Genomic DNA, 58842 nt, shown 5'->3' with positions numbered 1-58842 from the left:
GAGTCTGCTACTTCAGATGGAACCCGATAGCAATCTGAGGTTTTCATGCGGTAAGATGTGCTTCAAAGCTGAGAACCGACAAACGTTCTGATGTTGCAGAAAGAACCGGTTACTTCTATGACTAAATAGCGATGGTGTGCTCTAGTCTTGTTGCGATCGGAGTACACGTAGACTAATTCACCAATGGTGATGTGCTCAGCTGGGAGGTTCTTGGCGATGGGGGCCTTAGCCTTCTCGCTGTGATGGTGGTTGGCAATACGTTGTTTGTGTTGCTGAACAATGAGGTGCTGGTCGTGCAGTGGTATCTGCTGGTTTGAGAATCAATCTTGCTCTGTCCACATCTCCCTAGCAGAAAGGCCACGTGAGCGGATGCGTGCGTTAAGGGTAGCTGTCGCTACTGACAGGGTCACAGGAGACACAGGACCACCTAGTGGGTCATGTCGGAGTAACTCGTTTTCAACTTCTTGAACCGCCCTCTCAGCTATGGGGTTCTTGTTACAATTCTTGGCATTTCCAATCTCTATGGTGATTCTGTGGTGTTTCTGTAGTAGGTCTTCTGTTAGTGCCTTGAATCCTGAGGCGGGGTCAGTGCATATGAAGGCTGACAGCCCATCTAGTGGATGCATTTGGACACAAAGGCGGATTAGGGCATCACGTAGCGTGTTGTGTCGCTCATCCTTCAGCAGAGTTGTGGTTGTGAAGGAGGTCACACACTCACATAACACTAGTATGAGCTGTCTTGAGCGCTTGATAACATCTGCAGTGAATGATACGCCAACGGCATCAGGTGGAGGGGAAGATGACTGCTCTTCTTGCATTTGCGGGGTTTGGCACAAGGCAGCACATTGGTGGCAAGCTTGAGTCACGGTCAATGGCCTTGTCTATGTCCGGGGCATACAGATAGCGCTTGGTTACAGCTTTGAGTTGATGACTGGATGGGTGACCAAGTTGAATGTGTAAAGCGGTTAAGAGTCCCTCCAGTACTTGTTGGGGGACGATAATGCATTCATGGGTTGGTGCAAGAGGCTCGTTGCGCTTAACGACAAGCAAGCCATCCTTCGCGATGGTTGCTACGTTGAGGTACCTCTTAACATCCCTCAAGTTCGTTAGCTTTTTCGAAGGATGTGTTCCTTGTTGTAGGTGTGCATGAATGTGTCGTAAATTGGGGCATTCGGCCTGTGTGGTCAACCAGGAAGTGCCACTGGTAAATGGGAGGTGTTTGGTGCCACTAAGTATGTCGTGAGTAGATGTGTGTCTGACAACTGATTCTCGTGTGAGCTTCGTAAACGTGCAGACCTGGCAGGCTTCATCTTCACATGGGGCAGCATTACCGCTGGAGAAATCTGAAGGCAGTATTGCGGAGCCGGATACGCGTCTTACAGAGGCCTGATATTGGCTTACAGTAGATAGGAAGGTAGACACACAGGGCTTACAGAGAACTCTCCTCGGGAAAGTTTTTCATATGCCTGTATGCATGGTTTGCTGTCAGTCAGTATGCAGGCCTTATGATGAGACTGTATTAGATAAGGGCTGAAGTGCTTGGTGGCAATGGCAATAGCTAAACCTTCTACCTCACATGGTAGCCACACTGTCTGTGAGCTGCGCAGTTTGGCACTGAAAAATCCTACCAAGCGTAGCTTGCCATCACGGGTGACATATAGGGTGGTACCTATTCCAGGTTTTTGGACAGCTCCGTCTGTCACAATCCACAGTTGATCGCCAGGTCTGGGAAGCAAGATGGTGCGGGTAGTGGATAGGGCTGCCTGGGCGTTGTGGAATGATGTTTGAGGTCATCTGTCCACTGGATCGTTTCGTTAGATTTGTGGCCAGCGGTGGTGTTGTCAAGTGTTGTGAGGAGTGTAGAGCATCCAGGAATGACACGGGAGAGCACCTTGAAAGCTCCAAGAAGGACCGCATTCAGGCTATGGTGCAGGGCATGAAGCAAGGGCGGCGATGCGGTGTGGGCTGGCACTTAAGGTGCCACAGTTCCAAATCCAGACTAGTATTGTTGTGGATTGTGGGTTGATGATGGTCTTTGATGTGGAAAGGCGGAGATCACATTTGTTGAGGGCTCATAAAACTTTCGTCCAGTTGTGCAGGAGTTCTTCTGGGAGTCACCTCCACAATACAGATCATCGGCGATTTTAGCAACGATGCGTCCCTCCAACAGGTCACCAAGCACTCGGCTCATGAGCTCTTCCAGGGCCGTCTCTGAGCCTGGCATGCCCATGGCAGACCGCACATACACGCACACATCCCAGAATGGTGTAACAACGCCACAATATTTCAGAGTTGCGTGAGAGTGGAATCTGGTAGAAGGCGCTGGTCTGCTCTGTCACGACGATGTGTTTCCACTGGGCAATGAGACGTAGGGTGGAGTTGACATCGAGCATAACAGAGGGCTAAGGCTTGCTGTAGCAGCCGACGTCAGCAAATGCGGGACTAGGCGGTAACCACCATTGGCTTTCTTGATGAGGAAAGACAGGTTTAGGTAATCAACTGCAATGTTGATGTCTTCGGGACGTCTAAAGACAGCCAATGCTTCTAGTTCGTCAAACTTCTGTTGCAGCTCCAGTAGCTGGTGACAGGCATACTGTGGCAGCAGGCCTTTGCGTTGGGTCCTCAAAGAAAAACGTGGTAGCAAAGGCGAGCCAGGGGGCATTCGATCACCACTGGGCTGGACGATAATAGGACCAACAGAGAAGATTGGTCAAGAAGACAGCTTCAATGTAAATTTCTTACGTTTGGAAACGCAAGATGATGATAAAACCCTTTCACAGCAACTAGAGAAGTTTTGGAAAACTGACTTTGTTGATTTGATATGCTTGGTCATTACCAAATAGCACTTCCCTGGAGACAGCAGCCTCCTTATCTGTCAAACAATCGAATTCTTGCAGACCACAGACTGCAACTGCTCAAGAAGAAGCTTCTATGTGATCACAAATTGTTTGAAAGCTACAGGGCGACTATCCATGACTACATCTCAAAGGGTTATGCCCAACGAGTACCTAAAGATGAGCTCGATGTCGATGGCAAACCTCTGTGGTATCTTCCATACCATGCTGTCTTCAATCCTAATAAGCCCAGGAAATTAAGATTGGTTTTTGACTGCGCAGCTTGATACAAAGGAACATCGCTTAATGACCAGCTATTAAGTGGCCCAGACCTGACCAATAGCCTGTTTGGTGTCCTTGTAAGATTTCGTCAAGAACCAGTAGCTCTATCCTCAGACATCGAAGCTATGTTCCATCAAGTAATGGTTGATCCAAAGGATGTTGATGCTCTGAGGTTCCTATGGTGGCTTGATGACAACTTATCTAAACAGCCAGTCGAATGCAGAATGAAGGTTCATCTATTTGGTAGCACGTCCTCTCCAAGCTGTGCCAGTTTTGGTCTTCGAAAGACTGCTCAAGACAATGCAGGAGACTTTCACCATGAAGTTGTCGACACAGTGTTGAAGAACTTTTATGTGGAAGATTGTTTGAAATCGGTGAAATCGACCAAAGTTGCTGTTGAGTTGAGAGAAGATCTGTGTGCCTTGCTGTTAAGAGATGGATTTCAATGGACTAAATGGTTGTGTAACTGGAAGGAAGTCCTTAAAACCATTCCAACTCCATACAGAGCTCCTTCAGTTTGGATCTGGATTTGGATTGTAACGTCCTTCCTACTGAAAGAACCCTTGGTGTTCAGTGGAACATGAATAGCGACATGTTTACCTTTAAGAAGACACCAAAGGATAAGCCCTTTACGCGAAGAGGGATCCTATCAGTGACAAGTTCAATTTATGATCCGCTTGGCATGGTATCACCGATCATCTTACCTGCAAAGAGGCTTCTCCAAGATCTTTGCAAGCAAGGACTCGGCTGGGATGAAGAAATCAGAAGACAAGAATCTCATTGCTGGAGACTATGGTTATCGGATTTACCTTTGCTATCAAGTGTTGCCTTGCCAAGATGTTTGAGGCCGGTAGACTTTGGCCAGATATAGAATGCTGAGTTTCATCACTTCACAGACGCTTCCCAGATTGCTTATGGGATGGTATCATATGCGAGACTCGTCAACGAGAATGGCTGCATTCATTGCAGTTTCCTTGTTGGGAAATCCCGCTTAGCTCACATGAAGCAGATGACTATACCCAGATTAGAGTTATCAGCCACTGTTTTGGCTGTCAGAATGAACCAGACCTTACAAGAGGAATTCCAGTTAAAGTTTGACAGGACGGCATTTTGGACTGATTCAACAGCCATTCGCCAATACATCAAGAATGAAGACAAACGATTCTACACGTTTGTGGCCAATCGGCTTACAGTGATTCATGATGGTTCAGAACTTTCCCAGTGGAATTATGTGCCAACTAACATCAACCCAGCGGATGATGTTAGCCGAGGTCTGACGGTGAAGGAGTTATTGAGCAACGAGAGATGGTTCAGAGGCCCTGCATTTCTGTTGGAAAATAAGTCATCATGGCCCATCAATCCAGTCTCCTTAGCCATCATCTCTGATGAAGACCCAGAAGTCAGAGCTCGAGGCCAAACGAATCACGTTACCCAGATGGAGGAGAAACGACCACTGGACGTTCAAGTTCAAGAGAGCTGTTGCTTGGCTTCTGAGACTTGTACAACTGTTAAAGGGAACGAGTTCCTTGCGAGTTTCATCACCTGTTAATGTATCACCTCGTGGCAGGCTGTCTATTGACGAATTATGATATGCGGAGGATTAAATCATCAAGTATGTGCAGAAATCAGCCTTTCTACCCGTGATTAAGGCCCTCCAAGATGTAAGGCATGGAGAACCTGAGAAGCGTGCATTGAAGGATATCGGCTCATTTGGCTCAGTGCACAAATTGAAACCATTTCTAGATGGAGTGGGAATGTTGAGAGTTGGCAGTAGGCTTCAGAATTCTACATTGGAGTACCAGTCAAAACACCAAGCACCACGTTACCAAGCTGCTTGTTATGGATGTCCATGAATCTGTGGGACACCTAGGCCAAGAACATGTCCTGACCAATTTGAGACTGAAGTACTGGATTATCCAGGGACGGGCCGCTGTCCGAAGAGTACTTGGTAACTGCTTGACCTGCCGAAAACAAAATGCTTTAAAGGGCCAACAAGTAATGGCAGATTTACCCAGCGACAGGCCAACACCTGATGAGCCCCCGTTCTCTTACGTTAGCATAGATTTCTTTGGTCCGTTGTACGTAAAGGAAGGCAGAAGTACTGTAAAACATTATGGATGTCTTTTCTCTTGCTTAACTATGCGAGCAACCCACATTGAAGTGACCGAATCTCTTGAAAGGGATTCGTTTATCAATGTTCCTCGCAGATTCATTAGCAGAAGAGGAATGCCGAAGATGATAAGAATTGACAGTGGTACCAATTTAACTGGCGGAGAGAGGGAGATCCGTGAGGCCATAGATGGCTAGAATCGGCAGAAGGGTTTCTACACCAGAAGAATATCGAGTGGAAGTTTAACCCCCCTGGAGCATCACACATGGGAGGAGTCTGGGAATGAGTAATTCGTTCAGTGAGAAAGATTCTGAGAGTCCTTCTTAGAGAGCAGTTGGATTCTGGAGAGGTACTGCGAACATTGATGGTGGAAGTTTAGGGAATTTGAGGGAATTTGCTGCCAGGAGTCTTCGTGAAGAATGATTTATATTGCCAACGTCATTGGAAGCAAGTGCAATACCTTGCGGATGTATTTTGGAAGAGATGGTTGTCGGAATACTTACCAAGCTTGCAAGAACAGCAGAAATGGATCAAGCCACATTGTGATTTTGCTGTAGGCGACCTAGTCCTCATCGCTGATGAAAGAGTTCATTGTGGCCAGTGGCCTTTAGGTCGCGTTCTCGAAGTACACGCAGGAAGGGATGGATTTATCCGATCAGTCAAGGTTGCCACAAAGTCGTCTATATTGACAAGGCCAATTTCAAAATTGTACTTCCTCGAACAAGAGAATCCACTTCCAAGGAAGAACTCTATTTGATCTTTATAGCTATTGTGTAGTTAATTTGCAATGAGAAAGACTTGTTAATTTATGCACTAGTTGTTGTGCTTGAACTTTGAACACTTGAAGGCTTACTTAGATACTCGTTATACGTTAATTTTGTAAACTCTAGTCGTTACGCACTTAGTGAACTCAATTTAGTTCAGGGGCCGGTAATGTAACAACTAGAACTTTCTTTGCTTTTGGGTGTCACATTTTTCCGTGACCCCTGGGAATTATGCTACCCACTCTGTAATACTTAAGCGTTTTTTATTTTTGGTCAGTGCTTGTTAGCGCTGAAAGTACGATCTGCTGGTTTCTACCGCGTTTTTTCCTTAGCTGCTTCACTGTTATGTGAGCCCAGAAGTACAAATTCTAGAATTTGAGTCGCCATAGTTTTGCAAGTTTACTCCGCAGTTGGTTTTTGTGTCGTTATATTTTGTACTTAAATATTTTGTCTTTTTTTTCAGTTGAATCACGCATCACACACACATACATCACACACCCACGATCACTTTTGTTTCTCTCGTGTTTACGCCCAGGATGATCAAACTTGAGCATTCAAACTGTGACGTCTGTGGCGCTTACTAGACCTACAGGACTGTTTTGTTGCGAGTTTCTATCTGTTGATGGAACACATTGTTCCCAAATTGGTCATTTAGGACTGTTTTCTTCCAAGTTTCTATCTGTTGATGAAACACATTGTTCCCAAATTGGTCATTTAGGACTGTTTTGTTCCGAGTTTCTATCTGTTGATGGAACACATTGTTCCCAAATTGGTCATTTCGGACTGTTTTGTTCTGAGTTTCTATCTGTTGATGGAACACATTGTTCCCAAATTGGTATATTAGGACTGTTTTGTTCTGAATTCTCATCTGCCAATGGAACATATCGTTCCCCAAATGATATTTATTGGACCGCTTTGTTCCGAATTCCCATCTGTGAATGGAACAGTTTGTTCCCAAATTGGCCACTTATTACTAAATTTAGGACCGTTTTGTTTTGAGTTCCTATCTGTGAATGGAACATATTGTTCCCAAATTGATAATTTAGGAATTTTGTCTGAGTTCCTCTCTGTGAATGGAACATAATGTTCCAAAATTGGTCATTTGGGAACAGATTTCGGACCATTTTTCTGCGCATTCCTATTTTGTTCCCGAATAGAGGTGCCCTTTGTAAGCAAACAATAGGGTGCGCTCAGACCTGCTTGGGGAAGTTTGGTTGCAAGTCACTGTCATGAATTTTGCACAGTAGTACTGAGGGCAGGCAAGTAAGGGCATGACTTGACAAATACGAACATATATGCAGTTCCTTTGCTTGTCATTGGCTCCTTGGTTATGGTTCAGATTTAAAGGAGATCATGTTGGCCAAATGCTCTTTAAAAGGCAAAATGAGCAAGAAGTGCAAGGTCAATTGATTGGATATCGATGGAGCGTCACCCAAACCAAAACGGCTTCACTTGGAAAAAGATGAAACCGACAGCTTGTATCACTGCCTAAGACAAGAGTTTGACCATTGTAGGAACCCAATGTTTGCTACTGAACTGCACTAACAAGAATAATATTTGAGATACGCTGAACTTGACTTTTACTTACACGAACGAGCGATTCACTAAATCTACATTCACAGCTCTCTAGAGAACGTTACTTTAGTAGTCCAATGACTAATGTCACAAGTTCAGGTTTTGTTCTTCTCCATGGACTCCTCAATAGACTTCAGTACTCTTCTTCCAGAAGGCAGAGTTTATGAACATCTCTCCTGAAGACACCAGTTGCACTTCTCACCAGAACTTGTCATACCACACCATCAGAGTCAGGGAAGGTTTCCTGAACTAATGCTTTAGGCCACTGGCCTCAAGGAACATTCACATCCTTCAAAATGACGAAGTCTCTGGCTTGGAAATTTTGCCTTTGCTTAAGCCACTTCTGGTGTTCCTGCAACATGGGGAGATGCTCTTTAACCCAGCGTGCCCAAAACTTGTTGGCCAAAACGTGCACATGTTTCCATTGTGCTTGAAACTTGTCAGCATCTTCTAATTCACTAGGCGCTCAACACGGATTCTGACGTAATAGCAGAATGTAGTTAGGGGTCAAGGCTTCCAAATCGTTGGGATCACTTGACACTTGGGTGATTGGTCTGCTGTTAAGGATCTTTTCTACTTCTACCAGGAAGGTCGTCAAAGTCTCCTCGTTAACAAGGTGTTCACCTATCAGGGCATGGAGGATTCTTCAGGCAGAGTGAATCAGGCGCTCCCAAACACCTCCCTGGTGGCTAGCTAGAGTTAGATTAAAATACCACTGCATATTCTTTCGAAGTAGCTCGCTTCCAACTCTTCCTTGGTCCCAAGTCTTCATTGCTTTCACAACATCAGTCTCTGCTCCTCTAAAGTTGGAGCCATTGTCACTGTAGATCACTCTGGGAGGACCTCCTCTCACAATAAATCTTGTGACTGCATTAATAAAACTGTCTGTTGACAGGTCACTTGCAATTTCAATGTGGACAGCTCTGTACCTGAGGCAGGTGAAAATACAACCATAGTGCTTGTAGAGCTTAGGGTTCTTTGTTGATCTTGTAAGGGGTCCAGTGTGAACGTAGATCTGCGGCAGCAAATGGGTAGATCAATTGGTGGCTGTCTGACGAAACTCTTACTGCCAGAAGGGGTGCCGTAATCTGTTCTCCAACTCTGGCATTCTGGCGTTTACATTCAAGACATCGCTGTAAGACACCTCTGATGGATGAAATGCCGTTTACTATCCAGAACCACTGCCTCGTCTCTGCTAGTAGTTGGTGAGGACCCACATGACTGTTCGCAAGGTGGTAATGGAGGATGATCACTTCTGTGACACGATGCTTCTCAGGCAATATAATCAGGTGCTTAGCATCATAGTCCAGGTCTGCACAATTGAGTCTTCTTCTATCTCGCAAGACTGCATTTGTCACAGATGGCTTCAACTTGGCAAGAGGGCCTTTACTTCCATCTGGCCTGGACAACTCTTCAGGAAAGGCCTGATTTTGAACATTCTTCACGATTCTTCTCTCTGCTTCTTCTAATTCTGACAATGAAAGGTAGGATGTCTTCTCCAGTCTCACCAATGAGGCAGGCAATGCTGGTGGCCGTGTTAGTAGTCGCACCAGCATGTGTGCTGCTCAGATTAGCCAGGCCACTGCTCTTCTTAACTTCTCCCACAAGGCGTATCTTTCAAATAAAACATCCCAGAAATCTTTCTCAACACATGCAGTAACAGTGACCCTTTCCTTCTTGACTTCCTCATCGTAAGCTGAGAGTTCTTCATGAAGGTCAGTGGGTTGCTGTGGCCACTCATGCAAGACTTTCCACAGGAAACCTGGGCCATGTTTCCACATCTCCAACTTCTCAGTTTTGGAGGCCTTTATTCCTTTCGATGCATAATCAGTGGGGTTAGACTCTGATCTGACATGACGCCATTGTGAGGGCCTTGATCCTTCCCTGATCACAGCAACATGATCAGCAACAAAGATGATAAATCTTGTTTCATTGAATATATACCTCAAGACGATCATAGAGTCACTCCAGAAGGTGACGCTGTCAATCTCAAAGTGACCTTCGAGCTCCTTCATGACGAGCTTGTTCATCTTAATCAACAAGGTTGCAGCAGTCAACTCCATCTTTGGAACACTGATACCACTCCTTAGAGGCCTCACCCGTGATTTGCCCATCACAAAACTATTTTGTATGTTTCCTTCTCTGTTAATGAAGCGCAGGTAAGATACTGTTCCATATCCATGTTCTTCAGAAGCGTCTGCAAAGTGATGGAGTTCTGCTCTCTCTACTTCTCCAAAGCCTCCAGGAGTGAGGGACCGAGGGATGCTGTATCCTGTAAGGCTTGCGAGTCCACTCTTCCAATTCCTCCACGTCACCACCATTCATCTGGGAGCTTGCCATCCCATCCATATTTCATTCTACATAGCTCTTGGTTTATCTCCCTACCGGGCAGAAGTAGGGGACCAGCCAAACCAAGGGGATCACATATCGTGGCAATAGAGGACAGAATGCCTTTCTGGGTCTCTGGCTGAGGTTTGTCGCAAACAACCAAGTTAAAAGTGTCCACCTCCACATCCCAATCAATCCCTAGGGTTCAATCCATTGGCAGGCTGTTTAGCTTGAGATCCAAATTCTTGACGGCTGGTGCATGATGCTCAGGTGGTAAAGCGTTTAGGACTTCTCGTTCGTTGGACTTCACCTTGGTGAACTGAAATGCTCTTTTCACAAGTAGCTCTTGAAGCTCCTTTGTAATCTGTACTACATCAACACTGGTTTTGAAGGACTTGAGCAGATCATCAACATAAAAGTCTCTCAGGACTGTATCAATGGTCTCCAAGGAGAAAGTTTCGCTGTTGTCTAAAGCTGTTCTCTTTAATGTGCAACTGCAAACACTGGGCACCGAAGTGGCTCCAAAGATATAAACCAACATCTGGAAGGTTTTTGGGTCCTTTGTAAAATCTCCACCTGGCCACCAGAGATAGCACAGAGCACCTCGGTCCTCCAGGGACACGAACACCTGATGGAACATGCGTTTGATATCAGCTGCTACAGCTGCTCCATTAACTCTGAATCTGAGAATCACTCCTATCAACAAACTTGTGTTCTCTGGCCCCTGCAGTAGCTAATTGTTCAGGGAGATGCCTTCAGACTTGCAGGTGCAATCAAACACCACCCTTGGCTCATTAGGTTTCCTTGGATGCCAAACAGCATGATCTGGTATGTACCAAATTGGTTTGAGGGAAGAAACTTCTTCATCTAGAACTTGTCTTGAGGATCCTTCTTCCTGATATTTATTGATAAAACTTGCATATTGCCGGTGAAATTCAGGATTCCTTTTCATCTTCTTTCTCAACCAGTGCAGTCTCTTCTTCGGTACTGGGAGACTGTCGGGAAGACACGGGGGATTGTGTCGGAATGGCAGCTTGAGTTGATAGTGGCCATTGACGAGGACCACTGATTCATCCATAATCTGCTTCGCTCTTCGGTCTTCAAGTGACAAACTCTCTTCAACATCCATGAGGGTATCCTTGAACTCGGTATTGTAAAAATGCTCCAGCTGCATACTTAGTGTCTCTTCATGATCACTCCTATTGAAATTGATGTGGACACCATCACCGTTAGGTTCACCCATTGGACCATACACTGTCGATCCTAAGGGAGTGTTCACAGCAGAGGGCTGGCCTCTATCTCCTCTCCCGATCTCTGAACTGTCATCAATAATATCTGGTCGGTCACTGCCCATAAGAATTGGGACACTATGCTTCTCTATTTCAGGAAGACTGATGCCATCAAGATATGGCCATTTTCTCAGTTCTCTATTGCTGGCAAAGTGCCTCTCACCAATGGGTAGGCTCTGCGTCGTCAGAACCTGATTGTTTGTCTGTCAAGTGCTTCTATATCTATACGGGTTCGATGGCCATGTTCCTTTCCTTCGTAATTGACCGTTGAAAGGGTGAAATCAGTGGGTTCGCTTTTAAGGCTCAATTCTTCTAGCAGACTTCTTAAGCAAAGTGTAGAGTCCCACCCTCTGTCTAGGAAGGTATACATGGCAAGCTGTTTATTGCTACCTGGCCCACTGACTCTCACTGGGACGACCTTGAAGCAGACCCCTGGTCTATTACTCGCTGTGGGTTCCACTGGAATGGAATCTCTGGATACTGCAAATGTGCTTGATTCAGTAACTGAGGGGGGGTTGGACTCAGTTATGGTTGAGGCTGTTCCACCAACCAAACTCTGGTCTTGAATAATGGGTTGCTGATTGGCACTGTCTTGTTTTACTTCAGGTCCAATGGTTCCTCTGCTCTCACGAGGGTGAAGAAGTGAACGGTGCTTCCTTCCACATCCTGGCTTCCGACAAGAATATCCCTTTGGGCAAGATCTCGAGAAGTGACCATGTCCAAGGCAACTACCACAGAGTTTCTTCTGTTGTACGGTTCGCAATCAATCTTCATGAGATGAATTTCTAAAAACCTCGCAATGCCAAATCGCATGAGGTCCAGAGCACTGATAGCACGAGGTTTGTGGCATCGACTCTTCTCAGGTTGTACTCCCTCAACTTTCTCATATGAGCATCAGCCACCATGTGAGGCTGTCCAAAGTTCTTCAACAGGGTTTTCCAGGCTGCATTGTATCTCTGACGAACAGGAAGATTAACACAACTTTTAATAGCATCTCTCGCCTTTCCAACACACTGAGCAAGTAAGTGAGTAAGTCTTTGTGAATCATCAGACACCTGGCTTTCAATATTGTCACGGAAATTGGCAACAAACTCACCATACTCAGACAGATCTCCTCCAAACTTCATCAACTCTATTTTCGGAAGTGTGGGACCTTGTTTAAGTGCATCTGCGATGGCTTGCCGGGGAGCCTCGTCTGGTTGTGATTCGGCCAACTGAGGTTGCGGCACTTGGCAAACTGACTTCTGGGTGAGATGCTGAAGTGTTTGCAACAATACTTGCTGAAGCTGGGTATGACTTGGTTCAGGGGGTGACTGAGGTGTTGACGATACATCTTGCTGGGGGGTAAGCTGTTCACTTTTGCACCTTTCTGTACGAAATGTCTGCTCTTTGGTGGCGGTTGGGGAACTTGTTGCCCTTGGCATATTTACACTCTGTGTGATATCATTTGCATCTGCCTTTGAAGAAGTCCCTTTCCACTGAGAAGCAGGAGTGGGTAGTGGCATGTACTGCGGTGATAAGCGATGCTGACGACACCCCATGATCAACTTTCAAAGCCTCGGACATTACATTCTGAGCATCAAATAGAGGATCCACAGGTAAGAATACGTTTGATGGTAAGCTAACATGAGTGGGTGATGCATGAGAGCCCAACTCTAAGGGTAATGCTGGAATTATATCACTTACCAAAGTTTCATTGTCGGAGTGGTCGTTTTGCAATTCTTCTTGCTCAATCTCAAGATCAACAGCAGCCTTCTTGAATTCCATTTCTGCCTGCATCCTTTCAATCTTTCTTGCCAACTCAGCCTTGCTTCGTTCTCTGTCTTCAGCAATTTCAAGTTCTCTCCTCTTAAAGTCAACTTTTTCTTCTAAACGACGCTCAAGGCTCTGTTTTCGCTCCAGCACTTCCACTTTTAGTTGTGCTTCTTCAAGTGTTCTCCACTTGTCTCTCACACTGCTCCTACTGGAATTTGAACTTCTCCCAGTATTTCTTGATCGACGTGATTTGTGAACTGATCTTAACATTCCCTTCGTATTGTGTTTCATCTTTAATTTCCACATGTTGAGCTCAACGTCGAGGAGAAATGTGTTCTCCTTTTCCTTCTCGTAACTTTCGTTGGCTGTATTTACCATTTCTTCGTTGTCTTCAAACTTCAAGTAAGTCTCGTGAGCATCAACAAATCTGTGTAAAGCACTCTCGTAATCGTCTACACCTTGAATCACTTCTTCGCTCGCATGTTCAGAGATAAGTCTTTGAACAAATTTCAACCTCTTTCTTAGGTCTCCTAAGTGTCCTGCCCTTTTCGCCTTTAGATCGATCGCCCTTCCACTTTGCACTTCTTCTGAATCCATAAACTTCGACAGCACTTTCTGTCTTGTAGTGCGAACAAATTCCAGGGGACCCACAGTTTCGGATCGTGCAACATGATGCAAGCTTGTAGTTTCGATGCAAAGATCTTCGCTCGGCGATAATTCCTGTTGAGGCAACGTACTTCTCGCCTCATCTGACATCTCATGAACAATCTATGCCAAGAAAATCTTTGAATGATGTAGGAACCCAATGTTCGCTACTGAACTGCGGTAACAAGGCTAATATTTGAGATACACTGAACTTGACTTTTATTTACACGAACGAGCAATTCACTGAAATGGAAAGACATGAATCCGCTGAATAAGCAACATAGAAAACCAAAATACCAACGATGAGAAACGTAAGTAAAAACCGATGTATACTTACAAGTTTTTCGTGCCTTGTTCCGCAATAAACCAAGAAAAACATCATTGAACAATAAATAATTAACTTGCTAACAAATCAAAGGAGACCAAGGGCCAAACTTGTGGATTAAGTAATCTAGAGATGAAACATATTGGTGAAATTGCAATTACTGGTCTATTATTAAATGCTGTTAAACGTTAAAACAGACCGGGTTTGTACCATGCAAGGTCGCACTTAACTCACAAAGTGTAGGCTTTTTTCGTTGCTTTTTTTTGCACACATATCACAGACATACTTCCAGAATAGCAAGGGTGGCAAAATTGCAGTAGAACATGGAGTGGTAAAGGCTAAGGGTTCTTGGGTCACAAAGGACACTCCTGCCCAACAAATCATGGAGTGCTCTCCCCTCCCCCGCTTCCCTCACACCCAGATCTTCGTGTTGATCTGCCTGCTGGAAAAACTTGCATGTATTCAAGTCGGATGAGCTCACAAACATTTTTCATTGCATGTCATTCAAGGCTATAGGTAAGGTTTCTTATGAGACAGCACTTCTTTTCCACCGCTTGTCTCTACATATATGGCACATAAAATACATCGAAATAAACAGCCTCTTTTGCAAGCATTTTCAGTGTTGATCCGAAAAATCTGTCCACCCATAAATATGTGTTCCAACAATAATAATAACAGCTCTATTGAAGTGTCAATGTATTTAGTGTTAACTACTAATTGGGGACAAGCTCACAGGGTTTCTTTCCCTTTCTTATCTTTTCAATCAGGAAGCAAAAGTGTAAACACAAGGCAAGGTAAAAATCATTTAAGCTTATCAAAATCAAGTATTTGGGGATTTCTTTCCAAGTTTATGTGCATTTCACATCCCATTCAGAGTTCAGATCAATATACTAAAATAAACAAGACAAGTATAGAGAACACAACTTTAATCTAAACTTAACTCGATGTTGGTTGAACGTGGACTGCTCAGTTGATTGAACGTTGGATCTCACAGGAGATCTAATCAGCCAAACTTGAAAAGTAAAATGATAATAAGTCAAAGACTACTGCAAGGCTGACACAAGGTATATTCAAAACAATATTTCGGCTAGCCTCAGGTTTAGATGTTACCAATTATAAACATAGGCACGCAAGGCGTGCAAGAGTTATTTTTTTTGTGTGAAGTGTCAGAGATAGGAGCATTCATGGAGCTGTTTACAGTAACGATTTTGTTAATTTGACAAGGTTTTTTGGTTGTGATGTACAGCAAGAAACAAACTGGGAGTTTATGATGTACATGTGATGTTACATCGGTAATGGTAAGATAGCTAAATAGTAAGCCATAAAATGTTTGACTGAGTAAACTATAGTAATCTGACACGTCTCTAGATTAATGTAGATACCACCTTATCTTCTAACAGGCAATGTGATTCGTTCTTTGATACAACCCACACTGTGATTGGTGTGACATGCACACATGCATAACTCCCTCACTCACCGATCACATAGCCCTTCCAACCCCCAAGAGGAATTTTTGCACAAAAGTACTCAGTTAATTTAGAGACTTCTTCGCATTTCATACGAGTCGTAAGTTTACCCTTTTTACACAACACAACACAACACAACTTCACCGAGAATAGAAAGAGAGGGAAAAAAACCTCTGACATGTTGAAAGTCTAATTTAATTAAATTGCACTTTAACTTGCTGCCGCGCAGTCTTCAAAGAAGATTTGAACAGTTTTCATACTTTTTACCTTTAAAAATATCGGACTGAAATGAATGTCATCAAATAAAACTATTAAACTGCTACTGCAGAGACGTAAAAACCGTCCAGAGATGAAAGCTCTTTTTGTTTAATGTAAAACAAAAATAAACTGGTATTAGCTCGAAATATGAAAAGATGTTATTGGGGAAAGGGGAGTCAGTAGGGGAAGGGTAGGGAACGTTGGGTATTCATTCAACTGACTACAATGAGTGCAGGCTCCTCTTCTTTCCCGCCAATTGCGTCACGTTGCATTATAGCATTCTGTTTTTCAACACAAACATGGACGATTCGGACGATGAATGCCAGGTAATTCACTGGGTTTCCTTTGTTGATCCCCGATTTCTTCAACATCTGAGGTGTTTGTAGGAGCATCATACAGTTGCTTTTTAAGTCAGTAGCCATAGTTTGGTCACTACAGTTCCGTCTTCGTGTTGCAATTATCATTCCCAGTTTCGCACTCTCCGCTAGGAACGCCTGGCACTATGACCCACCAAGTGCAGACTCAGCCTTTCTGGTCAAAGATTAGAGTAGTGCGTTCACGTGCATACTTCGCATGTTTGGTCTACTTTGGTGGCGTTCGAATGGCTCAATAGAAAACTAAGTTTGATCGAATGTCAGATAACAATCTGCGCGTGAAGTTGAACTAGCGATGAATAGATTATAGCCTGCGGTAAAAGTGTTTTTTTTTAATTAATTAAGAATTAACTTGTATTGGAGAAAACATTTTCCAGGAAAGGCATTTGAACTGTTGGAATTCAATTTCAGATCGCCAACACTTGTAACAAATATTTCTCAAGACAATAAAGTGTTGACCAGAGACCCTCTAAGACAGCGCGTCGCCTAATAGTTTTAAATTTTGTGTTTGTATTTGTTTACACTGTCATCACAGCTTGAGCAGTCCGAACTAGTGTGCACAAGAAACTCAATGCCGAAGAGTTTCTATTTCTATCTCATGGAGAAACTATTTCTTCATGAGAAATCGTGTATACGCATATCTTTGAATTGACGTAATGAATTGAATAAAGAAATCACACTCGTGTACCGATATTTTTCAGTCTGATTTAAGAGTTCGAAGGTCACCACCTTGGTTTTCTATGAACAACGAAATCGGGAAATAAAGAACAGTCACGTGATTAAACTGACGGTGAAAGACTGGAAGGAATGGATCAGTCTTCTAAGTTGCGAGCTGTCACTCATTGCAGTCATTTTCATTTTTCTTTCTTTTTTCTTTTTTTGTTTAACGTTTTTGTTTTGCTTTTTATTTTCCGAGCTCATACCAGTTTATTTTTGTTTCATTTAATTTTTGAAAAATTAATTTTGCATAGTTTTCTCATAATTAGTATAATTATTCAATGTTCCGGGATGTTCCGGAGTGTTCCATGTTCCTGGTTTTATCGACGGCCAGTGTCAAATTACACTTTGTAACTAAAAAACAAAAATATCTTGTTATATTTGCATGCAACAAGAACAAAACAATCGTTACCCGCACTTACTATTGTAAACGTTAGAACTGTTTCAAATCTGAAGTCTCGTCCCCTCTAAAGCAAGTCCTAAGAACTAGAAGCGACAATTCGTGACCTCTAATTGAATTGACTCCTTGTGAAAAACAAAAGTATCAAGTTACCTTTGTAACTAAAAATGAAAATATCCCGTGCCATTTGCATACTACTAACTCACGAACTGTTTCAAACCTCAAGGCTCATCTCGTTCATTTAACCAAAATCCTCAGCCTGACCCATAGAAAATGTCGAAGTAAACCCAATATATGAATACTTCCTCTTTTATAGAAGAATAAATATGGCCGTTCTGAACTCTATCGGGATCAAATCTTCTCACATACAATTCACCTTTACAACAAGAAATTTGATTGGCTGTTTATAGTAGATCCAATCTGATTTGTGTGACATACATACATCTCTCACTCACTCACTCATCCATTGTACCGTCCGTGACATACCTGACGTGCCGACTAAGAGTTTTTTTACAAAAAAAATAAGGCCCGTTCCAAACGCCACTCCATTCATGTGCCGAGCCTAACTGATGAGTTAAGTACGGCAGAACAGCGGCGTTTGAATCAGTTTGGTTCGGCAGGTTAGGTTTGGTGTGGCAAAAAAACATTAAATTCGGCAGGGTCTGTCGCACTATGCGACGTTGGAGTGGCATCTTTTGCTTTTTCTTCGTGATAATAGCCCAGCTTATTAGATTTCCCTTTAACAAGTAGATTTAACCGGGAGAAAACCTGTCTAAATACAAACACGGAACCTTGAGTTTGAATTTGCTTCCCTAAATATTGCTATAACAGCATGATAACAGCGAAATGTTAGTCACAGCTTTTCTATTTGGACAGAGTTCGTGAATTCAGAACACATATTTTCTCATCAAACATTGTTACCACTGGCTTCCCGAATTCAGTTCGACGCAAGTATGCCGTCTGAACCAGCCGTCGCTCCAAAGTCGCTCTAAAGTCGAACTTAATCAAGTTTGGTTCGGCACATGAGTGGAGCAGTGTTTGGACCGGGTCTAACTCAAAAATAGATAGAAGGAAAAAAACCTCTCTGACACGTTGAAAGTCTGATTTAATTGAATGCACTTTAACTTGACGCCACACAGTCTTCAAAGAACATTTGAACAGTTTTCATACTTTTTACCTTTAAAAATATCGGACTAAAATGAATGTCGTCAAATGAAACTATTAAACTACTACTGCAGAGACATAAAAACACCAGAAATGAAAGCTTTTTTGTTTAATATCCTGGGAATAGCCGATAACTTGTAAGCTTTAATTGAATTTACTCCCATATGAGAAACAAAAGTGTCCAGTTACCATTTGTAACTAAAGATAGCAAACATCTTGTGGGAACAAGTGGTGACGATTCATCGCCTCTAATTGAATTTACTACCTTGTGAAAAACAAGAGTGTCAAATTACCCATTGTAACTAAAACATAAATATATCTTGTTACATTTGCATGCAACAAGAACAAAACAATCATTACTTGCACTTACTATGGTAAACGTTAGAACTGCTTCAAATCTAAATAGTCTTGTCTCCTCTAAAACATGTCCTAAGAACTAGAACCGACGATTCGTGACCTCTAATTGAATTAACTCCTTGTGAAAAACAAAAGAATCAAGTTACCCTTTTAAAATAATTAAAAATATAAACATCTCGTGCCATTTGCCTACTACTAACTCATGAACTGCTTCAAAACTCAAGACTCATCTCGTTCATAACTGGCCACCATTACACTGAAAAATATGCACTCTAAAACAACCCAATGTACGTACGTAACTGTCACACTCCCCTCCAAACCGGACTAAAAATCACAAACCGGCAACAAACACGTCACTCTTTATTTTTCAATTACCAAAGTCCTTGTGTTTATACATACTTTGTGTTTCTCACATACCATTTACCTTTACAACAGTAAATTTGATTGACTGTTCATAGTAGATCCAATCTGATTGGTGTGACATACATACATCTCTCACTCACTCACTCACTCACCCATTGACCCATCCATAAGAGGTATTTTTTTTACAAAAAAAATAACTCAAAAATGATATTACAATATTATATAATGGTGCCGAAATTTTGTCCTGGTTTCATTCATTGAGAAGTGTTTGTTTCGCTCATATAAGTTCATTAAGGTCCTCGAATAAGACACATTCTCATCAAAGCTTACCACATTAGTAGGCCACTTTCCAGTAAACAAATGCTCATCTCCTGGTCATTTTGAACGCTTGGACGAGTCAAATGCTCATGAAATTCAGCTCTCAAGTTGGCCATATTACTAATTCGAACATTTGAAGTCAACTCCACTTCAATTTAGCAAAACACCTAACATTAATGGTCCTGTAAAAGCTACAAAATCGTCAATTCGGGCTGGCACGTTGCATCCTTTGAGTAGTAACCACACAAAAACGATAGCGAGGCTCGCGCTGACTGCACGGTTACTATTCCAATATGGCGTCGGGCTCGGTTACTATTCCAACATGGTGTTGGCCTCGGGCGCTCTCGGTTGGGCTGACTAATTGCGAACAGTGTCTACACCTGAGTGAGTGAGTGACACATTTGCATATTGGAGTCCCTGCAAGAAACACATTTCTACGCTTCGCGTATCCACGAGTTTCAAAATGAAATTACAATATTATACAATGGTGCCGATGTTTGCCCTGTTTTCAATAGCTGTTTCGTTCATTAAAAGTTGTTCGTTTCACTCATATAAGTTCATTAAGGTCGAGGAATAAGACACATTCTCATCAAAGCTTACCACATTAGCATGAGATTTAATCATTTTCAGGTCACTTGCCCATACCTACCAACCCCCAGGGTACGAAAATCTGGAGACGTCTAGAAATCTTTGCATTGTAAGAATGTCATTTTCAACGATGTCCGAATACTCTCCGAAAATCACCCGAAGGCCTTCCGAATGTTCCGAACGTCTCTCAGTTAGAACAGCATTTATTTTTCATAATCTTAAATGTTAAGTTGCTCAGTGATTCTAAAGTTTTACATCTTTCAACATCTTAGTGCTATTGTTATGATCTATGTTGAAAAGTCCACATATTGCATTACAATATCTGCTGTAAAGCAGGGTTTTTACTAACAGGGTCCTTCGTATCATTATAACATGATCATAATATACTTTGCCTCTTGGGTGTAATGAATGTGCATTGAAATAGTTATACTGTACACAAAATCGATCAGTGTTCAACGGTACTTTCTGGAATGCATTTATCAGACACACCTTACGACAATGAATATTCTTTGCTAACAACAACGCGATCATAATAGACCTTTTTCACTTGGGCGTAATGGTTTCCCATTTCAAATCAGGTGGGATGCTTCTGTAAATTCTTCTTTTTATTTTTTTCTTTTCGCCACTCACCGACAGATATATGGAAACAAAGAAATATTGTGTACATGTGATAAATGACACACGATTCGAAAAGGGAAAACATCATCCCCGCACAAAAAAAGTGTATTAAACTAAGCAGTTAGAGTTGATAATCACGAATGGGCCTTGTTGTACAGCCTCATAGCGCTCTTTGCTGCTTTTAGTACATTGGGTGGAAGCTCAATTTTTACGGGGCTGCCAGTTAAGGGACTCCATCTTAATCATCATGATGCTGCCCAGGGTTTCCTCTTGATCTAAGCAGGACCTTAAAGACGTCAAATTTCTCTTTATCATAGAGAAGACCCTTTCTTCACCAGCATTCGAGTGTGGTATGGTAAGGACAAGCGGAGCAATCTTGGAGAGCCGAGGGAAACCCTTATGGCCTTCCAGGGTGGTCATCTCTTGCAGATGGTCCCAAACGATGTCGGGTCTTAGCCGGGTGCCACCTTTACTGGCATTGGTCAACTCCCTGACTGACTTTGGAAGTTCCTCTTTGTCCATTGTGGTAAAGTCGTGGACCTCCTGAGTCAGTTCTTCCAGATCTTTCGCTGATGTAAAAGGGCACAAGGTTTGGGTACCTACAAAGGAAACCAGTCATTGAGAAGCGTTTGATAACTGTTTTACTGAGACAGTCGTAGCCGCAGTGCCACCTGTGCAGAGCAAAGTGCGCACAGCTTTATCTACAAGGTGAAAATGAAGACAAGGAAATTCCCATTGCAAACAATTGGCCCTAGGGGATTTTTAACTCAAACAATTTTTCGAGCTCCTGGAATTAAGGGTTTTATAGACTTTTTCCAAACAATCACTTCTCCATTTAAGTACATGAATTGGAAACATTAGGCCCTCAAATCCTTTGCCTAGTGCCTAAAGTTTCCAATTCATGAATTTTTCAGAAGTGAAGTTTTATTAATTTAAAACTATTTGACATCACGACTTGCAGCTCTGACCCGCTCACATTTCAAAGCGCTTGAATTTTCAAAAAACCCACAAAAGTAGCTTACCTCGAGTGGTTACTGATGGCTGGATGTCAACTAGAGGAATCTCCTTCACTTTCTGTGAAGCAAGTCTCCTCACTCCCTCAAAGCCCGAGGGAAGGGCACCTAAGAATTCATTTTGCAGCGAACCGAAATTCATGCTGGCAATCTTCGCTTCGAGTGTAAACAGCATGCGAAAACCGGCCAACTTTCTTCCATGTATTGTGCGTTGGATTGGTTGATTTCTGACCAATTACGATTCTCGTTAAATATGTATCGATTTGATCGCTCAGTTTCCCATTTTCCGATGTTTTCCGATTGAGAACAGCTCAAATAAGAGCACTAAATCCACTTTTTGTTTTATTTTCCTTTTTGGATTCTCGAAAATAACGAAATTGATGAAAAAAAAAATTGAAAAAACCCACGTTAGGTATTTCCCGGGAGATTTGGTGTTCTAAGCGGGAGACCGGGAGATTTGATGAAAAACTTGGAGACTCCCAGGAAAACCGGGAGAGTTGGCAGGTATGCTTGCCAGCAAACAAATGCACATCTCCTGGTCATTTTGAATGCCTGGACAACTCAAATGCTCCTGAAATTCAGCCTTCAAGTTGGCCATAGTACTAATTCGAACATTCGAAGTCAACTCTTCAATTTAGCGAAACACCTAATATTAATGGTCTTGTAAAAGCTACAAAATCATCAATATTCGGGCTGGCACGATGCACGCATTGAGTAGTAGGCTCGCAGTGACTGCACGGTTACTATTCCAATGTGGCGTCGGGCTCAGTTACTATTCCAACATGGCATCGGAGTCGGGTGCTCTCGTTTGGGCCGACTAACTACGAACAGTGTCTACACCTGATTGAGTGAGTGAGTGACACATTTGCATATCAGAGTCCCCGCAACAAACACGTTTCCACGCTTCGCGTATCCACGAGCTCAAAAACCATGTGCTCTTCCTAAACTTGATACCTAGTAGCGACAACGATACATACGATCAGCGGTGACGTCATGAATGACTCACTGAAATGTCTGCAACTGTCTGTACTTGAATTAAATGAATCTTAGTCATTACAACCATGATGGATTTCAAAGTCAAAGAGGGTGCAGAAAGCATGTCAATACCAAGGAAAGTTGGTTCTTTTATTTCAATAAAAAGCCCAATTCGAAAGAAATCACAGATTCGCTAAAGGTAGCAAGAAATGTTCAAATGGTGAACACAATTCAAGATCAAACAAGTGAGACTACAAAACATGCCGGAAAGTTACTTCCCTCATTTTCATTATCGTGTGACATTGGCGAAGTATTCACGAGATGGTTGACTGGAAGTGGTGGCGGTTGCAAAAAAGATCACGCAGCTCAACTAATAATGACAAGATGCTTTAAGTTTCTTAGATTTTGTTGCGAAGACGAGGAAGAGTTGATTTTTGAAATGCTGGAAAGTATGGATTTGATTCTTTGATTCTGTCCGATGCAAACATGCAAGTGCTTAATGGCTGCATCTCGTACATCAGACCTTTGCTTAAACCCCAGTGTGATTTCGTTCTCGTCAACAGAATTGGGGGAGATCATGAGCAAACTGGTGTTTGATGCAATTGGAAAGTACATCCATCTCACGCGTCATCGCCAAATTGTTGAAACGCAGAGCCTCAATGACCTCACTAGCGAGTTGCTAAAGTTCACTGTCAAAAGCAACGATCCCATGAAGTTGCTTTGAAGGGTCACAAGTGCCTACTAAAACTTCAACGTGCCAACGGTTCAGAAGTGGACGAGGACGTCCACACAAGACTCGGAGATTCAGTTTCCGACGCTGGGCCTTCAGGTTAAAGAGCGCAAAATATCAGCTCCTGCCCCAAAAAGGACGCCCTGCCCGAAAGAATCTTGCGCTCTCAGCACAGGCAGCCCAAGCTCTCTCTATGAACCACACAAGCAACACAATATGGCATCGAATTATAAGGGTTTATATGGGATTTTCTACAAGATATCCTTGGAGGTAGTTCAAAGTGAAAATTCTCAATAAAAATGGCTTACCTTGTTCCATACATGTGTTGTTTGCTCCTGGTGTGGTTATTTTACCGATTGAACTTGATTTAAGCGACTTTTTTGAATTCCGATTTTCCCTTTATAAAGAGAGGACAAGGCGAAACACCTCAGTCGGAACAGCCTGCTGAACGAAGTCAAAAATCCCAGGCTAAAATGTACCCACGGTCACAAATCCACCGTAGAATTCAAGGGCAAAGGTTGATCTTTCATTTCAATCCTCTAGCCACACAATTGCAGCCCTGCAAGCGATGCCAGGCAGCTCTTCGTGTCCCCAGTGAAACGATAAAACTATGGAAGAGCTCCGTGCCGTTTGATCCACGACCCAACGACCGTTGAAATCAGCTTGGTAACCTCGTCATGTTGGCAAACCAAGACTCGCAGGGGTACTAGACCGCAATTTGTCAAATTTGTCAAACGTAAGATCAACAGCGAAAGCTCCGTAGAAACTGAGGAGATCATTTTTGAAGTGGAAGTCATGGTAAGTTTTCAGGTTTACGCACCTTTGAGTTACTTGGTCCTCGCCTCACCAATTTAACTTCATCTCCCCATAATTCATTAAGAATTCTCCCGAGCAAAACAGAGTTCAATTTGCTTACGGCAATTTCTTTCTCTTCGTATATTCTAGACAAAATTTTGCTGGCTTCCATTACAGTTTCCTCACAATATTCATAATTCCACAATACCCTAAGAGAAGCAAATTTAGTTTATCAGCTCGCGAATATTTTATACAAACAAATCAAAGGTACATAAACGAGAAAACTTACCACGACTTCCACGTCAAAAATGATTGTATCTCCTCAGTTTCTACGGAGCTTTCGCCGTTGATCTTAAGTTTCTTTGGTTTTGAAGCCATTTTGCAAAAGCGTTCTGTACGATTTTTATTTTGCATTGTAAATTCGACCTGAGGGGATTACAAGAAGTTTAGTTGACAAATTGCGGTCTAGTACCCCCGCGAGTCTTGGTTTGCCAACATGACGAGGTTACCAAGCCGATTTCAACGGTCATTGGGTCGCAGATCAAACGACACGGAGCTCTTCCATAGTTCTATCGTTTTACTGGAGACACGAAGAGCCGCCTGGCGTCGCTCACAGGGCTGCAATTGTGTGGCTAGAGGATTGAAATGAAAGATCAACCTTTGCCCTTGAATTCTGCGGTAGATTTACGGCCGTGGGTACATTTTAGCCTGGGATTTTTGACTTCGTTCGGCAGGCTGTTCCGACTGAGGTGTTTCGCCTTGTCCTCTCTTTATAGAGGGAAAATTGGAGTTCAAAAAAGTCACTTAAATCAAGTTCAAACGGTAAAATAACCACACCAGGAGCAAACAACACACGTCTGGAATAAGGTAAGCCATTGTTAGTGAGAATTTTCACTTTTAACTACCTCCATGGATATCTTGTAGAAAATCCCATATAAACCCTTATAATTCGATGCCATATTTGTGTTGCTTGTGTGGTGCATAGAGAGAGCTTGGGCTGCCTGTGCTCTCAGAGGAACATTCATCATGTTTTGAAATTCACAAAAGAAGAGGATGATTTTCTAAAGGAAGGAATAACTAAGCACGGGTTTGGACAGAGGACTGCTACTTTGAGAGATGAAGATTTCCAATTTCAAGACGGAAGAAAAGCGGGCTCCCTAAAGAAACGGGCTGGAATGAACATGGCCCTAGCTTAAGGTGGATCGAAACAGTTTAAACATCTCCATCGTGACATAACTTTGGTATTGGATCTCAACTACACCAGAATTGATAAGGAAAAAAACATTTAGTACACAATTCTATACAAAAACAAAAAAAATTATAAATTCAGATAGCCATGGTCTCAACATTGGTTGCCATGGCAACGACCAAAGAGGTTAAAGAGACCCTATTTCGATCCACCTTAACAAACTTTAATAAATGAGATAAGAAACTGTAAGCACAGTTGCACCTAAAAAGACATCTTTTAATTCGGGTTTCACTTACATAGCCTCTTGCAAAATTTGCTTAATTCACATAGTAATCAACCTATGAGCTAATATGGAATCCACGAAGGAAAAGAAAACGATTCTTGACAGACAAATCAAAGTCTGCTTACCATTGGACTGATGTAGCATAAAACCAAACTCTTAATCGCCTGGCTGTTTAGTTGTCTACATGGAAGTCTTGCTCTCTTCATGTTGTAATGATTTGGTCAGAACAGAACGGAGTTGCTCCTGATTTATACAAATCGACGCTGTGATATCACGGGGCATAAATTTGAAAGTCGCACAAACTTCAAAGAGAAAACAAGCAGAGTTTAATTTGGTATCTAACACTGTGACACTTTTCTTAGTTCAACAATGACTTTGTAGCGGCCCGTCAAACGCTCTGAGCTAAAAATAATCCTCTCATGTCCATCGCATCAATTTTCTTTCATAATTATCCATCCAGATAATAGGTGATACCAATTTCATTATCTGGTGATTACATCATTTCAGCTGCAGTTGCACTGCACTTAAAGCATGCGAACAGCAAAAACAAATGACCTAATCAAAGGCACTGATCTCACTGACAACTACTTGGTAGCATCTTTTTCATGAAACAAATGCTGCTCATTTGAGTTCAGAAGCTGTGAATCAAAGTATGATTGTTTAATTTCAAGGTCAAGATCAAACTGCACCGATAAACAATGGTTTACCGTGCAACGAAAACAAATATCTTCAGCAAGAGTTGCCCATTGAGGCTTTGGTTAACACTAAAGGGAACAAAACCTCCAGCAAAATCAAAACATTTCTGTACAAGGGCATATCTAAAAAGCAAATTTTTTGATGGCTATGTAGAAAATCATAGTAGACTCGAAACCTTATTTATTTTTCAGCTAAAAGTCCTCTGAAATGCTAGTGAAGTCCACAAATGCAACAGTTATTACAGAAAATCAAGCCAACTGCAAACAAAATATTCTTCCTTGTACATTTCTGCAAAATCCGTAAGATCCGACCTATATACAGTTTTTTGTGAGAGCACTTCAACTTATAGTTTGACGTGACTGTTAGCTAATTGGTAATATTTCCTAACAGCAAGAGTGCTATAGCACTTCAACTTGACGTGACAGCTGCTCAATTGATAAGACTTTTCTAACTGCAGCAGATTTCACAGATTCTGCGGATATAATAATTATCATTACTAATACCTCTCTTTTTACTGTAAGTGTCTAAGATTGTAATTATAATAATAATATAATAATACTACATTACTTTTCTTTTTAACTGTAAGTATATATATTTAAATAACAGCATTTCCGCAAAATCCGTGAAACCCACTGCATTTGGATATTCTTTGAGACAGTCTGAACTTCCAGTTTTACATGGCAGTCTGACAAGGAATTCCGCCAAATCCGTGAATTCCGTCCTATTTGGATCTTTTTGGAGAGGGTTTGAACTTCCAGTCTCAAATGGCAGTCGACAACTTAGTAAGATATTCTAATTACGACGGATTTTAAAGATCTAGCGGAGATATGAATATGTTAACTATGTATTCTTCTCTTTATTACTGTAAGTATCCCTTATAAATATTAAATATATTCTAAAAGACACTTAGGGAACAAGGACATTTGGGAAACGATCTTTTCTCCTCGCCCATCCTTTCTTCCTGTCTTTTCTCTTCGCCCATCCTTTCTTCCCGTCTTTTCTCTTTGCCCATCCGTTCTACCCGTCTTTTCTCTTCGCTCATCCTTTCTTCCCGTCTTTTCTCTTCGCCCATCCTTTTTTCCCATTTTTTCTCTTCGCTGATCCTTTCTTCCTGCCCTTTCTCTTCGCCCATCCTTTCTTGCCGTCTTTTCTCTTCGCTCATCTTTTCTTCCCGTCTTTTCTCTTTGCTCATCCTTTCTTCCTGTCTTTTCTCTTCGCCCATCCTTTCTTCCCGTCTTTTCTCTTCGCTCATCCTTTCTTCCTGTCTTTTCTCTTCGCTCATCCTTTCTTCCCGTCTTTTCTCTTTGCCCATCCGTTCTACCCGTCTTTTCTCTTCGCTCATCCTTTCTTCCCGTCTTTTCTCTTCGCCCATCCTTTTTTCCCATTTTTTCTCTTCGCTGATCCTTTCTTCCTGCCCTTTCTCTTCGCCCATCCTTTCTTGCCGTCTTTTCTCTTCGCTCATCTTTTCTTCCCGTCTTTTCTCTTTGCTCATCCTTTCTTCCTGTCTTTTCTCTTCGCCCATCCTTTCTTCCCGTCTTTTCTCTTTGCTCATCCTTTCTTCCTGTCTTTTCTCTTCGCTCATCCTTTCTTCCCATCTTTTCTCTTCGCTCATCCTTTCTTCCCGTCTTTTCTCTTCACTCATCCTTTCTTCCCATCTTTTCTCTTCGCCCGTCCTTTCTTGCTGTCTTTTCTCTTCGCTCATCCTTTTTACCCGTCTTTCCTTTTCGCTCATCCTTTTTTCCCGTCTTTTCTCTTCGCTCATCCTTTCTTCCTGTCTTTTCTCTTTGCCCATCCTTTCTTCCCGTCTTTTCTCTTCGCCCGTCCTTTCTTGCCGTCTTTTCTCTTCGCTCATCCTTTTTTCCCGTCTTTCCTCTTTGCTCATCCTTTTTTCCTGTCTTTTCTCTTCGCTCATCCTTTCTTCCTGTCTTTTCTCTTCGCCCATCCTTTCTTCTCGTCTTTTCTCTTCGCCTATCCTTTCTTCCTGTCTTTTCTCTTCGCCCATCCTTTCTTCCCGTCTTTTCTCTTTGTTCATCCTTTCTTCCTGTCTTTTCTCTTTGTTCATCCTTTCTTCCGGTCTTTTCTCTTTGCCCATCCTTTTTTCCCGTCTTTTCTCCTCGCCCATCCTTTCTTCCCGTCTTTTCTCTTTGTTCATCCTTTCTTCCCGTCTTTTCTCTTTGTTGATCCTTTCTTCCCGTATTTTCTCCTTGTTCATCCTTTCTTCCCGTCTTTTCTCTTTGCCCATCCTTTTTTCCTGTCTTTTCGCTTCGCCCATCCTTTCTTCCCGTCTTTTCTCCTCGCCCATCCTTTCTTCCTGTCTTTTCTCCTCGCTCATCTTTTCTTCCCGTCTTTTCTCTTTGTTCATCCTTTCTTCCCGTCTTTTCTCTTTGTTCATCTTTTCTTCCCGTCTTTTCTCATTGCCCATCCTTTTTTCCCGTCTTTTCTCTTCGCCCATCCTTTCCTCCCGTCTTTTCTCCTCGCCCATCCTTTCTTCCCGTCTTTTCTCTTCTCCCATTCTCGACTAGAGAGCCTGTTAGCCCTGTCTACGCGCTACATCGGAAGTTAAGTGCTATGCCTCTGGGAGTCAAAAATGCCCCAGCTGTCTTTGCAGGCCTCAGGAATGTTTGGATGAATGTTCGAATGAATGGATTGCACTGAAACGGAACTAATAGCGCTTTCTCGATTATGATAGTATTTTTTGGCATTGTTTTGCCAGGTTAACACTGTCTAAGAATCAATCCAGAACACTTTCTTGCAATCGCTGATTGCGGCGAATTCTAGTGCTTCTTTACACGTACTGTATAATCTTGCAAGCGAGAGGCACCCATCAACTCCAAGCGTGGTATTGACTTTTTCTTCAAAGGAGCAACAAATGCTTTAACCATGAGCGGTATGCAGGAATAACTGCCAACTGCGAGTTTCCATCTGAGGAATATGGCTGAACCATAGGCTTTCTCTCCTCCAACGCAAAACCCGTGAATCTCTGGCAATCCAACCGCGTTGTCAGGCTTAAGCTTTCTGCTGAACTCGAACTTAAGGTTACAGTATACCTTCGGGTCGGCAATTTTCTTCAAATTTGGATTTTTGGGTCAAAGTAGTGGTCGAAGAATAATCTCTAATTTCTGAAAAAAATTTTGAAAAAGGCTAAATATTGGCGGAGAAATGGTGGTTTTACGTTTTCACCGGAAGTAAAAGTTTACCTGTTGATTGACAGCTCTATGGTGCGTACGCAATCAACCGAGATGATTTTCGTGGGAATTACCTGTATGGATGTCACGAATTGACTACTCAGTTGATCAGCATTGTTGTTCTGACTACCCAGCATTTTTGGTATTAGGTGTAACTCTATTAAGTTATAAGTAGACATAGTCCACGTTGAAACTATGGACCAGTTCAAAAAAGCAAAAACAGCAAAGAACGAATGAAAATACACCAATGAGTGAAGAAGCGAAAATTCGCCACACAGATGAAGCTATAGCTATCGTATAAGGCAAGCAAAATATTCGTGGTAAGAGAAAAGAAAGGTTCTGTAAAAATTTCAGAACTTGACAGCAATAACAGGGATGTTGACAGAGACTCTTCTGATGAGTTCGATATCGACGAATCGCCAGACTCATTGAGACCATTTGAAATGTTATCCATGCACAGTTGACCACACACAGTACAGTTACTCCCCGCACTTTCTTTTGTTTGTTTTCTTCGCTCAGCCACTCTAGCGTTCGTATCCTTTTTAGTCTTCCCCATTTTGCCAGACCAGCTTCAAGAAAAACCGAGCTACAGAAAAATTACCTCTCCGCCCTCGGTTCCTTGAGCACATTGCGAAACACAATGTCGTGAAGACAGAGTTACATTGAAGAAATACCAAGGAGTCGACAAAGTGTCATTCAACTATGTATATTCAGAAAATAAGTGTTTCACAAGGCGGCCATGAAAGCATACAGAAAACCATGTGTTTCTCGCTAGTGTTACACGAACCATATCAAGTAAACAGAAACCGCTGACCGCAACTCGAGGAGGCTGTTCGTCCAATCTGCGATTCTCATCATAGCTTCAGCAGCTGCAGCTCGTCTAGGTCTGGATGATGTGACTGTAGTAGATTGTTGTTCAGGACAGTCAGGCGATGCAGGTCTAGAGGCAGCGGTACTTGCAGTTATTTCAAGTGGATACAGTTTATTGACTGGTCTGTTGGTGGATCCGGTACTTGTACGTATGTGCACTGCCCGAACAAGGCCATCACCTCCTCTAATCACTTCCTCTACGACTGCTAGTTTCCAGGACGATCTGGGACGCTCGTTATGGACCAACACTACATCTCCTTTCTTGATTGATTGCTCATTGGTCCTGGTGGTTCTGTGGAATCCGCGAAGAGAAGTCAGGTATTCGTGTCTCCATCTGTTCCAGAAACATTCGAGGATCTGAGCTTGTGCTGCTACACGTTGCCTCATGTCAGAGGTACTTCCATAGTCGGGATCAAATGGATCATCATCAGCAATGGGGTAAGGCAGTGAAATGATTCTTCCATTTAAGAGATGAGAAGGTGTTAGGGGCTCTTCATCTGCACAATCACTTGATACATAGGTGATAGGGCGATCATTAAGAATGGCCTCTACTTCAACGGTGAGCGTTTGGAGTTCTGTCAGGGTGATAGATGTTCTGCCAAGTGTCTTCTTAATAGCTCTCTTCGTCAGTCCAATAAGTCGCTCCCAGAAGCCTCCATACCAGGGCGCTCGTTTAGGGATAAACTTCCACTCAACACCTTGTCGGCTGAGCTGTTCCTTTAGTGAGGGAGACTGGAATAGATCATTGAGTGTTTCTGCAGATGCAAGGAACGTGGAAGCATTATCTGATATCATGTGCTGTGGTAGAGATCTGCGACTTGAGAATCGCTGGAAGGCTTGAAGAAAACTTTTCTCTGAGAGGTCACTGACGACTTCCAGATGTACTGCTCTCGTTACAGCGCATGTGAACAGACAAATGTAGCTCTTGGTAATGCCACTCTCTGATCGCACATAAAGGGGTCCAGTGAAGTCCACTCCAGTCACTGAAAATGGTGTTGCTTGTTGGACTCTCAGTTTAGGTAAGGGTGCAGGATCTGGAGCTCTGTAGGCTGTCCCTTCTAGCTTTCGGCATGTCACACAGTGCTTGAGTTGTTTCCTAACGTGTTCACGTATGGACGTAATCCAAAAGGTTTGACGAAGTGCAGTTACTGTGGCATTGACTCCAGAATGTAGTTGCTTGACATTAGCATCATGGATGATTAACTTTGTGAGCGGATGGCTTGGAGGAAGGAGGAAGGGAAATTTTGCTGAGTCATCCAGTGGAGCATTGTGAATCCCCCCCCCTCCCCCCCCCGCAGCAAAGAAAGCCATCGGCATCAAGGAAGAGACGAAACTGCCGTACAAGGGGGAGGCAAGTTTGAGAGCGACAAGTCAGGTTAGCTATTTCATCGGGGTAGGTCAGTGCTTGACAGGTCTTGATCCATTTATGAAGAGCGAGGTGTTGTTCTGTGGCGGACAGAGGTCCCACATGCTCTGGTTCTAGTTTGCGCATTCGTCTGAGAAGGCGTAGGACATAGGCTGTCACACCCACCAGTTTAGGCAGCGTACTGTATTTAGAGGCATCAATGACACGGTGAATTCCAGTCTTCTCTTCTGGAGGTTGTGCTGGAACAGAGTCACTAGTGGGGGTTTCTTCCTCAAGTGGCTGCAAGAGATTCAGGTGAAGGACTTGTGAGGGTTTCCAGTGTTGCCATTGGGACTCAGACAGAAGCCACTGTGGACCATATATCCACAAAGGGGAGCTCTGAAGTTGTTGTGCATTGATTCCGCGAGTGAGTAAATCAGCAGGATTGTCCGCTGTTGGGCAGTGGTTCCAGTGTGGCATGGGAGATGTCCCTTTGATTTCCTTCACGCGGTTGGCCACAAACTGCTTTAACGGTTTACAGCTTGACAGCCAATGGAGAACTATTTCACTATCAGACCACAGCTTGACCATCAGGTTAGGGTGTCTGGACTTGAGCGTCTGAGAAATGAAACTTGCCAATCTTGCGCCAGTTAGTGCAGCCATGAGCTCTAACTGTGGTAGGGTCAACTTCTTTAAAGGGACAACTCTCGATTTAGCCATGACTAGAGAGCGCTGATCGCCACTGGTGATATAGGAGACAGCTCCATAGGCCTTAGGACTGGCATCCCCAAATACGTGCAGGTAGGGTACAGTGGGCTGTGCTTCAGAGTTTGGGAAGAAGCGTCTAGGGAAGGTGATAGTAGCTGCTTCCCTTATGTTGGCAGCAATCTCATGCCATCGGCTGCTCAGCTCAGGTGAAAGTGGCTCATCCCACTCCAGCTGTTGTTGCGACAATTCTTGGATCAGCAATTTGGCCCTTATGGTTACTGGAGACAAGAGCCCTAGAGGATCATAGACCTTGGATGAGACTTGTAATACACTGCATTTGGTAACCAACTGCTGTTTGGGCTTGTCTTTGCTTGAAGTCAGAGTAAGGGTATCTGTAGAAGGGTCCCATTTCAAGCCAAGAATGTTCACAATGTCATTTGTATCAGCAGTACCATCCTTTGCAGCTTGTGCTCTGAGTGATGAGCTATTTGAGGACCAGGAGCGCAGGTTGAAGTGGGCGTCATTCATGATGGACCGTGCCTCCTTATAGTAGTCAACAGCTTCTAGTTCTTGATCGCAGCCTGAGATGACATTGTCAACATAGATATTCTCCTTCATACTTCAGCCACAGGTGTGTTGTAGTTGTCCAGGTGGTGGTGGAGTGTTGCATTCAACATGAATGGGGAGCTGGTAGAGCCAAACAGAACAGTCTTGAAGCGGTAGATTTGAAACTTGCTTTCCGGATCCTCAGGGTTAGATAACCAGAAAAATCTGGTAAAGTCTCTATCACTTTCATTCAGGCCAACATGGAGGAATGCCTTTTCGATGTCTGTTGACAAGCCATAAGTGAAGGTACGGAATCGCAGAAAAATCGAACACATGCTGTTAAGGAAGGGGGGCCAACAAGAAGGCAATCATTCAGGCTAGGGGCGTCAGGTGAAGAGTGGAAGCTGCAGTCATAAACAATTCTGATTGGTGTTGTAGCTGAGTCTTTCTTTACTGGGTAGTGAGGGATATAGTGCACATTGTCTGTAGGCTTGGCATCATCAACTCTCTCAATGAATCCACGTGCTTTGTGCTCAGTTATGATGTTCCCATAAGTAGTCAAGAGTTGAGGTGTGGCAGCAAGACGATGAACCATAGAACGGGTGCGCCTTTCACACTTGATGTAATTTGTTGGAAGTATTGGGGAGTCCTCCTTCCAAGGGAATTTTGCATTGAAACTGCCATCTTGATTTCTTGTGATTGAGGTATTGATGTAGTTTTCCAGGAAAACTTCATGATCATTCTTCTCTGATTGTGGAGAGATGCCCATAGCTTCTAGGGACCAAAATTTTTCTAGGTCAAGTTCATCCTCCTTTGTAGATGACATGGTTTGCAGTAAGTTCACAACGGTAGTTGAAGGAAGACTGGAGGATGCTTGTAATGGTCCTGAAAGGAGATAACCAATTTTTGACGCAACCGCTGTTGGTCCATGTCCACGGATAACATAATCTTCAATCAAATCCCAGTAGTGATCCACACCAATAAGAAGTGAAACTTCAAAGCTCTCATCAGATGTTATTGGATGTGCAAGTTTTAGTCCTCTAAGGTGAGGGGTCTCCCATACCTTGGTGCATATGGGTTTGAAGGGGTGTAGCTATCTTCTCTACCACTAAAACATGGAGTGGAATTTTTTCACCAAAAGTTGTCACAACATTTACGGTAGCCAGAGGAAGGTGTCTAACAGCTGATGTTTGTCCTCCAAAGGCTGATAGATGAATATCTTCCTTTACTGAGGTTTCTAGTCCCAGTTGGTTAGCTAGGGTGTGAGTGATGAATGAACGTTGAGTCCCTTCATCAAAGAGAGTGTTGGCTTCACAACAAATGTGATCTGTGCACACTGTAGCTATAGCTGTCTTGAGCAAGGAAGTCTGACCCAAGTGTGGCAAACTGGTTGGAGGTGTGAGTTGTATTGGTGCAAGAGTGGCATGCACATGAGCTGCTGGTGGTTGTTCACATTGATTCGTGGCTTGGGGTCTGGTATTAGGGGTACTAGGTGCTTGATGTTGATTAGTACCTCGGAAGTTGGCATTGGGTGTGAAAGGTGGTGGCCCTGTGTAGAGACTGGTGTGGTGCTTCCCTCGACATTTATGGCATTGGTATCGTCATTGACAGGCAGTAGATTTGTGGCTTCCCAGGCAGTTAAAGCAGCGTTTCTCTCCCTTGACGATAGCCCACCTTTCTTGACAGTCAGTTACCACATTGCAGTTGTATGCTGGGTGAGGGCCCTTACAATATGTACATTTCCCCTTTGTTCCTGGTGGTCTAAATCGTGGAGGGTCTGGTAGTTTTCTGTCAGTTTGAGTGAGAAAAGAGTTGGTGACTGCAGGGGGAACTCCTGTATGAGCACCCTTTGGAGAATTTGTGTGTACGCCTATTTCCAGGATTCGAATTTCTTTGAGGATGGATTCCCTTAACTGTTGGAACTTCCATTCAGGACCATCGTGGTCGTGAGCCAAATTTGTTCGCATATGAGAGGGTAACTTTCCCAGAACAATTGGAACAAGGAGATCCCCATAAGTCTCATGAGACTGTCTGAGAGATTCTAATCCTCTTACATGATTTTCCATGGTGTCATAGAATAGTTGCAAGCTTGAGAGTTCATAGACAGGGTTCAGGAGATCCAGAAGAGCTTGCATGTGCGCATTGATGATTTTGTTTGGTTGCCCAAAACATTCCCTTAAGAGGTTTACGGCTTGCTCATAATTGCTATTTGTAAGGGGGAATCCAGCCACAGCTCTCGACGCATCACCCATTAGTTGAGCCTTAAGATAGGTGAATTTTTGTACCCCACCAAGGCCTGTGTTAGAGTGGACTGCTGCTTCGAAAGAATCCCAGAATGTGAACCAATGTAGTGGGTTTCCAGAAAAGGTTGGTAAGTTTAACTTTGGAAGACGACTACTGTGATTGTGAGGGTTAGGAGTTTGATTACTTGACGAGTGAGGTGAAGGATTCGAGGTATTCCCAGGTGGATTTTGTTGCGGTGGTTGCATATTCAGGGGAACGTGAATAACTTGGGAAGAGGCTTGTTGAGTTCCGTTGGAGGCACCTTGAGGTACGGGTGGAGGTTCTGATTGCCCATTCACTGGTGAGGGTAAAGTTTCTAAAGTTTCTAGCGGGGGTTGATCATGACTTCCTGAGGCAACTTCTACTGATGCATTCCCATGAGGTAACGATAGTGATTGTCCCACAGTATCGGAGGAAACAGTGTTTAGGGTTTTCTTAGAAGATAACACATTAAGGAAGTTACTTATCTGTGAGGATGTTTCGTCGATTTCATCCTGAATAACTTCAGTCTCGAAGATGTCTTTCTCTATTTCGTCTGGTTCTTCGAGTAGAGCGGCAATCTTTTCGTCCAAACCCTTAATTTTCTCCTTCTTTCGTGCCAGCTGTTCCACAAAGTTGTTCAGAGATACAATGTCTTCTTCTGTTGGCATTTCCTTAGCCATGAGAGTGGGAGCCTTCTGAAGAATTTGTGTTAGATGAGCTCTGTAGCCCGCTTGTGAAGCTCTGTGTTTGGGTAGATTGTCCGTCATTCTTGGCCTGAAATCCTGGTCCCGGCACCAAAATTATGTCGTGAAGACAGAGTTACAATGAAGAAATACCAAGGAGTCGACAAAGTGTCATTCAACTATGTATATTCAGAAAATAAGTGTTTCACAAGGCGGCCATGAAAGCATACAGAAAACCATGTGTTTCTCGCGAGTGTTACACGAACCATATCAAGTAAACAGAAACCGCTGACCGCAACTCGCTTGATTACAAATAACAATAAAATAGCGTAAGAAAATGTAATTAGAATGTTCACTTATTATAGTCTCTAAGTTTCTACGACACACAAAAGTTTTAGAGATTCGCACGTAAATTTCACCAGGAAGTTAACGGTAGTAAACTTTCCCTGCACGGATTGGCTCAGTTATCTGAGAACCCAGTTGAAGGCGTTTGTGGGCGGAGTTTGTTTGCGAAGCAGAAGATTTTTCTTAGCGCTGTTTTCTCGAATAAATTTTTCACTTGAAGCAGACACTTTAAAGAGTTATAAATCAAAGGGAATTTTTTCAATTGCTCTCAAATTTGGACAGTAGCTAGTTTAAGATATAAACTAAAAAAGCGTGTCTGGGAATGGTTAATTTCGAAATACCTTTTCTTCGAGCGCGATTACTCCACATTTTTTTAATCCTATTTCGAAAATGTTCTGTAACTTTTTACTGCAATTGAATATGTCAAAACGCAGACACGTTTTTTAAGTGCTTTGGGCCCCGAAACCGAGGAAAAAATTAAATTGGCAAAAAGCGAAATTCGCTTTGACTTGTAGCTTTCGAAAGGTGATTCGGCCGCTCGTATTTAGTGGTCGTGAAAAATTAGACAATTCATTTTATTTCAAAATTCTTGGTATAGTTTGATAGCCAGCTCTATAAGCTTTAATCTGATCACAGGCGGCCCAGGCGTTGAATACGATTAATACGTGACATTATGCTGTTGGCGATTGCGTTACAATTTTAGCTGTTTATAAGACAACGTATGAGAATGCTTCGAAAATTACTCTAAATGCTACGTGTAGAAAACAATAGGCCCTTTGCAGCTAACGATCACGTGCTTGGATACCACGTAGCAACGCCATGCTGGAGAGCAAGCTGCTTGATAAGCAAAGGACTCGAGAGAGTTCGAGCGTGACTTCTAAAGAAAAGAATAGTGTTTTTTGTCCACTGATCCCCGATATTTTAGTATTTAAAAGTAATTCTTGAATAGATCTTTGTGTTTTTTGATTTTTGAACCCAACCAGGACGTTATTTGGCACGAAATTTACTTGCCTGCCAAGTGGAAACGGGAGCCACATGGCGACTTCACAAAATCAAGAAGTTTTATCGTCCAGTTCAGCACAGTCTCCAAGTTGTTCTTCCCATTCAGAAGGTGATTTAGAAACGGCTGATCCCCCAAGAAAAAGTCTTGTTATCACTGCTGTGTTCCAAAGTGTAATGGTGACTCGCGTTACGATAGTTCCCTAAGGTTTCATCGAATCCCTTCAAAGACGAAGGACGCAAAACTGAGAGTTGCTTGGCTGGTAAAAATACGGAGGGATGAAGGACCCAATTTTCAGGTAGGAGTGACAAATTAAATTTAACCAATTTGATTCACATGTAGTTCATTCCAAGTTATGAGTTGACAATCTTGGTCAAGTAAAAAGACTTAAGATTTTCAGTTACGGAACATTTTATACTTTTGAAATAAGCTTTAAGACTTACTTAATTACCCTCAAGACTGATTCTTCAAAACGGTGAACTCAGCTATTTGCGTTTTAATTTTAGGTATATTTAAAGTCACAGTTTCAGAAGCCATATACAAAACAAACTTAACTATCTGTTTTACTGTTTTTGGCTGTTACTTACAGATCCCATAGAGATTCCCAAATCTTTCAACTCATTTTAGCCCAGATGCTTGTTAAGGGTGAATTTATACTAGCCATTTTTTTGTGTTGTTTATTCTCGTATGATTGAACGATGTTTATTCTGAATAATGGCACAAATATTCTGTTTATATCCTGTTTTCATGAAACATGAAGTCAACGCTGGTAAGCAAAATTGTTTGAAAGGAACCATTATTTTCACGTGTTCTATTATACTCATATTTACTGTCAAACTCAGAAAAGCGTGAACAGTTAAAATAATTCAGGATTGTTGATTGTGTAGTGAGTGACCAATCACAATCAGTTATTTCAGTACACATGAACAAACCTCAAAACCACAAACAAATTACAATTGCTGTTTGTGGTTTAGTTTTATCACACCTGATTGGCTCTTTTCTTTGCCAGACAATAACATAGCAGAAATAGGAGACAGGATCGTTTTAGAAAAAGTTATACAGTCTATTGGTGATTACTCTATAAAAAGGGATTTTGTTTATTTGCCTTGCTTATTTTTTCATTTATTTTATTGTTTTTAGATAACAAGTAGTACCAGAGTTTGTGGGAGGCATTTTCGGGAGGAAGACTACAAACCTCCTAACAATGTAGGGAGTTGCATGCTCAAAGATGGTGCCATACCCACAGTGTTTTGCTGGTCAGACAAGGGAAAACAATGGAGAAAAGTTATACATCACATGGAAAGGTAATCTTTTTTGTCCAATCATCTTACCCCTACAGACTACACAAATGTATATAATTGAGGCTTGCTCCCACTTCAAACTAAGATTAACACCAGTCTGAATGATAACAAGGCAGTAATTTGTTTAAACATTGCTGAAAATTGAATTTTATCCTGCATTGTACAATTGTGATTTCAGCAAAAATTAAAAGTCTGTTATTGTTATTCCAGTGTAAGATGAAATTTGTCATTGCCATCTTAACCTTTTCAGGGAAACCCAAGCTGATGAGAGTGATTGTGAAGGGGAACCTGACAACGTGGCAGATGATCCAAGTCAGCTCAGTGCTATCAACCAAGTTGAATTACTTCAACAGCAACTATCAGACATTCAAGCTGAGCTTCACAATGCAAATGAACAACTAAAGAAAAGCAAACAAGAAGCAGCTGAAGAAGCAAATGCTGCCATCAAAATTATCAGTGATGTGAAGGCTCAAGCACAAAGTGACATTGATAAATACAGACGGTGTGCTGCTGAGTAGTTAGCATTAAGTAAATTTGGCCTAGAGAGATTTTCATCAGATGATGACTCCATTAAGTTCTACACTGGTTTCCCAACTTATCAAGCAGGAAAGTGACTACATGGGCAAACTACCTGTACTTTACCCTAGGAGGTCAGTGTATCTGGCCATCAAAGCATGATATTCAGAATAATATGCCAGAGGCATTTCATCGTCTTTATCCAACTACAAGAGTGATACTAGACTGTACTGAAATTTTTGTACAAACACCTACATCATTGTTACTCCAGTCACAGCTTTATTCCAGTTATAAGAGCAACACAACACTGAAGGGATTAATCGGAATTACCCCACATGGTGCAGTTTCATTTATTTTCTCATTATACACAGGATCAATTTCAGACAAGGAAATAACTAGATGTAGTGGAATTCTAGATTTACTAGAGCATGGTGATTCCGTAATGGCCGACAAAGGTTTTAATATAGATGACTTACTTAAGGAAAAGGGGGTTGGGCTTAACATTCCCCCTTTCCTTCAGAGTCAGGCACAATTTTCTGCTCAAGATGTTCATGAAACAAAAACAATTGCAAAGTTGAGAATCCATGTTGAAAGAGCCATTCGAAGAATTAAAGAATTTCATTTTTTTGATTCAGAAGTTCCTCTGTCAAGCCTTGGCTCTGTCAATCAGCTGTACACTGTAGCCTGCCTACTAACCAATTTTCAAGGACCTTTAATTTTAAATAGTACTGGAAAAACTTAATAAATAATATTGATATTATCGTAAGTAACATCTCTTGGGAATGGAACGTTTTGTCACTCTGGAACTACCGGTAATAAAAAATATGCCACAATTTGCAACCTTGTACTCCTTAAGTACTATACTAACTTTAAAAATAGTTGAAAAAGAAAGCATCAACCTTGTCCTTTGCATCTTGAAAGAACTCTTTGTCAAAAAGAATTCTCTCACACATAAACAAACTGTCACTAACATAACAAAAAAAATCCAACCAGTCCAACCCAGTAAGCCCAAGCTGGCACTGGACTTGGTAGAAATACACATCATTTCTCTTTAATCTGAACTCATTAACCAAGGGATCATATGTCAAGTACCTAACATTGTTTAGATCAGTTTCCCCCTCCTTAACAACTTTAATTTCTAGTAACCCAATGGGTTGCTTCCATCAAGGGCAGCTCGAAAATCATACACCTTTCTGTCAGGGCTGCATCCAAGCCAAGGACAATTGGGGTTGATAATAAGCCCAGAAGGAAATAAATTCACACACCCACCCTTTGCAGAATTTGCATACACCATGGCAGCTCTTGGTTCGAGCGCAATTCCTCTTCTCATGGCAGCAGTAGTTACTTGCCTTGTTGGGTTAAGCTGCAGTACTAAATTCTCGAAATTACTCACTCTTCTTGCAATAAGACCAAATTTGCTGGCAGTTATTCTTTTTTTCCGCAACAGGTGCCATAAACTGCTGTTGCTCTGTGTCACTGTCTTTTCTTGAAGTTCAACAGCTGTCTTGAGGGTAATCTGCAGGGAGTCCAAGGTTGCCTGTTTCTTACTGTCCAAGCAAATTGCAAAGTTGTTTTCGAATCGATTGCCGGCATCATTCAATGGTAAAATTGGGAATGTAGTACAGGTGAAATCATTTATCACATATTCCTCTGAAAGTTTCTGTTGGTAGGATAACACAGACCCTTTTGGGACATTCCCAAATTTGCAAGGGACAAGAGGAAGGTGATTGGCTTGATCTTTCCTTGGAACCAGAGATACTATCAGAGGCTTTGGTTCAATTCCACTGAAGTATTCTTTGGTGAGGGTGTCATACTGAGATGAGGGAGAGTACAGTGTACTTTTGATAAATTTGTTGTAATCTGCACCTATTTTGGGTTTCTTTACCAACAGTTCCTGGATCTCCTTCTGTTGTATTATTTTTCCCCTTGGAATGCTCCATCGCTGTTGCATACTTGTGCACGTCAAATCATCGGGGAGGGATCCCAAACCAAGCTGTTTGCAGTGGGCCAGATAATAAAAAAGGCCAATCACATGGTGGCAATATCCACTTATACCAGCTACACATGAGCACTTTCCAGATAGTGACTTGTCAGCTAGTCCAATGCAAACCTTTAAAGAATGAGGCGGTTCATTCTTCCTCATTGATCTGAAGCATTGGAGGTAACTGTTGCAGATGCCGGAGTGTAAGTTACTAAAATTGGGTTAAAAAGGAAATTTTGATTTTTGACATCTTGTTAACTGTAAACATATTTTCCAGGGTAAATTTTAAAAAAATTCTTGCAATATATTGATAATTGAAAGTAAATATGGAGAAGTAAAACCCGATTAAGATACCAAAGGTAGAAAATAAGACACAACCAAAGGAATAAATTGATTGAAATGTACAGTAGTTAGGCATAAATCTTACCTTTAATTTCATGCAAATAACCTGGCTCAGCAAAAAACTTGTACGCCTTTGCTGTATTCTGGCAGCCAGACTTGTCCTTCGTGTACCTCTCCACATCCACAAAACTAAGATCCGGAAGAGGCGATAGATCTTCTGTTGGGGTAGCAACCTGGTTTTCTAGGGTTGAGTGAATTATAATTACAAATCTGACACCATAGCAAACAAGTTTTAATCTGGACAGCATTTCATTGATACATTGCTAATTAATAAGCTTCAGTTTGCGCGATCGACATTTTAGGCCTAAAATCTTACATAAAGCAAACCAACAGCAGCTTACACTTAAGAAAATGTTTGGCCATATCAATTGTTATCAAATTGCTCGCCTGGTTCGCTATTTTAAGAGGAAATCTAAACATTAGAAACAGATTGATACCTTGTGAAGTCGCCATGTTGCTCCCGTTTCCACTTGGCAGGCGAGTAAATTTCGCGCCAAAAAACGTCCCAGTTGTAAACATATCAGGTTTAGAGCATGCGCAGTAGGACGAGACAGAATATACACGTGTGCTTGTACTCGTTAGCTGGAATAAAAAGTTATCTTTCTGATCTCTGCCATAACATTACATGGTGTCAGAAGTGGGATCGCGAAGTAACCAAACATACCATTTAGCTCGATACACTGGAGAAGGTGGAAGAGTGAAGTAATTTCCGAACGACACGTGTATGATCGATTCAAGAAAACAACATGGCCGCCAGCGCCTCATTCATTGACAAGGGTCCAACCATGGACTGGAGCACGGATGAAAACCTATACTCACGCTTCAAAATGTGGAAACAACGCTGTGAACTGCTCTTTACGGGTCCGATGGCCAAAATTGATGAAGAAATTCAGTGTAAGCACCTGCTTTACTGGGCCGGTGAGCATGGCTTGGAGCTGTTCAACAGCTGGGGCCTCTCGGCAGACGAACAAAAGAAACTGGAAAACTACTGGAAGAAATTTGAAAACTACGTGAAACCTCACTCAAACGAGCTGATCGCCGCCGGGGAGCTACACAATCTTCGACAAGGTACACTATCGTTAGAAGAATTTATTGCAAAGCTTAGAATCCTTGTCAAAGAAGCCAACTATCCATCGGAACATCATGATCGATTCTTGAGAGACTTCCTTGTACTCGGCATGAATTCAGACCATGTCAGAAAGGAGTGTTTCAAAGAAGGAAATGCTCTGACATTTAGTAAAGCTAGAGAAATGGCAAAAGCAGACGAATCAGCAGACAAGCAGCTTCAGCTAATGAACCCAATAGTGTCAGCAGTGCACCCTGTTAGCTCAACCAGGAGAAACCAATTCCAAAGCGACCAGCTGAACCCAGTAGCCGGTGGATCAAGGCAAAACCCAAAAGGCAACAAGTCAGGAAAAACACAGCTCTGCAGGAATTGTGGTTGGGGCCCTCACTCTCATGAACAGTGCCCAGCAAGAAATGCAACGTGCCATTACTGCCAAAAGGTGGGACACCTTGCCAAGGTATGCTTTTCAAAACTTAAAAAGAAGGATGTGCATGAGATTGAAGCTACTAGTAATAACAATGCCATACCTGAGTCAGAGCCTACCCAATCATTAGATGATTATGTGTTCCTGGGCCCAATTGAAGCAACACCCCTGGCCATGAGTGTAAACGTTGTATCCTGTAGAGAAAAGGCTCTGCTAGAAGTCTCCTTGGCACTGAAGCCAGAAGGAAAACAAATGAATGCACTCTGTAAGATAGACTCAGGTGCTGAAACAAACATTATACCCAAGTCCCTATACAAGCAACTAAGCCCTGAGACACTAAGCTTACAACAACCTACAGTGAAGCTAACTGCTTATGGTGGAGCCGAGATCCCAAATCTTGGATCTTGCCAAATATATGTGAAGGGTCCTAACAATTCCAACCCCAGAGTTATCCAAGCAGAAGTTGTTGACGTTGATGACCCTTCCATAATTGGTAACATGTCTGCACAAGATCTGAACCTCCTAAAGCTCAACTGGCCAGTCACAGCCAGCACAAATGCAACCACCCAGAATGTTGTACAAAGTGAAAAGCCCATGCCCAATGCAAATACTGTCAAACCATTTGACATCAGAGGCAAACAACACCCCTTCCCACTGACAAAGGACTATTTGTTGGAAGAATATCAGGATGTCTTTACAGGAATTGGCGGCTTTCCAGGACCCCCGTACCACATCGAAACTAACCCTGACATTCCCCCAGTACAGCATGCTCCAAGACAGGTTCCAGTACAACTACAGAAAGCCTACATAGAAGAGCTAGACCAGTTAAAAGAATCTGGAATTCTGGTTGAGGTCCAAGATGAATATACCCCTTGGGTTAACTCTGCTGTGGTCACCATCAAACCCAACGGGTCGATCTGTCTGTGCTTGGACCCTCGGAATCTCAATAAAGCAATCAAGCGCAACCCCTACTATGTGAGAACCATAGATGATGTGATACCGAAAGTCAGCGGCTCCACCCACTTCAGTATCCTTGATGCACGCAGTGGATTTTGGCAAGTTAGTCTTGACGTGGAAAGCAGTAGGCTGTGCACCTTTAACACCCCATGGGGAAAGCATAGATGGACAAGACTCCCATTTGGCCTTACGTGCAGTGGAGATGTGTTTCAAGAAAAAATGGATATGGTCTTTGGCAGACTTGAAGGGCTCACCGGTATTGCAGATGACACATTTGTCTATGGCACGGGCGAAGCACAACATGATCAGCACATACTAACTGTCCTTGACACAGCAAGAGAGAACAATGTGAGATTTAACCCGGACCAATTCCAGTTTAAAGTGAAGGAAGCATTCTTCTTCGAGCTCACATGGACCCCCGACGGGATCCGCCCCGGCAAAACCAAAATCAAAGCAATCCGTGATATGCCATCCCTGAAGAACCTTACAGAGCTACAGTGCTTTTTGGGCATGATTAACTACCTGAACAGGTTCTCACCCATTCTAGCCCAAGTGTCAGAACCTGTGCGACAGCTGATGAAAAAAGATGTACCATTTGTGTGGCAACCAGAACACCAAAGGGCATTCCAGAACCTCAAACAAGCAATCACTGAAGTACCAGTCCTAGCCTATTACAACCCAGAAAAGGAGAACCTAATCCAGTCTGATGCAAGCCTTAAAGGCATTGGATGTGTGTTGACGCAAGAGGGCAAACCAGTGTGCTATGCCAGTCGATCACTAACTGAAACTGAGTCTCGATACAGCAACATAGAGCGAGAGTTACTCGCTGCCTGTTGGTCGCTTGAAAAGCTTAACCATTACGTATTTGGTAAGAAGGTGGTCATCAAAACTGACCACAAGCCGCTCGAAAGCATCTGGAAGAAGAGCATATTGAGCGCACCACCACGCCTTCAGAGGCTCCTACTTAAAATGGCCAAATACAACGTGGAGATCAGGTACATTCAAGGAAAAAGCAACGTGATAGCAGACGCCCTTTCCAGGATTAGCCACATGGAGCCCCCTGCAGAAGACAACGAAGTCCCCGTGGTGGAACTGGACACAATCTCTCGAACACTGCCAGCCAGCCCTGCCAAACTAGATGAAGTACGAGAGTACACTGATCAAGACGTTGTACTCAGTCACTTAAAAGATGTCGTGCATCATGGATGGCCAGAATATCCAAATGAGTGCCCACAAGACCTGAAAGAGTTCTGGAACTTCAGAGAGGACCTGAGTGTTGAAAATGGCCTCATTCTCAAGGGACACAAACTCGTAATTCCCAGTAAGCTACGCCCACAGATGTTACAAATCATACACCAAGGACATATGGGAACAGAGAAGTGTCTCCTGAGAACAAGGGACAGCCTGTTTTGGCCAGGCATATCAAGGGACATCAAACAGATGACAGAGAACTGTCCGACATGCGCACAGTTCTCCAAACAGCAACCAAAAGAAACATTGCATCCACACAATGTACCCAGTTATCCATGGCAGAGGCTTGGATGCGATCTGTTCGACTATGGAGGTGCTCAATACTTACTAGTCGCAGACTATTACAGCAAATACCCCATCGTTAGAAAGTTGAGCTCAACGACATCTGCTGCAATAATCAACCACCTCAAATCAATCTTTGCAGAACATGGTATACCAGAATCCCTGGTATCTGACAATGGCCCTCAATACAGCAGCAAGGAATTTGCAGCGTTCTGTGACCAATGGGGTATCAATCACATTACTAGCTCACCAGTGTATCCAAAGAGCAATGGATTCATAGAAAGGATGGTACAAACCGTAAAGAACCTTCTAAGGAAGTCCGAGGCTGCAGGACAGGACCCGTATCTTGCGCTCTTGTCATACCGGGCCACGCCTGTCGATAGCAACTTACCATCACCAGCCAAGCTACTGAACAATAGAGAATATCGCACACAACTACCCAGCAGTGGACGACTCCAACGGTCACAAGCAAAAGAATGCCACCAAGATCAGCTGCAGCACCGCCAAGATGTTCAGAAACAGCAGCATGATGGCAAGTCCACACGTGAGCTACAAAAGTTAGTACCAGGCCAACCAGTATCGGTGTTTCAACCAAAAACCAAGACCTGGACTCCGGCAACACTGAAAGAGCAAATGAACCAGCCAAGATCCTACATTGTAGAGACAAACAGTGGTTCTGAACTAAGGCGCAACAGAATACAGTTAAAACCGTCAGGCCAAGTAGCACCAAGCCTTGAAGGTCAACTGCTCTCTAGCCAAGACAATCCACCACAGCCCAGTGCACCTACATTTACATCTCACCAAGTCCCATCACCAGGATTACCCCAGACACCCCAGAAACCAGCTACAGTTGGTGAGGGAAGTGCCGACCAACATCTGACAACCAGAAGTGGTCGTGTTGTAAAGAAGCCATTAAGGCTGGACCTTTAAACTTTGTTAATCAGAACAACTCGGCTTAGCCGTCTGAGAATTTTGTTGCGTTGGATTCAATTTGAACAATACTTGCGTTATTTAGGTTCCAATTTAGAGACCAAGTTTGTTTCTTTCACCCGGCAAAGTTTTTAGGGTGGAGATGTAAACATATCAGGTTTAGAGCATGCGCAGTAGGACGAGACAGAATATACACGTGTGCTTGTACTCGTTAGCTGGAATAAAAAGTTATCTTTCTGATCTCTGCCATAACATTACACCAGTCGGGTTCAAAAATCAAAAAACACAAAGATCTATTCAAGAATTACTTTTAAATACTAAAATATCGGGGATCAGTGGACAAAAAACACTATTCTTTTCTTTTAGAAGTCACGCTCGAACTCTCTCGAGTCCTTTGCTTATCAAGCAGCTTGCTCTCCAGCATGGTGTTGCTATGCGGTATCCAAGCACGTGATCGTTAGCTGCAAAGGGCCTATTTGAATAAAATGGCTTACCTTGTGTTTGCACGGCGTTGTTTTGATGTCTCTGGGTTCCTGGAGATGGTTTAGAGCCATTTAGGCGAGTTTTACTTTCTGGCGGTTTGCTTCCCCTAAAGAGAAACGAAAGGCGGGCGACCCACTGGCCCGATGGCACGCACTCAAAGCTCCGTAAATTCCACAAAAATGGTCTAATCTCATCAAAATTGCCTCGTGGCAGAATTCGATAACTCTTCTTCCCATTCGCTTTCTCCCAAGGTTCCAAAGTTTATCTTAATTGCCCGAGAATCGCTGGTTTTCCAGCTCTTGCTTTCCATTTCTGCTCCGTCTCGATCCGTAACCGATTATCTTGGGTATGGCAAGCCAATTGTAGCAATATTCAATACCTAAATTCAATTTCAATTCAATGAAATTCAATTTCAATTCAATGAAATTCAATTTCAATTCAGTGAAATTCAATTTCAATTCAATGAAATTCAATTTCAATTCAATGAAAATTCAATTTCAATTCAATGAAAATTCAATTTCAATTCAATGAAAATTCAATGAAAATTCAATGAAAATTCAATTTCAATTCAATGAAAATTCAGTTTCAATTCAATGAAAATTCAGTTTCAATTCAATGAAAGTTCAATTTCAATGCAACGAAATTTATTCAGTGAAGAAACTAAATCACGATTCAAAGAAAGTATATATAGTTACTCATCCCGTTGAAAATCACTTCCGGTTAGTGACCGGAAATGGTAAGTTGCATCCGGGGTAGTTAGAATACGGGAGCTGTATGCTTTAATTTTTCCGCGGGAACATTTTACTGGCAATATGGCGCGTGCCGAATCAGAGTTTGACGCGGAAAAGGATTTACCCAAATTTTTGTCGTCTGTGCTGGATAGGACAGAGGAATATATAAGCAGCAATGAAACAAACATCAAAGACTTGCAAGTAATATTTGTAGTTCTCGATAGAACTGTAAGTCTTTTGCGTTCTATTGCTTTTGACATTGAGCAAGATCGGATGGAGTGGGAGTCCCTAGCTACAGCCTCTTTAGAAGTACTACGGGCTATCGAAAATCACATCAACACTCTAGCAGTAGAACCTTCATTAATTTCACGAAGTGAATGCGAAACCCTCAGAACGGGAAATCCTGGGAGACCTCAGTTCTACGTACCTGCCGAAACGTTAGAAGATCTTCTTGGACTTGGATTCTCAATGGCAAAAATTTCTCGGATGTTTGGCGTGTCTCGCTGGACAATTTATCGCAGAATACAGTCATATGGCTTGCAAAACACGGTGCAGTTTAGTTTGTTGTCGGATGCGGAATTGGACGAGTTAGTTCTCGAATATATGGGTCGTCATGGATTTACAACAGGGCGAACATACTTAGCCGGGTACCTTAAGTCAGTTGGACTGAGGGTTCAAAGGAGAAGAATTCGTGAGTGTTTGGCAAGGGTGGATCCGGCGAATACTGCCTTGAGGTGGGGGATTGTTGTTTCTCGTAGGCAATACTCGGTCCCGTGGCCAAATTCTCTATGGCATTTAGATGGGCACCACTCTCTTATTCGCTGGGGTCTTGTAATCCATGGGTGCATAGATGGTTTTTCCAGACGGATTATGTTTCTCAGATGCAGTAATAACAATCTTTCGCAAACTGTTCTGGAACTTTTTCTGAAAGCAATTGAAAATGATGCGTTGTGGCCATCACGTATTCGTGTGGATTATGGTGTCGAGAATGTACAAGTTTGTGATGCTATGGTGGAAGCAAGAGGTGAAGGTCGGGGGAGTTTTATAGCAGGTCCCTCCACCAGAAATCAGAGAATTGAAAGACTCTGGAGGGACGTGTTCAGGTGCGTGTGCCATCTTTTCTATTACGTGTTTTATGCATTGGAAGATACAAGCTTGCTCAACATCGAGAACCCAACGGATCTATTTGCGCTGCATTTGACATTCATCCCAAGAATAAACCTTGCACTTCGCGAATATATGGAGGCTTTTAACCATCACAAGGTAAGGACAGCAAACCATTGGTCTCCGTATCAGATGTGGGTAAATGGCATGCTAAACAAGGAGAACCCCTTACCACATGGGCAACTAGACGAGGATCCCAATGATCTGGAATTCTACGGTGTTGACCCTGACGGGCCATCTCCATTTGAAGATAGCAATAACAATGTTGTTGTTCCCCCAGTCACATTACCAGTTGAACATCAGTCAGTTCAAGCGAAAGTTCTGGAGCAGATAGACCCACTGGCGTCATCAACACAAATGGGCATGGATATATACACTAAAATTCGCCAGATAGTAAAAGAAAGCATTGAAAACATTTAACAACACTATACCTTATTGACAAATTGTGCAGCTATGTGCAGTTGCTGTGTGGGATATGCAGAGACAAAAAAATCAGGAACAATCATGTAACAGGATTCAATATGGCTGCAATATTGCCAATCAAGTTCAGTACACAACGTACTTAAGTAACTTCAACTTGTTTTATTTCAGTAAAATACAACAGTAACATCAGCAGTTATCTCTGGTGGAACAGATATTATCCTCGCATTTCAATGGATATGACACTGTGATAGAATTAATTAGTGAAAGTTCTTGTGACTAAAAACACTTACAAATAATGTCAACTTTTTGTAACCTATAATCAGAACATTACAGCTTTCCAAAATATGCATTTGCAAAGGCCAAATCATAAAGATTAAATAGTTGCTCCTCACTTGGCAGCAATGAACCATTTGTACATCTTAGTAAGCTCAAGGTATTTGCACAGGTGTTACCAGTAGGTAGAAAAGGGCATTCTGTGTGGGGGTTTGTGCCATGACTTGTTGCCTCAACGAACTCTATAGAAGGTGCTACTCTAAACCCTAGTAGGGGCTCTTCGTCACTGCCAGTAACAAATTGAAGTATATGCCCCAAAGTGATTGCACCCCTTTGCCCACTTGCTGCAAGTCTGGTGTATTTAGAGAACAACTCATAAATTTCAACTCATAAAATTTTCTGTTTGCGTGCATTGCTACCCTCTTCAGAAAAATTTGGTGAAAGAAGGGCCATCAACTTTCTTCTCGATAAAGCATAACTTTGGGAAGGTCTGAAAAGATGAAGGAAGTTAGGTATAGCATTCCCTATTTCATAAAGCCCCAGATTTTTAAAACCAATTCGAAGCTTTGCAATACAAGGGCTTGATGGCTCTTGGGAAGAAAAAAGCGCTTGGAGGTTATCTTCTTTCACAAATCTGGGGATACTGCCATTCTGCAAAGTGCTAAGGGCCATAATAAGCCCAATGGTTGAATAATCATTAGCAAGATGGTCTTTAAGACCATTGTCAAAGTATGTAGCTTTAATATCTCATAAACATAGGCGAAAGAACTCTTTTCGAGGGCCACCATAATCCTCAGCACACTCACCATAAAATCCAACTGAGAGTGTTAGTCTGGGGTCTTTTAAAAATTGCACTTCATCCATTGCTGATTTTAAAACATCTTGTCGATTGATTAAGATGAAGTTGGTTTCACCCTCTAGACTTTCAGAAACATCTTGCACATCCAGTGGCCTTCTGCTTACAATCACACTTTGTGCATAACGTAAAATTTCTACAGGATTCTCAATGCCATTGGCTCTACAGTAATTTACACAACGCTTTGCAAGCAAATCCACTGATGGATCTTCAGTGTTATCAGCTAGTGTCTCCTCCCCTGCTGACTGAAATCCTGTACTACCCTCTTCAGAAATGGGTACTGATTGCATTTCACTTTGCTTCTGTTGTTCAGAAACTGGTTGACTCAACATTTCTGCCAAAAAAGTAAAATTACAGGATAAATAAATATTTGCTGACAACTTGCCTTGTGAGGAACAAGCCAGAAGCTTTGTACTATGACTACAGAAGGAGATGGATTTTTATGCCAACAAGAGTTTTTACCATGGGCAACTGTTACACACATTGCCGGTTTACTATTAGCACTAGAAATATGATCTGCAAAAATTTTAAAATGAAAAAAAGATCTCTTACTCTAGTTTACAGAATTCAACTACTGTAGTAAAAATGAAGAAATGTTACCATGGTAACAATTTAGTTTTGGCATTAAAACTTTGCCTCAAATAACTCTAGCAAAGGAAGAAAGGCAATTTCAAATTGTCTTAAGTGTCACTGTACAGAGCAATGCTGGCACACCAGGAAATTATTACACTAATAGGCACACAATCTACATTGTTTCGATTTCCACAAATGTATGAGAGTATGTTTAACCTTTGGGGGCCAAACAACCCATTTTCAATTTAACAAAGTTTTCATTCTTGTTTATAATTTATTATCCACATCCAGGACTAGCAAATTAACAACGTTGTCCCCTCCTTGTCTTAGGTTCCCTGGGGATGGTCCATGATACCTTGACATACAAAAAAGGACGCAAATTTAATGTTTTAATGTTAGTATTGTTTTTTTAAATTGTATTAACTAGGCCCAAATTAATGACAGCAATAACATACTTACCAGGCAAATCATCATGATCTGATGAGCTATTTACGTCACCATCGCATATTAAACAGTTCAGTCCACTTTTCAGTTTAACATAAATAGCTCCTTGTCCGCAGAGCAGTTTCACTTGCTTGTACGAGTACTCTCCACAACTGACAGGTATGCTTAACTTCCGCCGGTTAGCACGAAGAAACACAAAATCCCCATTACCGACTAATGGATGTTTTAGTCTAATTGCATCGCCAATTTTGGATCGAATTTCTGCCTCTCCATCCGTGCTCACTAAATTAACAAATCCTCGAAGCAAAATGTTGTCATGGTTAATTGACAAATTTTCTTCGTCGTCATCGTCGTCCTCCACATACATAAGAGCAAATTCAAACGGTTTAGGCTGTTCTGGAGTTGTTTTTTGTTTCTTTGCTCCACTACTACTAGGCACGGTAGAAGGTGATGCTGCTCGAAGTCGCTCCCGTTGACTCAAGCGAGAACACAATCCTGTACTTCGACTTCTTTGCAACATGGACCGAGCTCGTTCGACAGCACTGGAAACGTTGCTCGTTGAACTGAAGTTATTTCCTGATACCCCTTGTGTAACTGAATCCGTAACGTTCCCATTTGAGCTGGAACTACTACTGGCTAAGACTTGCGAAACCAGTCGCGAGCATTCACCCAGCGAATCTGCAAGATTTCGAAGACTTTCCTCCATTTTGTCGGCTAAAATGGCGGGAGGAGATTTGGCCGATTCCCGGATGTTCCACCCAAGATGCTTTGCGCATTGAATAAATTTTCATTGAATTGAAATTGAATTTTCATTGAATTGAAATTGAATTTTCATTGAATTGAAATTGAATTTTCATTGAATTGAAATTGAATTTTCATTGAATTGAAATTGAATTTTCACTGAATTGAAATTGAATTTTCACTGAATTGAAATTGAATTTTCATTGAATTGAAATTGAATTTTCATTGAATTGAAATTGAATTTCATTGAATTGAAATTGATTTTCATTGAATTGAAATTGAATTTCATTGAATTTCATTGAATTTCATTGAATTGAAATTGAATTTAGGTATTGAATATTGCTACAATTGGCTTGCCATACTTGGGCACAGGATTTGAATTTCTAGCTTAACGACCGCGCCATCGTGACAAAGTCGCCTCCAGCCGTCGAGAGACACGGGGAATTGGTCAGTTACTCGTTGCCATCTCTCGCTGCAGTTAACAGTGCTTTTAGGCGCTAAATTCAGCTGAACATTGTTTTCTTCTTGTATTTTTGCAATTAACAGTGCTTTTAGGCGCTAATTTCAGTTAACACTGCGGCACGGTGCAATTTGCATGATCAAAAAATGCCCCGTGCCTCTCGACAGCTGGAGGCGACTTTGTCACAATGGTGTGGTCGTTAAGCTAAAATTCAAATCCTGTGCCCAAGATAATCGGTTACGGATCGAGACGGAGCAGAAATAGAAAGCAAGAGCTGGAAAACCAGCGATTCTCGAGTTATTATGATAAACTTTGGAACCTTGGGAGAAAGCGAATGGGAAGAAGAGTTATCGAGGGCTGCCATTAGGCAATTTTGACGAGATTAGGCCATTTTTGTGGAATTTACGGAGCTTTGAGTGCGTGCCGTCGGGCCAGTGGGTCGCCCGCCTTTCGTTTCTCTTTAGGGGAAGCAAACCGCCAGAAAGTAAAACTCGCCTAAATGGCTCTAAACCACCTCCAGGAACCCAGAGACATCAAAATAACACAATGCCAACACAGGGTAAGCCATTTTATTCAAATTGTTTTCTACACGTAGCATTTAGAGTAATTTTCGAAGCATTCTCATACGTTGTCTTGTAAACGGCTAAAATTGTAACGCAATCGCCAACAGAATAATGTCACGTATTAATCGTATTCAACGTCTGGGCTGCCTGTGATCTGATGTAGGGGTTTAGGTATCTACAGCTTGAACTGCACGCGCTACATCGCTTGCACGCGAGACACCCCTGAAGGTATACTGTAACCTTAAGGAGTTGGTTAAGTACTTGAACATTCTCCATCGACTTCGTCTGACTCTCTTTAGGTAGGATCTCATCCCATGAATATCCTGCCCTCCATAGTTCTTGTAAATCGATCGTAAATTCAGTGGTTGCTGGGTTTACAAGACCTATAGGGTCCCACAACTGAGTGAGGTGGGCCAGACAATTTCTCCTCGTCAGGAGGCTTCCATCTGAGACGATTGAGTTTTTCTTGACGGTAAACGTGTCGTGAACTTTGTTCCACTTATGTCCAAGGAAATCCGTGAATTCTTCATCTGTCTAGTCAACGTTCTTATTGTTTGAATGCCACACCTTGATTTGGAAACAGCGGAAACCACGCAGACCTATGACCTCTAACGGCTCTACTCTGGTGAAATGTCCTCCTAAAAACAGGATTATTGCTTAGCGAAATATTCAAAGATCCCCCTGTCGTACCATACAAAAGGGGCAGATCCTCAAAGATATACTAGTTCGAGCAAAACTCTCAAAGCGGCTATTACACGTGGATGGGAGTTGTGTAGGCCTGTCACCCCATTGTTATCACTGTTGAGTTTTACCAGGCAGGCTCCTTCCTATCACGTGCGAGTATAAACGTAATCCAAATTACAGCATATGAGTCCAAGGTGTACATTAGCTACACTAAAAACAAAGGATAAACATATGAAATGCGTGCGAAATACTTTACACAACCCTCCAAAACTTGGAGATATGCCGTATAATTACAACGCATAAGTATCTTACGCTTTATCCTTAAATTCAAATCACACATGCTGGAGAAAATAAGCATTATAGCCATCATAGAAAACACAGTGTCAAGCTGTGTACAATAGGATCGAAGACTTTATGCTCACCATTCGCTGGTGGCAAAACTATCAATCACAATCAAAAATTCTCGATCCGCCGAACGAGTATATAATACCAAAAAAATATGCCAGGTGCGGAATGTTACCGAGCATTGGTCTCTACCACTCCCTGTTATCGGATGAGATCCAGAAGGATCGAAACCGCGGTATTGCCTGATCGACAAGGCTACGAGCCTCCTAACAAAACAGGGACTATTAACAGTCTCAAGAAAACCTGACAACATCGCAAATAAAAGCAATGGCGACCACAACGTGGAGCTGGTTGAACAATCATATGAAGAACTCCTAAATTCAGAGCTTTTTGCCTGAACAAAACCACACAATATCATAAACAACGCGCAAAACAGTCCACAGACTTGCGTGTGAACATCCACATTTGCAGTTCCAGAAGGTACAAACTGGAAGGCCAAAAAACTCGATGAAATTAATGCAAGAAACATAAGAACGTCTATCTAAGACAGAATTATAAAAAATGCAAGTAACCAACATGTTCACCAAATATTTCAAACTTTGTCCCTCCAAAGCTAATATTTAGAGAGCTTAAAACATATCTTGCAATACAAATGAGCCAAAAAAAACTGGCACGTGGCAAAAAACAGAGGTGTCAAACTCTACAAATTATAAGCGGATAGCAGCGGAATCCACGCAGACCTATGACCTCTAACGGCTCTACTGTGGTGAAATTTCCTCCTAAAAACAGGATTATTGCTTAGCGAAATATTCAAAGATCCCCCTGTCGTACCATACAAAAGATATACTAGTTCGAGCAAAACAATCAAAGCAGCTATTACGCGTGGATAGGAGTTGTGTAGGCCTGTCACCCAATTTTTATCACTGTCAAGTTCACTTGTGACTTGCTTGCATTTCGCCTCACTTTCCCTGGATCCCCCGATGTCGTGAACGTAAACGTGTGTACGGAGTTCTTTAGCTGCCTCCGGGTACTGAGCTTCTGAGGCTTTAGCCAGGGTATTAATTGCTGCTGCAGCTATATCTGGTGCTGGTTTGTCTCCGAAGTTTAACCTTAACCACTGATAGACTCTTGGTTGCTCGGTATCACTTGTTCTCCACAGAAAGTGGTGAAACACTCGGTCATCTGGATGAATCTTCACTTGGTTGAACAGTTTGCGTACGTCAACAGTATACCCTTCCTTGTCAAAGCGCCATGCAATGAACACGTTCGGCAAACTGTTGATATAGTTTGGACCTTGATGATCAAGATGATCATTTAATGACTTTCCGTCGCGTCCCTGTGCGGAGGCATCGAATACCAGCCAGACTTTGGTTGTTCTGTCAGGAGTGAAATCTGCTTGTAGGAGAAGGTACCACTCGGAAGTTTCATGGTTGATCTGTTCTGGAGGTACTTCTTTTACGAATCCTTTTTCAAGTAGCTTCTGAACTTGGTCTTGTATTACTTCAAGGCAATCTTCTCTCCTGAACGTTTTCTCGGAAGAGATCATTTTTTTGTAGGCGATATCGTAGTTACTCTCTTTTGGGGGACCCTCATCTTTCCATGGCATGCGCACTTGGACCCGCCCATCTATGATTTGAGTTGCGATCAACAAGTCTACAGTTCCTCCTGATAAATATAGTTTATTTGAGATTGCCTTCAAGTGTGGGTAGCTATTTACAATCTTTCTAGAAACTGTTCTTGCTGGACTGCAAGGCTTATTTATCGCATAAACTCGCATTGACTTCTGGATGTGTTCTTTAGCTGTTGACACAACACTTATGTTAATGAGCTCTGATTCTTCTGACTTCTTATTACTTCTTGCCAAGGTCATGGTCAAATGTGTTTTAGTACCGCTTAAACCGAGCTTCTTCTTTACATTCTTCGAAATGAAGAACTTGTGTTTGAGCCACGATCTAACATAGCGAGGACTTCGACAAAGTTTCCATCTTTCAGTGTCTTTTATCTTGACTTTCTGAACTGGACAAAGACCAGGGACGTTTCTCTCGCCCTGAACGTTGCGATTACTGGCCTCTTGACTCGCACCAGTAAAGGGTACAGCCTCGGGATCTAAACTGGAATTCACTGCAGGGGGTATATGTTCGTTGTGTAGAGAACGATGATGGCGTCGCGTGCACTTGTTGCAGGTGTTTCCGTCGGGCTTTGTGATGGTTTCGCAGGCACTTGCAACATCGATTATTCCGCTTTACTATTTCCCATCTCTGGCCTACTGTTGATTTTTGGAACACAGTCGGTGACTTGCCTTCTTTTGCGAACTCAAAACATCGGCCATTTTTGTTACTGCTGATGTCATTGCTTCAAGCGCGTCGCGTTTAAACGGCGGCTTTTCAGTCGCGAATGATTTCTGATAAATGGCGAATTCTGTACTGATTCGCTCCTATGGTTGAAGGCGCTACTTATTTTGAAGATCAGCCCATCAGGGATCAAACGTTGTCAGATTTATTTGAGCTAGAGTTTACACGGCTCGTTGCGTCCGTGGTTACATCGTAGTCAACTGAAATTGAAATAATTACGAGATAAATTACTATTTACAACATTCTAAATCGAAGCGACAAACGATTTCGAAACTTACTATTTGTGTTCCTGAGTGTCAGATCCGTTTGATCGCTATCTTGATGTTTATGCTTACGACTGTTGATGACTTGGCTTCGAATGTACGTTACATGATAAATTTTCCTTTTTAAAACTTAAGTCACATGACCTGTTTTTCCCGCCACGCGTAGTCGAGTCGATTCGCAATTACCGAAGATAATTAATTCTAATTTTTTTACACGCGACTGAACATGCAAATCATGTACATTTTAAAAAATTAGCTTTGGCTTTGTCACCGATTTCTTGATTCTTTGTTTCTAGTTCCTCTGACGCCGATTCAATAAGTCTGTCGGCAATTGTTTCTTGCTGCTTTTTAACACCTCTATATTTAGATTCGACTTCTCTATATACGTTTTCAAGAGTACTCAATACCGGTTCAACTTGGTAAAGCATGTGGAATTCTTCGAATAAGTCGTTCAATGAAGCTATTGTACTGTCTCTTTTCGCAATAAGTGTTGATAATTCTACTTTAGGTGGCATTATTTACTACTAACTGTAGATAATAATAAATATAAATTCCTGTTACTAGCGTAAAAGTTTGTTTACACACTTCCTAAAATATTGCATCAATATTTCTTGGGTTTCTTTAAATAAACGTTAATCTCTTGCTTGAATGTAAACAGTTTAATTAACTACGTGAATACTTGGTCAATTGCTGACAAGAGCATTACGATAACATCGTAAGTGATAACTGAATTCTTTAACTCCTGAACTTGAACTTGGAAAAAAGTGGTCGGTGGTAAATATGGAATTGTTTTACCTTTCAGATGTCAAATTTACCAGTTTAGTAGGCTTCTGTTGGCTTGTGTGCTTCTGAAGTTTTGAGCTTTTAAATGCCTTTTTTTTCGAGCCTTTTGACTTGCGACTTGTTCTTTTGGCGGTCCGTGGGTCGTTGACTTCAGGCTGGCAATTCGTCGGCGTATGCTCTTCTCTTCTCGCCAGTGTAGCATTTTTGACTGGTTTGAACTCGTGGTCAAAGGTGAAGAAGAAGAAGACCAGGCATCAATAATTGTCAATAATTGTAGTCTGCTCTTCTCCAGTCCGCTCAGATCTGATCATAATCCTGCTGACGTCCTGACGAGAGGAACTCCACCAGAAAAGTTGAAGACTTGGTCTGAAGGTCCGCCATTCCTGAAACACCCGGAACCAGAATGGCCCAAGTTCCAACAAAATCCCAAGGAAAGTGGTAAAGAATTGTCAGAGGAAATGAAGCCGCACAATAAGTTCCAAGCTGCGAACACCCACGAACAAGTAGATTATTCAGCTACATCAACGGAGTCGAATGATGTTCACTAAAGCAAGGAGAACTTTTGGCTTTATTCTATTATTCGCCAACAACACAAGGTTGAAAGCAAAGAAAAAAAGGGTTGAAAGCAAAAAAAGAAAGACGCCATTTCGCCAAAAGAATTGAGAGAATCTGAACGCTGGTTATTTAAACGGAGTCAACGGACGATCAATGTAGATACTGTTGACAAGAAGCTGATTCCAGCATCAGATGAACAAGGTGTGTTACATGCTCATGGGAGACTAGAGAACATCAGATCATTACCAGATGAAGAGCGCAATCCCATTTTCCTTCCAAAAGGACACCAATTAGTAAATTTACTCCTGGAACACCTTCACGAAAAGCGAGCACATTGCGGCTACAAAAGTCTCATCTATGAACCAAAGAGGTATTTCTGGATCGTGGGAGTGCAAAACATGGCCAAACAAGTAACTGGTAAATGTGTGACCTGCAAGAAGCTGCGAAGACAACCGCTGGAGCAAATGATGGGACAGATTCCGAGACTGCGCGTTGCAGCAGGTTTCCCAGCGTTCAGCTACACAGCAATTGACATGTGTGGACCTCTGCAAATGCGAATTGGCCGGAAAACACTGAGGGAAGCACAAGTAATCATATTTACATGCATGACTACAAGAGCTGTCCATCTAGAGCTCGTGACAGACAGAAGCACAGATACCTTTCTCATGGCTTTTCGACGATTCGCCTCACTCAGAGGGTATCCCAGTAACTGTTGGTCGGATCGAGGTACGACCTTTGTAGACGCACAAAGTTATTTGAACGAAATATTGCGAGGCTGGGACATCCCCAAAATTCAAAGTGTCTTATCAGGTGAATTTTCATGCTCTTTCCACTGGAAGTGGAACATACCACGAGCTAGCCATCAAAACGGAGTGGTAGAAA

The 58842-nt window shown here is 42.3% G+C and overlaps 13 protein-coding genes and 3 pseudogenes across 13 annotated transcripts in view; 5 read left to right on the top strand and 11 right to left on the bottom strand.

Annotated features, from left to right (window-relative positions):
- Positions 1-3256: 3256 nt before the first annotated feature.
- LOC149116834 (uncharacterized) lies at positions 3257-3700 on the top strand. The gene has a single exon (XM_089280351.1). The coding sequence runs from the start codon at positions 3257-3259 to the stop codon at positions 3698-3700; it is 444 nt and encodes a 147-aa protein (XP_089136477.1).
- Positions 3701-8211: 4511 nt separating this feature from the next.
- Positions 8212-9121, bottom strand: LOC149116833 (uncharacterized). The gene is made up of 2 exons (XM_089280344.1): positions 8633-9121; positions 8212-8580 (listed from the first exon to the last, which is right to left on the bottom strand). The coding sequence occupies exons 1-2, from the start codon at positions 9119-9121 to the stop codon at positions 8212-8214; spliced, it is 858 nt and encodes a 285-aa protein (XP_089136470.1).
- Positions 9122-9130: 9 nt separating this feature from the next.
- LOC110061476 (uncharacterized) lies at positions 9131-9886 on the bottom strand. Its single transcript, XM_020768312.2, has one exon. It carries the CDS (start codon positions 9884-9886, stop codon positions 9131-9133), a length of 756 nt encoding a protein of 251 aa, XP_020623971.2.
- Positions 9887-10098: 212 nt separating this feature from the next.
- On the bottom strand, positions 10099-11956 carry LOC110061475 (uncharacterized). The gene is made up of 3 exons (XM_020768311.2): positions 11813-11956; positions 10711-11358; positions 10099-10626 (listed from the first exon to the last, which is right to left on the bottom strand). Exons 1-3 carry the CDS (start codon positions 11954-11956, stop codon positions 10099-10101), a joined length of 1320 nt encoding a protein of 439 aa, XP_020623970.2.
- An 11-nt stretch (positions 11957-11967) lies between these two features.
- On the bottom strand, positions 11968-13797 carry LOC110061473 (uncharacterized; annotated as a pseudogene).
- Positions 13798-18985: 5188 nt separating this feature from the next.
- LOC149116832 (uncharacterized) lies at positions 18986-23906 on the bottom strand. The gene is made up of 2 exons (XM_089282516.1): positions 23557-23906; positions 18986-21129 (listed from the first exon to the last, which is right to left on the bottom strand). The coding sequence occupies exons 1-2, from the start codon at positions 23564-23566 to the stop codon at positions 20732-20734; spliced, it is 408 nt and encodes a 135-aa protein (XP_089138642.1). The 5' UTR covers positions 23567-23906; the 3' UTR covers positions 18986-20731.
- Positions 23907-26915: 3009 nt separating this feature from the next.
- Positions 26916-28938, bottom strand: LOC149116831 (uncharacterized). Its single transcript, XM_089282515.1, has one exon. It carries the CDS (start codon positions 28721-28723, stop codon positions 27107-27109), a length of 1617 nt encoding a protein of 538 aa, XP_089138641.1. The 5' UTR covers positions 28724-28938; the 3' UTR covers positions 26916-27106.
- Positions 28939-30173: 1235 nt separating this feature from the next.
- On the bottom strand, positions 30174-32937 carry LOC149116830 (uncharacterized). The gene is made up of 2 exons (XM_089280317.1): positions 31609-32937; positions 30174-31442 (listed from the first exon to the last, which is right to left on the bottom strand). The coding sequence occupies exons 1-2, from the start codon at positions 32935-32937 to the stop codon at positions 30174-30176; spliced, it is 2598 nt and encodes an 865-aa protein (XP_089136443.1).
- Positions 32938-33115: 178 nt separating this feature from the next.
- Positions 33116-33691, bottom strand: LOC149116829 (uncharacterized). The gene has a single exon (XM_089280310.1). The coding sequence runs from the start codon at positions 33689-33691 to the stop codon at positions 33116-33118; it is 576 nt and encodes a 191-aa protein (XP_089136436.1).
- A 484-nt stretch (positions 33692-34175) lies between these two features.
- Positions 34176-36058, bottom strand: LOC149116828 (uncharacterized). Its single transcript, XM_089282514.1, has one exon. The coding sequence runs from the start codon at positions 35895-35897 to the stop codon at positions 34467-34469; it is 1431 nt and encodes a 476-aa protein (XP_089138640.1). The 5' UTR covers positions 35898-36058; the 3' UTR covers positions 34176-34466.
- Positions 36059-37288: 1230 nt separating this feature from the next.
- LOC110061472 (THAP domain-containing protein 1-like) lies at positions 37289-39068 on the top strand (the record flags this gene model as incomplete). The annotated part of the gene is made up of 2 exons (XM_089278934.1): positions 37289-37456; positions 38299-39068. Coding segments are annotated over 2 exons (336 nt in total), but the record flags the coding sequence as incomplete, so codon positions are not given.
- Positions 38561-39815, top strand: LOC149116827 (uncharacterized; annotated as a pseudogene).
- A 29-nt stretch (positions 39816-39844) lies between these two features.
- LOC149116826 (uncharacterized) lies at positions 39845-41811 on the bottom strand (annotated as a pseudogene).
- Positions 41812-47422: 5611 nt separating this feature from the next.
- LOC149116825 (uncharacterized) lies at positions 47423-49115 on the top strand. Its single transcript, XM_089282513.1, has one exon. The coding sequence runs from the start codon at positions 47564-47566 to the stop codon at positions 49064-49066; it is 1503 nt and encodes a 500-aa protein (XP_089138639.1). The 5' UTR covers positions 47423-47563; the 3' UTR covers positions 49067-49115.
- Positions 49116-49208: 93 nt separating this feature from the next.
- LOC149116824 (uncharacterized) lies at positions 49209-52169 on the bottom strand. The gene is made up of 2 exons (XM_089282512.1): positions 51231-52169; positions 49209-50532 (listed from the first exon to the last, which is right to left on the bottom strand). The coding sequence occupies exons 1-2, from the start codon at positions 51919-51921 to the stop codon at positions 50090-50092; spliced, it is 1134 nt and encodes a 377-aa protein (XP_089138638.1). The 5' UTR covers positions 51922-52169; the 3' UTR covers positions 49209-50089.
- Positions 52170-57578: 5409 nt separating this feature from the next.
- The window catches only part of LOC110061470 (uncharacterized), a 1662-nt gene continuing 398 nt past the window's right edge, over positions 57579-58842 (top strand). Inside the window, exons 1-2 of the mRNA XM_020768306.2 lie at positions 57579-57843; positions 58120-58842. The exon at positions 58120-58842 is cut by the window's right edge and continues 398 nt beyond it. Coding sequence (XP_020623965.2) covers positions 57579-57843; positions 58120-58842 — 988 coding nt within the window. The remainder of the gene's footprint in view (positions 57844-58119) is intronic.

Source organism: Orbicella faveolata, unplaced genomic scaffold, assembly GCF_042242905.1.
Source record: "Orbicella faveolata isolate gen_17 unplaced genomic scaffold, um_ofav_v1 contig_12, whole genome shotgun sequence".
NCBI lineage: Eukaryota > Metazoa > Cnidaria > Anthozoa > Scleractinia > Merulinidae > Orbicella > Orbicella faveolata.
The sequence above is the reverse complement of the archived record's forward strand: the minus strand, read 5'-3'. Positions and strand labels throughout refer to the sequence as shown.

What these genes read in the sequence shown, in the direction of transcription:
- LOC149116831 (XM_089282515.1), bottom strand. Translation starts at nt 28,723, where the DNA reads ATGGGAGAAGAGAAAAGACGGGAAGAAAGGATGGGCGAGGAGAAAAGA.
- LOC149116825 (XM_089282513.1), top strand. Translation starts at nt 47,564, where the DNA reads ATGGCGCGTGCCGAATCAGAGTTTGACGCGGAAAAGGATTTACCCAAA.
- LOC149116834 (XM_089280351.1), top strand. Translation starts at nt 3,257, where the DNA reads ATGGTTGATCCAAAGGATGTTGATGCTCTGAGGTTCCTATGGTGGCTT.
- LOC149116830 (XM_089280317.1), bottom strand. Translation starts at nt 32,937, where the DNA reads ATGAAGGAGAATATCTATGTTGACAATGTCATCTCAGGCTGCGATCAA. An exon ending in CTCAAACTTGCCTCCCCCTT is followed by an intron (nt 31,443 to 31,608) that starts GTACGGCAGTTT and finishes GCTAATGTCAAG; the next exon opens with CAACTACATTCTGGAGTCAA.
- LOC110061476 (XM_020768312.2), bottom strand. Translation starts at nt 9,886, where the DNA reads ATGGTGGTGACGTGGAGGAATTGGAAGAGTGGACTCGCAAGCCTTACA.
- LOC110061475 (XM_020768311.2), bottom strand. Translation starts at nt 11,956, where the DNA reads ATGAAGATTGATTGCGAACCGTACAACAGAAGAAACTCTGTGGTAGTT. An exon ending in CCGTTCACTTCTTCACCCTC is followed by an intron (nt 11,359 to 11,812) that starts GTGAGAGCAGAG and finishes CTGACGACGCAG; the next exon opens with AGCCTACCCATTGGTGAGAG. An exon ending in GGTACATACCAGATCATGCT is followed by an intron (nt 10,627 to 10,710) that starts GTTTGGCATCCA and finishes CTGAACAATTAG; the next exon opens with CTACTGCAGGGGCCAGAGAA.
- LOC149116824 (XM_089282512.1), bottom strand. Translation starts at nt 51,921, where the DNA reads ATGGAGGAAAGTCTTCGAAATCTTGCAGATTCGCTGGGTGAATGCTCG. An exon ending in AGATCATGATGATTTGCCTG is followed by an intron (nt 50,533 to 51,230) that starts GTAAGTATGTTA and finishes CTTTTTTGGCAG; the next exon opens with AAATGTTGAGTCAACCAGTT.
- LOC149116829 (XM_089280310.1), bottom strand. Translation starts at nt 33,691, where the DNA reads ATGTCATCTACAAAGGAGGATGAACTTGACCTAGAAAAATTTTGGTCC.
- LOC149116833 (XM_089280344.1), bottom strand. Translation starts at nt 9,121, where the DNA reads ATGCTGGTGCGACTACTAACACGGCCACCAGCATTGCCTGCCTCATTG. An exon ending in TTACGGCACCCCTTCTGGCA is followed by an intron (nt 8,581 to 8,632) that starts GTAAGAGTTTCG and finishes TTGCTGCCGCAG; the next exon opens with ATCTACGTTCACACTGGACC.
- LOC149116828 (XM_089282514.1), bottom strand. Translation starts at nt 35,897, where the DNA reads ATGACGGACAATCTACCCAAACACAGAGCTTCACAAGCGGGCTACAGA.